At 45.9% G+C, this 69,913-nt stretch overlaps 2 protein-coding genes across 2 annotated transcripts; both read right to left on the bottom strand.

Annotated features, from left to right (window-relative positions):
* Positions 1 to 1,639: 1,639 nt before the first annotated feature.
* AKT2 (AKT serine/threonine kinase 2) lies at positions 1,640 to 36,956 on the bottom strand. Its single transcript, XM_066581190.1, has 14 exons — positions 36,813 to 36,956; positions 19,740 to 19,860; positions 10,981 to 11,115; positions 10,788 to 10,899; positions 10,507 to 10,666; positions 9,936 to 10,067; positions 8,634 to 8,699; positions 8,477 to 8,545; positions 8,138 to 8,260; positions 7,688 to 7,816; positions 6,827 to 7,041; positions 6,078 to 6,165; positions 4,992 to 5,094; positions 1,640 to 3,252 (listed from the first exon to the last, which is right to left on the bottom strand). The coding sequence occupies exons 2-14, from the start codon at positions 19,783 to 19,785 to the stop codon at positions 3,173 to 3,175; spliced, it is 1,458 nt and encodes a 485-aa protein (XP_066437287.1). The 5' UTR covers positions 19,786 to 19,860; positions 36,813 to 36,956; the 3' UTR covers positions 1,640 to 3,172.
* Positions 36,957 to 60,066: 23,110 nt separating this feature from the next.
* On the bottom strand, positions 60,067 to 68,953 carry LOC136580552 (latent-transforming growth factor beta-binding protein 4-like). Its single transcript, XM_066581191.1, has 6 exons — positions 68,803 to 68,953; positions 66,168 to 66,311; positions 65,941 to 66,093; positions 64,004 to 64,519; positions 63,776 to 63,925; positions 60,067 to 61,947 (listed from the first exon to the last, which is right to left on the bottom strand). Exons 3-6 carry the CDS (start codon positions 66,029 to 66,031, stop codon positions 61,799 to 61,801), a joined length of 906 nt encoding a protein of 301 aa, XP_066437288.1. The 5' UTR covers positions 66,032 to 66,093; positions 66,168 to 66,311; positions 68,803 to 68,953; the 3' UTR covers positions 60,067 to 61,798.
* Positions 68,954 to 69,913: the final 960 nt, after the last annotated feature.

Consider the following 69,913-nt stretch of genomic DNA (forward strand, 5'->3'; position numbering starts at 1 on the left):
CAACAGCATCCATTCATCTTACACACAGCTTTTGAAGGAACTCAGCAGGAAGGTTGCTCCAAACATCTTGAAGAACTTAGCACAAATCTTCTATTCATGTAGGTGCTCTCTTCATGTAATCCCAGATAGGCTGGGTGATGTTGAGATCAGGACTCTGTGGGGCCGCATCATCACTTACAGGACTCCCTGTTCTTCATACTGAAGCTAGTAGATAGGTCAGGTGAGGGCCATGTGTATAACACGATCATGCACAGTCCAGAATCGCTGCATGTTATGCACAGTTATTAATAGGTTTTTTTTTTTGTTTTTTTTTTTAACGCTTCCAGCTGTCGCTTAGCAACACTGCACACACACAGTATAATTGTGTATGTATAGTGTTTGTTACATGATCAGAGAGAATAGGGCTCGATGGCACAGAATACTTGGTAAAATAGAACATGCTCCCCCCCCACATATATTATATGTAGTGTCTATACACAAGTGTGAATGGTTCAATGAAAATCAGTGTAACTTAATTGACTTCCTTCACTGCATATTATGCAATTAAATTATCCTCATGCGAGCCTGTCCTTAGTGGCATTGGCTGCATGTTTGGGGCACCCATTTCTGAAAATATTACTTTAAAAACGTTCACTCCAACCCTGCATAAAGTTAAGGCCTATTTAGACACAATTATTGCTCAAAATTTGCTTAAAAGCCATTTTTTGAGCGATGATAGTGTCTAAATGTATGGCCATCATGCAAGCTAAAAATCAGCGATGCCTCATCAGCACCATGTGCAGAGTTCACAGTGGGATACCGCTGATACTATTCTTTCAGCTGATATCCCACTCTGATCTCTCAGCCATAGCTCCGAGAACAAAGCAGCTGTACGCAGATGACAGCACTCCTGCATACAGTGGCCGTCTTCATTTACATGCTTATAAACTCTTAAGTAGCTAATTAGCTACTTAAGAGTTTATGCAAAGTGATCACTCAAAACTGTCACTCAAACTGCCATTTGAGAGCTCATTGGGCCGTGTAAATGGGTCCTTATGCAGTTCTGTATATCAATAAGCTAGAAGTTATACAAAGTCTCTTCCCACTACTGTGCAATTTTGATCAGTAAAAAAATGCACCATTTCACTGCATGTGTATTCTTAGGGCAATGTTGCACCCACATTCACAAGCCAGAAAAAAAAATTGATGTCACTTTTCTCCCCACTGGCTCCTGTAACAAAAAGAAACTTGGGGCGCAACACAGGCAGCAGACAGTCCTGTGTGCATGAGTCCTGTGTGCATGAGACCTTAAGAACACTGAGCAGAGAGGATACTGTGATCTACTTAGTGTAGGGTCTGAGTCATACTCCGACTCTTCAGGCCCCACAAGAGACAGAACAGCATCAGTTTGCTTGGAATGATCCTTTAACCCAATGTTTCCCCCAACTCTGGCCCTCAAGGCTTCCCCAACAGGTCATGGTTTGAGGATATCCTGTGGCAATGTAATTATGTCAGCGCATCAGACGTCACCTAGGCAATACTATGGAAATCCTGAAGACATGATCTGGTGGTGTCATGAGGACTGCAGTTAGGAAACCCTGCTTTAACCAATAGAATTACCCTAATACAATATAGTTTATCCAGAAAAAAAAAAAAAATAGACAGTAACAAGTATTTATTATTTCATTTCAAATATCTAAAAAAAAAAAAATCCATAAGAGACATTCACCAAATACAGCATGGCGTTTAAAGGGCCAGTCCCAGGTGCCATCAACATCTTTCAACCATGCTCCATATTCTTAATTTTCTTGAAATTCTACCTACAAGAGAAACTTAGAAAGATATGACCCTCCCCCATTCCGCCCCCTCCCCCCCCCTCCAAAAAAGTACATTCACAAGCTAAATTAAATAAGTATTAGCAAAACATTTTGAACTGAACTGGCGCATGGGACTGCCCCTTTAAATGAAGCCTTCCTAAGAGCAAACTCAGCTTTCGCTAAATTGAGTCATTATTGCTCCTGAAACGGCTGCTTTTAGTTATTATTCGTTTGGTACGGTTCAAAAAATAAAGGAAAATGCTGGTTATAGTAAACAAATCCCCCCCAGGTTCCCCCAAGTTTTTGAAGGTTTCCTGATGTAGAGTACATTCCTTAAGGTTGCTAGAGGCGGGACAAGTCTGATGAAGCTCTTCACCAATCGGCTTGCTTGATTCTTGCCACCCGGTGAAGGATAAATTGTCAGACTGCTTCTCTATGGCCATGCCACCATAGGAGGGGGGGGAGCCTAAAAGTGTCCTTAGGGGTTACAAACATTACACAAAATAAAAAACAAAAAATTATTGCTGTTGACCCGAAATTCCATTTTTTTTTTGCTTTTTTTTGGTAGGGGGAGGGGGGTTTGGATTGGTGGGAAGTTTACTGAATACATTCAACTATTGAAACTAAGCCACTTACATGCTTGTGAAAAGCAGGAAGGCATACACACCATATTTAAAGGTGTACACACCCAAATTACAGCATATCAGGCCAATAACCTACATGATGACAGTGCACTACAGTCCCTGCCATATGGCCGTGAAATTCTCTGCAGACAAACAGGATGTGGTGAGAAAGATTACGAACACGCAAAGGGAAATGCTTGAATACATTAATATGTTTGCTCCATGTACCGACCAAGTGGAAAGAGCACCATCAGAGCCACTTAACCGTCGGGACATTCTACAGCCTATGTTCCCTACCACGACATGCACAAATGGGAGACCCGTGGAGCACATCTACAAAAATCATGGTACCGTTAAGAGAGCAGGACGATGCTCGTGCTTGAGCGCGTCCACTGTAGGAGGCAGTAGCTGCTTAGGACTTTGGGATGGCTTTCCTGTGTCTTGTCGACACTATGGCTTAGAATCCTGTTACGCCCCAGCAGTAAAAGGCAATTAGAAAAAAAAATATGATATGATGAAATTATCAGTCCACAATGAGTATCTGTATTGTGTAGCAAATAGTTTTTTTTATGTTTTTGTATATTTTGAGTAATTTCTGAAGAAAAAAAATGAAAATGTAGTCTTATTCAGGATTTGGGGACGGTAAGTGAATACACAGTTACTGCCCCAGTTCAGAAAGGGACAGTATGATCTCCAACTTCTTTCAGTAGAAAGTCTTTACAATTCGCTCCCTGCGTGATGTCTTGTGGAAGGCTACTCCCGAATGCTGGCAGAGTACGAGAACTGAGGAAAGTGAGCACGCTGGTCAGATTCTAAGGCATCCAGGTTATCATCTGTAATGGATAAAACCACAAGGGTCACTTCATACAGCATTGATTTAACCACCTAAGGCCTTATTCATATGCTTGAAATCTGCATTGTAAAAGCCCCACGCGGTTTCATTTGACAATGAAAGGAATTTGCACATGGATTTGACTCACTCCATGGTGAAAACCTGCATGCAGATTCCTTCTCAAGTAGCAGTGTGGCTCATTTCCACATGCAGATTGAGTCCGCAAGCAGAAAACAAGCCATATACACTATGGTGACTTTTGGATGTGGATCGTGTATAAGAATCTGCTATATGAACAAGGCCTAACAGTCTCAAAGTTAGAGAAAAAAAAAAAAAAGCTCCACAATGTCACTTTTTAACCCCTTCATGCCACAGGATGTTACATTCTGGCAGAAGGGGTTCTTGACATAAGGTTACATCATGTTATGTTATGTGGATGGTGCTGGATCGGAAGTGAGCCCGCGCCATCTGGCAGCTGGAGCCAGCTGTTACCAATAAGTGTTGCAGCAGCAGGCTGGCTATAAAGATCACAGCATGTAAAGGGTTCATAGAGGGAGAGTGTTGCCTCTGTCACTGGACCCCCGCGATGTAATCGGCGGGCCGATGGGTTGTCGTGGTAACAGGACACCAGCTACAGGCATCCTGCTTTGCCATTGCCCATGATTACTATTACAAGCGATAAGGCACTGCAGTAGAGAAGTCTTGCAATGCACTACCATAGTGCTCATAGCTGCAATGGATCAGGTCCCCATCAGGGACAAACAGTGTTTATAAAAAAAAACAAAAACTAAGAAAACCCACATGTGGCACCTTAGTGTCCGTAACGACCTGTACTTTAATTTAAGCACACTAATTATCCTGCGCAGCAAAAAGCGCAGAATGAGGCAAAATGCTTATTTTATTCATTTTACTTCAAAAAGCCATATGTACCCCAAAAAGGGTGCAAATAAAAAGTACAGCTTGTGACAAAACAAAAAAAACCCTCAGAGCACCATCCATAGAAAAAAAAAAAAAAAAAAAAAAAAAATGAATAAAAAAGGCTTATTTAGACGACCGTATACCGGCTCTGTTTTTACGCTGAGCCGATATACGGTGTCCTTGTCTGCAGGGGTGGGGGGGATGGAAGAGCCAGGAGCAGGAACTGAGCTCCCGCCCCTTGCCACTATTTGCAACGGGAGGGGCAGGGGCGGAGCTAAGCACCAGGACTTAGCTCCACCCCGTCTCACCCCCTTCTATTGCAAATAGTAGCAAGGGGCGGAGAGGGGACAGGAGCTCAGTTCCTGCTCCTGACTCTTCCATCCTCGTCCCCTGCAGACAAGGACACCGTATATCGGCTCGGCGTGAAAACCGAGCCGATATACGATCGTCTAAATAAGCCCTTATGCTGTATGATTGGCGCTGTAAAAAAAAAAAAAAAATTCTAAAACAATAGTAGAACTGATGTGTTCTCTCCCTATTAAGAAAAAAAATAAAAAAAGGTATGGTTCTTGAAATGAAAATCCCCCCCAAATTATTGCATCCTTATGTCATTAGGGGGGTTAATTTAGGTCTCAAGTAAATCTAGCTGGTGCATAAATCTAGTAACTTCAAGGCTATGGAAAACCTTTGTATAAGAGAAAAAAAAAAAACCTACAGCAATAAATTTATTGCTTCTCATACTTTTAGGAAGCCTACTTTGCATGCAGTATCTACTACATTAACCTTTTGGACTTTTTTTTCCAATAGATTGAGTCTACTTACATCTATCTGGAGGTGTTACTGTTATGGACTGAGCTGTAAATTCATCGTCAAAATATCTGGTGTCGATTTCAGAGGTGACTTGCGGCTTAAAGGGTGGGGTGAGCTAAATACAAGACAAACAATAAAAAAGGAGTTTAATGCTAATCACCAAGTCCCATAAGCACAAACTTCAGGTAGACAAACAATTGCTGTTCATTTTAGTAGCATGATCACACTGCTGAAGATAGTCTGTGTAGCTTAAAAGGGTTTTCCCGAGTTTCAACTATCGATGACCTATGAGGATATATCAGTAGCAGATTGGAAGGATCTGACACCAGGCACATCCTGATCAGCTGCGCAACAGAAACACATGGCTCTGTACATTGTGCAGTGGCCCAGAGTGGCACTGCAGACTTAAGTTCTAATCTGCATGCTGTAGGAGGCTGTGTGTTTCTGGCATGCAGTGGTTTTGGGCACTTGTACGGTGGCTGATCAGTGGGGTGCTGGCTCTCTAAACCCCACCAATCTGCTATGGATGATATATCCCGAGGAGAATTGAATCCTGGAAAATTTTAATGTGCCCCTATACACACAGATTGAAAGTCAGTGGAACCACCTATCATCTAATATAAACCAATGCCACCTGACATTCCACGTACAGCAGATGTCGGAAGAAAGATCCGATATGCTGAATTTCACCATGCCCAATCCTTTGTTCCTGCAGGGGACAGGCTGATGTCTGAAGAACTTGCCCCTTGAAAACATTGTACACTTGGCTGAGCCCAGCATGCATGTATATGGTCAGAGGACTTCAGGAGCAGAAGCTGTCAGGAGAACAAGCAGCTGATAAGCTAAGGGTTATGGGCATTCCCAAGCCTTAAAGTTGTGCGTTTTGCTGCATTCCACAGAAACTCTTGTCCACAGAATGCATTTAGTACTGCAGCAGCTAAGCCTCAATAAAGTGAATGAAGATGAACTGTATTACAAGACAGACCACGGACACGAGCGGCAGGTTTTTAATCAAAAAGACCCCATTTGATTAATCATGGAAGCCCACTCAACCAATTTCAGCTGAGAAGAGGGCCAAGTAGTTTGCAGTTCACTTACCTTCCTCTGATTCACATCTTGCCAGTTGATAGAGGCAAAGAAGCGGTGATCCTTAACTTCTTGGGCATCAGTGGGGCCACCTCCAAGTCTAAAGGTAGAAGGGCAACAAGTTATTTCGTACTATTTAGAAATTAAAGACAAGTCGATTGAATGCCAGACTAAGAATTTCACAACTATTAGGGTTTTGGAAACAAGAAATCGATTACAAGACAGACTTGCAGTTGCACTATGCAAACATTCAATTAGATCTGTTTAGTTCAGCAATCACTTAGCTGTAAGTATATCTCATTGAGCTCATATTTATGAATCACAGACTGTTCAAAAACCAATGTAGTGATAGCTGTATGCCATCTGATGTCTTCATAGCTGCACTATATGGACAAAAGTATTTGGACACGGCATCTTTTTCAGAAAAAGTGCTTTATTATTTAGTAACGTTGTCGGCCCTCCTTTTGCTTATATTGTAGCGGCAACACATTGGGGCATACTTTCCACAAGTTTGGGCAGGAATAGCCACCAATCGTCGTGCCAGGCTGTGGGAAAAGATTGTTGTGAGGATGGGTGTGGGTGGCGAGGTCATACCCATCGCTCCAGTTCGTCCCACAAGGGCTCGATCGGATGAATGGTTAATACAAAATGAGCAGCTTTTCATTTTACCCGTGCCCTTAGAAAATTCAGTTTTTGCACATTTGCTGATTTTCTGCAGTGTCCAAATACTTTTGTCCATCTAGTGTATGTGCACAGCTTACCTCTGCTTTGGATCCTTTTTCAGAAGGCCGCTTAGAAGAGACTTGGCTTCAGGACTTAGGGTGCGAGGGAAGCGGATTTCCTCCATAAGGATAAGCTCAAACAGTCTTTCATGGTCCTGATTGTAAAAGGGTAATCTACCGCACATCATTTCATACATCACCACTCCCAGTCCCCACCAATCCACGGCCCGGCCGTAATCATTGTCTTCCAGCACCTAGATGTAGGACACATTTTATCAGCATCATAGTACAGCATTCAGTGCTGTGGGTGGGAACGGTTTAAATTGGTTCATGTGGCATTAGATGGCAGACCCTAGAAACTCATAATTACCTCTAGAATGGCTTAGAGTGAAATTTATCACAGGTTATAAAGTGCATCAATACATTTAAAGAGGTCGCCCCACTCCTAGCTGTTTTGCTGCAGAAAGCAGACAACCTGGGCCACTGCACAGTGTAAGCAGCTAATACTGTAGGCCGAGTCCAAATCACTTCAGTACGACTCAGCCTGCAGTACCAACCCAGGCATCAGTTGTACGGAGCAGCCCGCTTCCTGGAACAAAACAGCTAGAAGCAGGACTATAAGGGCCTTTTACACAGCCCAAATAATGAAGAACATTTGGCTGTGTAAACAGGGCAGTGATCAGCAGATGCATGAACAAATGCTCGCTTGTTGGCAGAGCTTAAAAATGCTCACCGTCAGCTGTGTAAAAGGGAAGATGTGCAACCAACCAATGATAACTGTATGGGGACAAATTACGCCCCCATACTGCAGATCACTTGCTCATCTATTAATGAGCATTGACAGACAAGCTCATTGCTACCAAACTAAAGTGCTAAATATACAGCACACATCACACTTACCTCAGGAGCCAAGTACTCTGGGGTACCACAAAATGTCCTCATAGTGGCTCCATCTGTGATCCCCTCTTTGCAGAGTCCAAAATCTGTGATCTTGACATGGCCGTCTTTGTCCAGCATGAGATTCTCCAACTGTAGAATAGGTGAGAAAAATAAATAAAATAAAAAATTAGATAGGCACTGGAAACACACAAGTCTTAAACATGCTTCATATAGGAAGTCGTGCATTAACAAGATTATTAATCTGCTTGGCCATTACAAAACATGCTGTCTCAAAGGGGTTTTGAAGCAAAGGCTATGGCCCTCTTTTGCAAATTTTTGGTGGTCCAGGGATTGAAACCCTGCTGTAAGAATATGCTACAAAATCCCAGAAGACCCCTTAAACTGGAAAAACAAACAAACAAAAAAAAACGTTGATCCGCACAGCAGAGGTCTTTATCTAGACTGCATTACCTTTATATCCCTGTACACCACGTTCCTGGAGTGGAGATATTCCAGGGCTGACACAATCTCTGCACCATAAAACCGTGCTCTGTCTTCCGTAAAGACTCGTTCCCGAGACAGGTGAAAGAAAAGCTGTTGAGATACACAAGTACCTTACTCAGCAACGCTACACATCATGGAGGACATTTATTCTGAGCCATCTTACCGATCAATCCAGACAACTGATCTAAAATCTCCATATATTCTCATCACACAACGCATCACCTCCCATATACTGCAGGAACTGCATAACATTGCTCAGCATTTCAGACCATCTTTAAGATACAAGATACTGTCCACATCTCTTACCTCTCCCCCGTTAGCATACTCCATAACGAAGCAGAGCCTGTCACTTGTCTGGAACGCATATTTTAAAGCCTAGAGAAACAAACAGAAGTAGATTTGCAAATTAGAACTTCAGTTACACCCAGGTATACACAAATTAATGTGTCTGTAAGCTACGTACCGTTAAGAAGGGATGCCTTGTGTTCTGCAAGACTCTGCTCTCCGTAACGGTGTGAGCCACTTCATCCTAAAAATCAAACACAAAACACTTGAGCTGAACGGTGTTACAATCAGCATAAACTATTGCTGATTGCAAGCACATCCACATGCACCAATGATCGGTCAGTAGAAAAAGAGCCTTAGGGCTCTTTCACACGGCCATAGGCGTTTTTATGTGCACCCGCCAGCGCTTTAATAACGCGCAAACAGGCGCACAAGTCTAACATTTGTGCGCCTGTTCACATAGCATCGCTCGGGGGCGCATATATGCCGAGGCCCCAATGCCATTGGGAGACAGCTTGGCTGTCTCTCCCTTCCCTCCCCCTTGCTGTCTCACCTACTCTTTCCTACCCTTTGACTGCTTGCAATGGGAGAGGGCGGAGCTATGCTCCCACCCCCCATTTCCACAGCCAGCAATGGGGAGAAGAAAAGGGGAAAGGAGTTTAGCAGTCACGCTGCTAAACTCCCTCCCACCTCCCTTCTCTGGCCGCTGGCATTGGCTCCCAAAGGAGCCCATGCAGCGGCCAAAGTATTCCGACCAGAAAGATAGTTCCAGGACTATCTTTACAGCCCAGTGTAAGAGCGCCCGGCACAATGTTGGCCTGGCTGGGCGCTTTTACATCATGGGAATACAGCCATGTGATCTGATACATTGGATTCCAATGTATCAGATTGTAGCGCATATCGGCCGGCCGTAAAAACGGATTATATACGCTCATGTGAAAGAGTCCTTAAAGTGTAGCACTCAGTGCCAAGCAGCAGTTATAAAAGCAATTAAAGATATACAAGTGCTTTGACAGGAGCTTAAAAAAAAAAGTTCATGATATGAGAGGTGAAGGCCTAAAGGCATAGGACTAGCTTAATAAAAGGGAAGTGATCTTAGTAAGATCTAGATAGACCTAGGGTTTATATAAAGACTTGGCATGAGATCTTATCACTGCAGGAGCAGCAACATAAAAACAGGAGAATTTGTTACATGTGGAATAAATGCATTTTATCATCAGTGGGAATAGGAAATGGGTCTTCATAGTATACTTAAACTCTGCAAAGCCCTACTGCATAGATGTTCAGTATATGCAGCGTTTACATCACACAGGAAACAAGAGGGTTAAAAGCATCATTGGTAGTTAGGGCAAAACCAATAAGAATTAAAGTTATTAGCCTGTAACAAGTCAAACAAGTGTACAGTTGTCTACATCGGTCAGATATTGGAGATAATACAATGTGCATTTGCAGACCAGGAAATTGCACCTTCCACACTAACCTTAGCAATTATGACATCTTTTCGTAAAATCTTCATGGCGTAGTAACGGCCTGTTGCCTTTTCTCGAACCAGGATCACTTTTCCAAATGTTCCTTTTCCTAGCAGCTTCAGATAGTCAAAGTCGTTCATTGTCTGGAGACAGATCATAAAATAGTAAAAATATAGCATTGGTAAAATATTAAAGCTCATCTGTTCACCTCAAGTGACGCCAACACGTTGCCGCTAAACTAAACCTATTTTATTACAGGGAAGGCATAAAATAACCCCCATATATTTGACATCACTGTACAAAACAACCAACACTAGATATATACTCATTTTACAGTCAGCAATAAGTCTAGCTCTTATGGAGTCGTTACAAGGGGGCTGAGGACATCTTGTCAAATCCTGCAGTGGATTGCAGTGCTGTTTGGCTTTTTTTTTTCCTTCAAATGTTAAAAAGGAAAAAAAAAAAACTAATACAATAATTCCAAATTCGTAAGACTTTAAAAAGTCAGGTTCACCTATGCTGAATATTTACAACCACGTTCTAACCATTTGATTGAAGTTTTCACTGGCCGATACTACTTACTACTTTGGGTCGTCCCTTGGATATGGCTATGTCCATCTCTTCCGTACTTGGGGTGTCACTAGGAGAACCACACTTAATGTCCATGGCCTCCTCTTCTTCCTCAGTCTCCTGGTTCTTCAAACTATTGGCTACAGTTTGGATCGCCCTCATCCATTCCTCCCTACATAGTAACAGATAGAAACAGGATGTTCTGTAATGTATCTATTCTAAAACCTTTGAGCAAATGTATTTTTCCCCCGCAGCCTACTGTTGTACATTGCGAGCACTTTTTGGCCTTATACCTTTCTTCAGGGGTGTCCACGTGAAAAGTGCGCTCGATAACTGTAGTCCACTGCAAACAACGGATCACAAACGTGTTGGGCCGAGGCCGCTCTGTCTTCATAAGCTGACATTCTGTGAAGAGATTGGCATTACCTCCATGTATCTAGCAGCCTGCCATGTGTAACATAATGGTGGATGGATACCTGGACTTACCTCCTACAGTGAAGTTGTTGAGTGGGGGGAGAGCCAAGCTGTGTTCTGAGGAGTCTGGCTTCTCCTTATAACCGATAAACGAGCCATCACTTTTCAGAAGGAAATACCTGGGTCTCCAGGTCTTAATATATTCACCTACCGAAAGAATATAAAAAAGGCTATTAGCAATTGTAAATAAATGAAGAGCAAAATGTGCTGATAAGTTATTTAATTTTATTCCCTCCATTCAAAAGACTTCAACTTATTTTTTCTCACAATTCTACAAAGGTTTGTTTTTTGTGGGACAAGCGGTATTCTTTAATAGTACCGTTTAATATACCATATAATTGATTTTTTCTTCACGCCACTTCACTAGCTTTTCAATACAACACTTTTTAGGGGTTTGCACAGCAAAAACTGTCGAATTGATTGTCCAGTTACCGGATAACATCCCTTCAATAAAGCCGGATGTAGTAAACAAAATGGGCAGTACTTACCTCCCTGACAGGATTCAGCGCTGCAGTCCCGCTGTTGAGACGGCTGATGTCACTGGAAGTCATATGATCGCTGCAGCATCAATGCTCATTCTCCTGGCATTGGTGCTCACATCTAGGCTCTGGACCATTACATGAATCTACTGGCTCTGACTAGTTGTGGCATATGGGTACAATAAGATGACGGATGGTCCCCCCAGGTCATTAATGGTTGGTCAGAGTCTGAGCGGCAGACTCCAGCCAATCAGGTGCCTGCTGTCAGTGCCATTACACAGGGGTGTAGTGGAAGCTGCTGCTCCGACCTGTGTTCAGTGTCCAGCGATTGTAATTGTAGGTTCAGTCCTCCTAGATTTTAATCGCAGCGGCACCTACAATTACAGGTGTCAGCCACTACACAGGGGTCGGAGCAGCATCTGCCACTCCGGATCCCTGTGTGTAGTGGCAGTGGGTACCTGATCAGCTGATTGGCTAGTGTTACAGTGAAAGCAACTACGATCTGTTCTCAGGGTAATCTAAACAAGTCGCTGCAGAACGCTACACTATACCACGCAGATAGCACTAGATATAGTCAAATATGGGGGAGCAACAACTACACGGCGCTCATTAACTGCCAGCGCCAAAACACGGCAGCAATACACCAGGCAGGGGGCAAACCGGACAGAAGTTAAAACCTCATCCACTATATTTTGCTGCAAAGGTAAGCCTGCAGCATCCCTTCCGGGGGTGACCCATCACCGTTACATCACAGCCGCTGCATCATTGGTATAAGGCACAAAAGGGAACCTGTATACTATATCCTACACACCATCAGCAATACGACGCAGGGACATGATTAGAATTACACTGGAACAGCATTATAGCATTGCAACTGCATGAGTTGTACTGCTCTCTGTTGTCAGCCACCTAAGACTGAATACGGGGTGGGGAAAGACTAGGATCATTGCTTTATCACACATCTCCAGTTCGGAGAACCTGCAGAGATAATTACACCCACATTTGCATGGAAGCAGTTTTTCATCTCCCTCTATAGACTATCGGGGTATCAGGTGGAACATGAGCCTGGGGTAGGGAAGGGGTTAATGTTACTAGGTAATCCAACACAAGTCTCCAGAAATAGCCTCTAATCACAGAGCTAATTTTACCCACTGCATGTCAGGCAGGGACTTGGCACACAGCCTCCCTCATGCTACGCACCCGCACGGTGGGCCCGCTCACAATATTGCGCTTCAGCAGCAGCGTTCCCTTGTGGGCGCTTCCTGCCGGTTATCATCCGAAGGGTGCAAACTGCTCGCACCTCACTGAGCCTAGTCGCTGGTCTACCATCACGTCCAACAGGATGGAGCCCAGGGGGGCACAGCGCCGGTCCTTAAGGACTTCAACAGGTCAGGTTTTCAGGATATCCTACAGTAAGAGCCCCTGAGGCACCGAGTCACATCACCGATGCTATACTGAGGAAATCCAGGAGACAACCTGCTGGGGTCCCTTGAGGCCTGGAGCTGCGCACTGCTGCCCTACAGTGACGTACGGCAAGCACCGGCCATAGCACTACAGCAATGTCCCGTTAGTATCTGCTACAGCAGTACACGCTCGTGACGTGCGCACATTTCATCCCGCCGCCCAGAGCTGCTGTATTCTGACGTGAGCATGTCGCTGACTGTCTTCTCCTGGCAGTAAACAATAGTAAACAGAGGAAGTGACAGCGGCTGCCCGCTTGTACAAGCCATGGCTGGCAGCTGATCATATCACCAGGTCTGTTGCAATTAGTTAAGCATACAGCTCCGGAGAACAGCCAAGTGCAAGACTGCAGCCCTCTGCGTGCAGGGAAGCCTCCCAGCATCAAGGATGGCCATAGTCCGTGCTGGTCGTAGGTTAGTTGGCAGCCTGCATGGAACTTTTTGCGCCCCCCCCCCCCCCCCTCCCCAAATTAAAGTAAAGAAAGAAAAAAAAAAATATATATATATATATATATATATATATATATATATATATATATCAATCAGTGTTTTACTGGTGTAGGGACCTAGGTGCGTATGGTCACGTTTCTGCCCGTTCATGAAGAGTGTATTTTATGCACAGTCCTGGATTGCCTTTTATTTAAACAGTTTTCATAGCGGGATGCATACAACCCACTGTACATATGTGATGTAATTGCTATGGATGCAGTACATAGGCAAACAATAGGGCTGTATGCATGTAATACACCGTAGAATAGAACATGCATTCATGTGCATAATACATGCAATAAATATACCCAAGTGTGAATAGAATGAAAATATCAATGTGCTTTCATCACCGCCATTCACTACATGTGAGCATGCACTGCACGCGCAATACACATACGTTTGCGAGCGCGGCCTGTAAGGAAGCCTGCATGTATTCTGCTTGCGTAAAAAGCAGCAAAATAGCAGCATTCACACACGAACGGCTCTGAAATATATATTACACACACACACACACACAGTACCAGAACCAAGTTCATACTAGAAATACATGTGGTCATCTGGCCAGGACGGGGGATGTCTTTTATCCTGGTGCCGCCGCCGCCCCCCCCCCCCCCCCCCCCCCCCCCCCACACACACACAAGTGTTGCCAAGGCCAGCAATATAGGAGTTGCCCATTCTTGCCCATAGACTGGTGTGGTGCAGTTTGTAGGAGGGAGGATAAGCAGCAGATAGTGTAATGTGCGGTTGTGATATCTCACTGCATATGCTGCATGTTGGGGGGCAGAAGAAACAGGGATGCATGTATGTTGCTGCCAACTTCTCGTCTCTCAATATCGAAGAGCCATCATGATTTGCCCTTATGCCCATGGGGGCGCTAGTACAGATACTGGAGCTGCGTCTTATGACGGTGTGTCCTTGAGGAGCTACATCATGCGACTACAGCCAACGGGAAGCAGTTTCTGTATCCGCAGCATTAGTAGGATGCCTTTTCCCTGCGAGGTGATAAAACTCCGGCCATGCTGACGTTACAGATTGGATTCTGTGCAGCTATTTGGGAGGCTGGCCCCAATGGCCAGCAGACACGGATATCACAGATTACACCATGTAATACCGCTGCAGCACTTGTGCCCGTCTATATACCAGCGCCGCAGGAAGACCTGGGGCCTCCGCCGTCCCCCTCGCTGTGCAGAGGTGTGTTTTTTATTAGGATTCTGCCTCTGGTATTTTAGGAATGCAGAAAGGTCAGGCGGGGTTATAGGAAATCACAGGAAGCCCTGGGGCACGGGCTATAGAGAGCGGGTGCCCATTCAGGCACTCACGAAGAGACAAAGACCACCTCTCCATTCTGGGGGTCCGGGGTTTAAAGATACTTTAATTTCGCCTGTTGATTGGTGCATTTAGAGGCATGCTTCCTTTGTGCTGCATCAAAGTGTAATGCTAACTGTGTGTGAAATGAAGCGTGTGCAGCGTAGATGTGCGCAGATTAATGAGGAGACGGGAGGAAGAGGAGAATTACTGCACAAAACATACACCATGCTCTGTCACACCAACTGAAGGGTCCACACAGGCCTGCGGGCATTATAACAGTGTGCAATGACTGGTGCGGGCTGGACGTGCCGTAATGCAAATCACCATAGCAAGCTCCATGCTAGTTAGGATGCCTTTACATGGCTTCACCCAAGAGCTTATTCCCACAGTTGTATGCATAAACCGCCGTGTGGATTGCGCAGTGTTTTACTGCTCTGGGAGCCGGCCATCAACATGTATGGCAGCAATTGGGTACTGTGCACGCCATCATGCAGTGTGCCTCTTTAAATTCCCCCCTCTGTCGCATATGCAACATCGCCCATATGCAGTGTATTGTATTGCCATCCTTAAATAAGCAGCCCATACAGAATAGGCCTGTATGCATGTAATACGCAGTAAAAGAACACTGTCTAATGCATGCATGAAAACAATGTATATAGTCTAATGTGAATGGATGAAAATCAAGGTACGTTCATTGACTCCATTCACTGCGTGTTAAGTGCACATACATAACACATGTAATGTGGTGAAATCCCACTCGTGGGAATGAGCCCTAAGACATGTAACACATCAACCATTGGTTTACCTGACCTTCCCACAGCTACAGGCTAGGCTAGGCTCTCTTATGCAGTCCCAATGACAGGAACGGAGCAGGAGCATGCAAGCGAGACAGTCGATCTGTTCGTTCCTGGATACACTGGAACTGGGGTACCAGAAGTGGGTGGTTAGGGAATAACTTAGGTAAAAGGTAAAGTCCCCTGGTGCAAGCACAGAGTTGTGACCGGCTCCTAGGGTGACATCACATTGTGACTTTCCTTGGCAGACTGTTTTTGCTATTGCCTTTTACCCCCAGCAAGCTGGGTACTCATTTTATCAACCTTGAAAGGATGGAAGGCCGAGTCAACCTTGAGCCAGCTACCTGAACCAAGTGGGGATTGAACCCGCAACCTTCAGGTCGTGAGAAAGCGCTTAGGACTGCGTACTGCTGCCCTAACAGTCTGTGCCACGAGGCCCTTCTTACCTTCACGCAATAACCCCTCTAAGAAAAGCTGGCAGAAAAGCAACGTAATTACAAAGTTTGACATCTAGCGATTATACACGTAAACCATAAGACAGCGTTCAGAGTTGGATATTGGTTTTCAAGGGGATATTTTGACCACTTCTGCTAATATAACCAAAAATCAGACTACTTAGGTTTATATTTATCCCACAGCATTGGTAACTGCATGCTAAAGTTTGTCATACTACGGTACGACACCCCTCTTGCCAAGTTTGGTGCCATTTGTGCCAGTTTCACCGTCACTTAAAATGATGACTTATGTCACTCGTGAGAAGTTTCCTCCACTGTCTTCCGCAGCCGGCGGTCAGAATATGGTCACTCACCTGCGGACGCTGTGACATTTAATACTATGCTGTTGCAGCGATGCTTCTGGCATAGCTACCAGTTACAGATATCTCCATGCTAATCCTCCTCGTCCCATTTCCCCCCTGCCGAGTAGCACTTTAGGAGTTGTAAAGCCTCTGACAACACTATACAATTACATACAGTAAGACCATTACACAACATCACAAGGCGGTCTAGAGTTACACCAAGTAAACAGACTGCAGTGTAACAGCTACGTAACACTACTGAGCAGTAATATAGTATCCGGTGCTACATAAACCTGTATGTGGCAGAACGAGAGGCTGAAAATACAGAACAGAGATCACAGGTCAAGCAATTACTGTCTGCAGCTTTACAAACTAGAAGTCTGAGCCGAAATCCAGGAGAGGCGACATCGAAATGTCTTTAGTATAGTTACAGGACTGCCTGTTCTGCTATCAGGTCCATCTGGTGACTAGTGTTACCTGCACAGTCTCAGCCTTCAATAATGGATGTGGCCTTGAAAGCTTTGGACAGTGGTGGGCCGAGTCAAGGTGGTCATTGTGGGTAGAGCTGTTTGCCCTATACTTATGGGCCTTTTTAAAAAAAAAAAAAAAAAAAAGCCCAATTATTCAGCTCAAGAAAAAAAACAAAACAAAAAAAACAAAAAAGTGAGATTGAATTGATATATTTCAACTGGTGCTTATTTCATCAGGCCAAGGCTTTGGGCTGTGTAACAGACAAGAATACGTTCCACAGCGGCAGAGCTTGCTGATGCTATGGGGCTATTGCAGAGAGAAGGCCCAGCCCAGGTTTGGGCCATCTACATTGCTTTAAGGGTAGCAGGAGGCTCCTCTAGAGGAACTGCATTGTTAACAAACAAGAGGGTGGGAATTTGGCCCAAGGTGAGGCAAGTATCAGTTATTTTATAGCATGCCCAGCCAATAAATAAGAAAAAAAAATGTATTTCTGACAACTGCCTTTAAAAGAAAACCTACCACCAGGTTTTACACCTTTGAACCATTTGCCACAGGATACCAATCAACACTTACATTTTTTTTCCCTTAACCAACCATATTCCTAGAGTTACAGCAAAAAGGTGCTTTTTCAAACTCCCATGCAATATGGTAATGAAGTTTTATGGACCGGTGGACATACAAGAACATTTTAGCTTCCCAGGGTCTTCTCTAAATTCACTCCTCTGCTTCATTTGGGTGGATGACGTCCCACTGCAATCCACATCAGTTAAGCTGTGAGGTGTGCATTTACAGATCAGACCCCTCATGTGTCAAACTGTTTGGGTATGCCCATTGAACAAGTCAGACCTGCTTACCATATGGCACCAGGTTAAAAAAATAAATAAAAAAAAAATTATATTATATATAATTATAGCAGCATGCTCTATTTCAGATTGTTTTCTGCACGGACGGCATCCACTGAAGTCAATGGAAGCCATCCGATCCAAGGCCCTTGCACAATCATTGAGGAAAGGCGGTGGGACTCGCGTCATCGTCTAACGATGACATGGTAGAATCTGTACAGCGCTGGCGGCCCATCAGCAGTACAGAAGAAAAGACAGGTATGCAGTGTCACTGGCAGGGGCACAGGTGGATTCCATGTGGCATTTCCCATGCAGACTCCGTGCCTGCCTGTGTACAGGCAGCCTTAAACATAGCTACTTGGCCCCTCTCATATACTATGTGTATCACCTTCGAATCGCTCATCATCTATATATATAAAATTGAATGTATGTCTGCGTGTCTGTCTGTCTGTTTGTCCTTTATGCGCTACTACACCATTCATCCGATCGCCATGAAACTTTGGGAAGTTGTTAAGTACACTCCTGGGAAGAGTATAGGCATAGTACAACTATCCTACGATAAATGGCGCGCGCGTCGTCGAAAGTTACGCCCCCCCCACGTAGATCGTTTGATTTCCATCACTGGATGTCTGACAGTTAAAGCTGCATTGTGATGTCATTAAGGCTCTATTATGACACGTACAGAGCCACGTAGATCGTTCGATTTCCATCATTGCCACTAATTCTCTCACTTCCCGATGTCGTAGAAACATGAAATTTGGCACGAGCATTCACTGTCATAAATAGGAAAAGTTAATGGGTCCCAACTCGATTATTCAATTCCATGCGCAAAAGAATTAGCGTCCAAATTTTACGTACGGAATGTAATTTTCTCACTTTCCGGTGTCATAGAAACGTGAAGTTTGGCACGAGCATTGATTATGTCATAAATAGGAAAAGTTAATGGGTCCCAACTCCATTATTCAATTCTATGCACAAAATAATTAGCGTCCAAATTTTACGTACGGAATCTAATTTTCTCACATAGAAACTTGAAATTTGGCACAGGCATTGAATATGTCACAAATAGGAAACGCTAATGGGTCCCAACTCGATTATTCAATTCTATGCGCCAAAGAATTAGCGTCCAAATTTTACGTACGGAATCTAATTCTCTCGCTTCCCAATGTAATAGAAACTCGAACTTTGGCACGCGCATTGATTATGTCATAAATAGGAAAGGTTAATGGGTCCCAACTCGATTATTCAATTCTAGGCGCAAAAGAATTGGCGTCCAAATTTTACATACGGAATCTAATTTTCTCGCTTCCCAATGTCATAGAAACTTGAAATTTGGCACGAGCATTGATTATGTCATAAATAGGAAACGCTAATGGGTCCCAACTCGATTATTCAATTTTAAGCGCAAAACAATTGGCGTCCAAATTTTACGTACGGATTCGAATTTTCTCGCTTCCCGATGTAATAGAAACTTGAAATTTGGCACGAGCATTGATTATGTCATAAATAGGAAAAGTTAATGGGAAGTTGTTGAGTACACTCCTGGGAAGATTACTGGCATAGTACATCTATCCTACGATAGGTGGCGCGCGTGCGAGCGTCGTCGACAGTTATGCCCCCCCAGACAAAGATCGTTTGATTTCCATCTCAAGCACAAAAGCAAAAGGCATTACGAGCAACGGGATGCGTGTTCAACTACAAAATGATGCATCCGCCGAACGTATCGCAAGACAATTTCTGGATATTGAGAATGCTGAGGTAAAATAAAAGCTGTGCTGTGATTGGTTGCTATATATTATACCGCTGAGGTAAAATGAATGCTGCGCTGTGATTCGTTGCTATTTTTTTTTTTATTGCTGAGGCAGAATAAAAGTTGGGCTGTGATTGGTTGTTATTTCTCTTACTGCTGACGTAACATGAAAGCTGCACTGTGATTGGTTGTTATATTTTATACTGCTGAGGTAACATATAAGCTGCGCTGTGATTGGTTGTTTATTATACCACTAAGGTAACTTAAAACAGCTGTGCTGTGATTGGTTGTTATCTAGATATATAAAAACGAATGTATGTATGTCTGTCTTCGCAGCAACACGCGACGGGTAAGCTAGTATGAAATAAAGTTCTAATCTTACCTCTTTTTTGTAGCCAGCCTTCCTTAACCACCATTACTTCATTCATGGTGATAGAAAGACTGAGGCAGGAGCGTGATCAATCAGCTCACAGAGAAGGCACACGGTAGAGAAGGTGCTGGTCCTGAGGAGGAGAGAGAACAGTAATTAGTGATTATGACGGTTGCAGTGTATATACCATGCTAGGTGGGGAATACCACCACCACATGTTATGGCAATGTACATTCTAGATCGCAAACTGGTGAACTCATACACTGACTGAGAATAATGGCACCGCAAAGTCAAAGTGGATGGTGCCAACCAACGGCATCCACCAGCGACTTCCAAATCCCCCACATCAGTACTGAAAGCAGCGACGCAACGAAGGATCTCAAGGAGCAGCCCAGATTGCTGCTTTGCATTTCCCTAACAAGTGGCAGGCGGCACAGGAAGTCTCCTTTAGGTTATGTTCACACGTAGCAAAATTGGTGCAGATTTTGATGCAAGTCTGCAGCAGACATCATAACCCTTCAACTGAAATCAGTTGCAGATCAACATCACACTGCACCAAATGAGGATGTTGATGCAGATCCGTACCAAGAACTTGAGCACACAATATGCTGCGGATTGCACCAACATCCACTGTGTGGATGTACAATTAAAAGATACATTCCCAATTACTAGGACTGGTGAGGGGGTCCAACCCCTGGGTGCCCTGACGATCCCGAGAATGGAGCGAGTAGCGCTGCTGGTTATATTGCTACATAGTCCGACTGAGGACAGAGTGCCGCCGTGAAGGGACATAGGTGCCAACTAGTTGATCGACTCTAAGTCCCATAGATTATGAGAGGAGGGAGCAGTTTGTCTGCCGCACCATTGAAACCTTCCCCCACCACTATTGTGAAGCTTGTGTCCTACCAGACCCTCACGGATGCAACATCTGCCAGGCTTTTGGAATCCCCCTGTGAGATCGGACGCTGTATGACAGTTTCAGCAGGGAATCCTACAGTCCTCTCATCCTGCACCTCGAGGAGGAAAAGCATTTTATGTGGATTGGTTTTCTCAGGTGTGCATTTATTCAGGATGTATATATCGCTCCTTGTTTGCTTCCCATCAGCAGGAATACATACAAGTACAAGTTAATCCTTACGTTACAAAAAAGTTAACCATCCGTAATAAAGAACCTTTTTAGTTAAAGGGGTTGTCCCGCGAAAGCAAGTGGGGTTATACACTTCTGTATGGCCATATTAATGCACTTTGTAATATACCTCGTGCATTACTTATGAGCCATACAGAAGTTATTCACTTACCTGTTCCGTTGCTGGCGTCCTCGTCTCCATGGTGCCGTCTAATTTCAGCATCTAATCGTCCGATTAGACGCGCTTGCACAGTCCGGTCTTCTCCCTGGTGAATGGGGCCGCTCGTGCCGGAGAGCTGGTCCTCGTAGCTCCGCCCTGTCACGTGTGCCGATTCCAGCCAATCAGGAGGCTGGAATCAGCAATGGACCACAGAGCCCACAGTGCACCATGGGAGAAGACCCGCGGTGCATCGTGGGTGAAGATCCCGGCGACCAAAGTTATGTGTAAATACTTTTTGGGGAAATCCCGCGATTTTATTAGAGTTCTGGGCAGCACCTCAAGAGTTCTGAAGAAAACTCTTAATGCTCGAAGCTCTAGAACCAATATTTACAAAGTTCTCGCTGATTTAGTAATATTTTTGGAAGTTAGCACCGCAGAAATACATTTGTTGATTTTTTTGCTTAATTCGCTAGAACTATTTTTAAAATTACTTGGGAACTCTAGAACTCTTTGGGGTGCATCCAGAACTTATGAAAAAATTAACTTTTTTGAAAGATGGGGTGCTGACTTCACAGAGGTGACAACAATCGTCTTGTCACAAGGACCCCCCCCCCCCCCCCCATGTCTGGTTTAGCAGAGAAAACAGGACCAAAAGGCTACAAATTATTATTAGACCGACTATGAATTACTTTTACTATCATGTCTTGCTTCCCCTCTTCAAGGCTTCTTATCTCGAGCAGAGCTGTTTATTTTTATTTCCATGGGATAGGACATGCGGCTCTGCTGTCTGAAAACAGTCGTATCCATAGCAGATCTGTGTTATAAACAAGGGCTCCGAGGAAAAATAAGTCAGCAAAGGATATAAACACCGGGCTCGAAAGTCCAGATAACAATCCAATAAATAGTAGGAGGGAACGCACTGTCCATCAATCAAGTCCCACGAAGAAGGAAAACTAGCAGATACCTGAGACAACGGTGCGCTCTGCATCCCTAAATTGTATCCCAGGCACAGCGCCGTGCATGTAGTTGTGGCTGCGAGTGATAGTGAATGAGACCGAGCTGTACCAGGCAAGGTCACTACCAACTGTACCTGGTCAGCAAGGAGGTGACGCTGCAGGTGATCAGTGGAGGTGCTTGGAGTGGACCCCTATGGATAGGCAATCAGCATGCCATCTATAAGGTCAGGCCACTAAACAGTCTTGAAAAACTACTTTATGGTGTGTTCACAAGTAGCAGATCCTCCCCAAAATCTGCAGCATATTTTGCACCGCGTTTTTCGACACAGACCTATAGCCGATGTCACACCATTAATTGAATGTATGAGGCATGCTACAGATACGTGTCAAAATCCGCACCAACTTTACTACGTATGAACGCACCCACCTTAAAGGGGTTTTCTGAAATTTTTTTTAAAAAGAGGGAACAAATAAAAGGGGGGGGGGGGGAAAGGTACACTCTCCTATTCCATGGCCTTCACTATTATGAACAGACCCGACACCAGAAGTGACCACAGCAGTCACATGCCATTCATTATTGCTCACTGGTCCATGCCTACTGGGGCAGTGATTGGTGAGCGGTCATAGGAGTGATGAACAGCACTTCCCGGATCAGGGAGGGTACGGCTCGGCGCCCACTAGCTGTATTGATGCTTGTGCCTGACAAGCGTTGGACAGGACTCAGACCCCGATCTATGCGCGGTCCCAAAACATTGACATGTCCCATTTCTCGTATGTGGAAAGGAACAAAAAGACGACATGCCATGAGTTTTCACATCTGCGTGTATAGCCTCATAGGCCCTGTGCTGTCCGAGGACCAACATTGCGACATACGCCAATATCCAGAGGCCTATGGCTGATTAAAAAAAAAAATAAAAAAAATTCTGTAAAGTAGAAAATAAAGTCTTAGAAAACCTCTGAGGATACGCCCACACCCTGTGCGGATACTAATGAGGGATTTCACCGCCGCATTTGAAAAGATGAAATCCACTGGAGATCCGCAGCATAACGGACACCCGCGGCATCACGGGCACGCTTCTAAAGCGGAATCTTTACCGCCGTTCCATTTTCCCTGTGGATTGGTCATCCACATTTGGGAACAATGCTGCAGATTTTCCACAGCATTTCTGCTGTCAATATACAGGCTTTTAGGAAAAACTCATTGGGGTAACAGTAAGTGATGTTGTACTCGCTAGTACCCCAGTAGCCCACGAGACACATTGACTCACGCTCATCAATAATTGCCAAGCAGCAATGATGGCCTAAATGCAGAAAAGCCACCGTGGTAACAGGTGCACAATAAAGCAGGTAGAGGTTGGGGTCCACAGCTCCGGACGCTCCATCAATAGAGCGGTTCCCGTTCCTCTGCAGAGACCCCAACAGGCACCCAGACCAAACTGACCAATATGTTCACCAACGCACCCCAACTCCCTTAGTGGAGGCTTCTACATCCGTTTATCACCCTCTCCCCAAACCTACGGGTGCAGCTGGGTCACACATGTACATTATTCCCCATGATGGACAGAGGGAAGAGCGGCAGATTCTTTTGTCAGTTTTTCACAGGAAAGAAAAAACTGGGAAAACAAACATAGTAAATCTAAGAAGTACACAGAGTGGAATCGAAGGCAAATTTTTCGGCACAGATTCCTTCTCAAAAACTGTGGCAGAAATCAACAGCTAAGCTGCAAATCTTGCCGTGAATCTGAATGCGACGATACCCTTTAAGACGGCCAAAGTCTGTGTGCAGAATTTACAATGCAAATCCATGTTAATTTACATGTAGCTTACATTCTGCAACCTGGATTCCCATTTAAATGAGTAGGATGTGAAACTAAAAATAATGATTGAAAACTGATCAAATTTGCCGACGACAAAGCTAGGAGGGATAGCTAATAGAGATGAGCGAGCATACTCACTAAGGCTAACTACTCGAGTGAGTAGTGGCTTATGAGTGAACCTGCCGGCTGGTCTCTAAAGATTTGGGTTCCGGGGAGGGGGCGGGGGAGATCTCTCCCTCACTCTCTCCCACTCCTCCCTGCTCACTCCCGCAACTCACCGCTCTCCCCCGCCGGCACTCGAATCTTTAGAGACGAGCGGGCAGGTCCTCGCATAAGGCACTACTCGCTCAAGTAGTTTGCTTTAGCGAGTACGCTCGCTCATCTCTAATAGCTAACACTAGGGAAGAGAGTATTCAAAAAGATCTAGAGAAGCTTGCACAGTGGGCAGCGACTAACAGAATGGTATTTAACAAGGAGAAATACAAAGTCCTACATCTGGGCAAGAAAAACGAAGGAACACACAAAATGTGAGGAATTGGGCTAAGGCACAGCACATGTGAAAGAGACTTGGGTATACTAATAGATCATAGACTGAAAATGAGTCAACAATGTGATGCAGCAGTCAAAAAGGCAAATAATTCTGGAGTGTAGATCATGTGAGGTAATTATCCCCCTCTACTCTTCCTTATTTAGACCTCATTGGGAATAGCATTTCCAGTTCTGGGCACCCCAATTTAAAGGAGATGTCCCGCGCCGAAACGGGTTTTTTTTTTTTTAAACCCCCCCCCCGTTCGGCGCGAGACAACCCCGATGCAGGGGTTAAAAAAACCACCCGCACAGTGCTTACCTGAATCCCGGCGGTCCGGTGACTTCAATACTTACCGCTGAAGATGGCCGCCGGGATCCTCTATCTTCGTGGACCGCAGCTCTTCTGTGCGGTCCACTGCCGATTCCAGCCTCCTGATTGGCTGGAATCGGCACGTGACGGGGCGGAGCTACACGGAGCCGGCATCCTGCACGAAAGGCTCCATAGAAGAAAGCAGAAGACCCGGACTGCGCAAGCGCGGCTAATTTGGCCATCGGAGGCCAAAAATTAGTCGGCACCATGGAGACGAGGACGCCAGCAACGGAGCAGGTAAGTAAAAAACTTTTTATAACTTCTGTATGGCTCATAATTAATGCACAATGTATATTACAAAGTGCATTATTATGGCCATACAGAAGTGTATAGACCCACTTGCTGCCTCGGGACATCTCCTTTAAGGAAGACCTCGACAAACTGGAGCAAATTCAGAGAACAGTTACCAGGATGATGAGCGGTCTGCAAATCATGTCCTATGAGGAACGGTTAAAGGAGATGTCCCGCGCCGAAACGGGTTTTTTTTTTTTTTAAACCCCCCCCCCGTTCGGCGCGAGACAACCCCGATGCAGGGGTTAAAAAAACCACCCGCACAGCGCTTACCTGAATCCCGGCGGTCCGGCGTCTTCATACTCACCTGCTGAAGATGGCCGCCGGGATCCTCTATCTTCATGGACCGCAGGGCTTCTGTGCGGTCCATTGCCGATTCCAGCCTCCTGATTGGCTGGAATCGGCACGTGACGGGGCGGAGCTACACGGAGCTACACGGAGCCCCATAGAGAAGAGGAGAAGACCCGGACTGCGCAAGCGCGGCTAATTTGGCCATCGGAGGGCGAAAATTAGTCGGCACCATGGAGACGGGGACGCCAGCAACGGAGCAGGTAAGTATAAAACTTTTTATAACTTCTGTATGGCTCATAATTAATGCACAATGTACATTACAAAGTGCATTATTATGGCCATACAGAAGTGTATAGACCCACTTGCTGCCTCGGGACATCTCCTTTAAAGGATCTGCGAATGTTTAGCTCGCAAAAAAAGAAGGCTGAGAGGAGACTTAATAGCGGTCTACAAATATCTGAAGGGCTGTCACAGTGCAGAGGGATCAGCCCTATTCTCATTTGTACAAGGAAAGACTAGAAGCAATGGGATGAAACTGAAAGGGAGGGGACACAGATTAGATATTAGACAGTGAGGGTGATCAATGAGTGGAACAGGTTACCACAGGAGGTCTCGAGTTCTTCAATGGAAGTCTTCAAACAAAAGGCTGGAAAAATATCTTTCTGGGATGATATAGTGATCCACCATTGAGATGGGGGAGGGGGCTGGACCCGATGACCCTGGAGGTCCCTCCCAACTCTATAATGTGGATTTGGCATGAAATCTGTACCATAAACCGCCATCTGAACATACCCCAATGATCATTTTGCACAACTCCACCTGAGACATGTCACAACCGCCAGTCACCGAGATTGGGTCTCATTTAAACTGCCTCTACACAGGCCGATGCAATCTGCACTGGAGATGAAGGATGGCTCATTTGATGATTATACTTGGCGGCAGACCCAGCCCATTTACATGGGGAGATGCGCTGCCGAGAGACGGATTGCCTTTAGCTACGTAAAGGATTTGATCAGCTGATGAGCCAGCTCATTCATCTGGTGTAGCTTCACAGCAAGACTGAGCAAGCCAACATTCGTATGAAGGTTTGTGCCCGATCGTTGGGCTGTGTAAAAGGGGCATTAACAAAACTCTAGTTTCATCACAAACGTCTGTCCTGGGAGCAGAGGGCGGCCGTTACTTGAAGGCCTTCGCCATCTGCTGACTTCCGTGTGTTGCTTTTGCCCATCCAATATGGCCAACTCAATTGTCAGACTACCTAACCTACACACTATATAGTTAGAGTTAGGCTACTGGGGAATTATACCAGCTCTGATTGGCTGTAGCTGCTCATGTGGTCAACTCTAGCCAAATCCAACTGCCCATTAGGTGGTTAGTAAATTGCTGCAGTCATCTTGGAGGGACAAGACCAGGGCCCGAAACTAATGGATCAGCCAAACAGCTGCGGGTAATATATACCCATTATGGGTCACTTTAATTCCCCCTTCAAGACTCAATGCTGTGTGCAGGGCATCCATACCACGTCTCTATGGTCCCGTACCACAGAATGGTAGCACTTCATGTACCGTCACATGGTGCTTTCTATGCAGCCTCTGACGACAATGTAATATGACATGTGCCACATTTTTAACCCTTTCCAATCCAATTTGTATCCTGGTTTTCCTAGGGGGCTTACTCTTTCTGCTGTTATATAACAGCGCTATCTGCTGGCTAAAGGCAGTACTGCATGAGGTGACACATTGGATAGGCTCCGACAGCAGTGAGGCTGGCAATATACAGTATTAGAACCCCGATGGATGTCTTCCAACATCGGAGCTGTACAGCCTTGAATCATGTCTTCAGGCATCAGACAGTGGATTGGAAAGGGTTAAGCATGGGTGCTGAACTACATATCCATACTACTCCATAATACATGTCATTTTTGTCAAATCAAGATGCAAACTAACGATCTGCTGAAAATAAAGTTTTAACAGAAAATTGGGCAGCTTTGTACCCGTGTGCTGGCATCAGGTGGCATGAGAGGGCAGACTGGTAATACACTGAACGTGCCCAAAGATGAAGCCCTCCGCGACAGTCACAACCTACACTGACGACTTAGTTGGCACGGGCCGGCCCATTGTTAGCGAGCGCTGCAGATACATGCATGTAGTTATACAATGCAGCCGGGCTTTTCTACCATTCCAAGCTAAATATTTCCATCCAGATTAATTATTTGTTGGAAATCCCCCGTCGAATTGTGTGACTCAGCTGTGTACAAAAAACAGGAGAAAGGAGGAAAAACTACTACTGCAAAAGGAGAAAGTCACCATCATCCATAGTGCAACGCCATGCTATATGCCAGCTAACCCAGCACTGCTACTGCCCTGGCACACGTTCATTTCCCATGTGCCAGCTCTGTGAATGGAGCAAAGATCACACGCTGCATGCAAAACCAGAGCATGGCAAAAGGGGGAAGCAGAAGAGAGACTACATGATGGCAGATTTCACCATGCCACTACCTCCCTCCTGTACCTGGTGGCACTGCCACGATGCCAACCTGTTTTGATCGCCATCAGAGTGGAAACACAGCAGATTGCAGAATGTTTGTTTTGTGCGCTGCATAAATACTACGCAAATTCTTATCTCTCTGGAAACTTCTTTCAGCACACAGACCAGAAAACAACGCGCCGGGTCAAGCAGCGAGCAAACGGGCGGCGTGGAGAGTAAACACCTCCGTCGGGGCTTACCTGATGCCAAAGAGGCATCCAAATGGAGAGGGGGAGACAGATGGGCCACCGGGGATTGTTGTAAGCAGGCCGTTAGGACAGATGAAAGTGCAGAGTACCCAACACCAGAGACGCCATACTGATGGCTGAGCCAGGACTTCCACGGGTATTCCCATGTGAGACCAATGGGGCATATCTGTATATAAAAACCTGCTCTACATGGACCCCACCTGTGGGACCGGCACCTGCCTTAAGTACCAAGTCAGTCTACCCCTGAATCACCGGTATGTGGTACCCAATGGTGGTCAGGAATTATGGAAACCATGCACAAGCTGTGCCATTCAGTCCCCATAACTCTGGTGCTGCGGGTAAAGCTATACTGTACCACGCCGTTTCCGTACCCATTCACTTCTATAGGAATTAAAGAAAAGCGTAGCAGAGCCCATTTATTGTCTGGTAACACAACCGCTGGGCACAGTAGAGTATGCCATCGTAACTACAACTGGCCAAAATGGGAATGCTCTTAACCCTTTCTTGACTGCATGATGTAAATATACTGCAGTGCACCAGTCAGCACAGCTACTGTATATTTATAGCCCCCCTTCGGTAGGTTCCCAGATACAGCTGTAATTAATAGCCCTGGTCCGGGTGCTTCAATAATCTGCATCAGAAGCTGCTGGTTTCTGCCGGATGACAGACTCCTATGCTGCAGGAATGCCACGAGCGGAGAATCCCTGCGGCACAGGAGTGATCAAAGTAACATCCGTACCTGAAACATGCAGCCCTGGATGGCAACATTGTAGCAGAGGATTTTAATGCCCCCCTCCCAAAGCATCAATGTTGCTATATGTGGGTCCATGAGGAACAGCAGCAATAAGCTGCTTCCTCAGAGAATAGGCTCCCCCACCCAAAGTGGGAATGCAGCAATCAGACCCCCATTCCCAGGAGGAAGGCCGTAATCTAGGGGGGAGAAGTGCCGGACCACCGAAGACGTAAATATGGGTCCCATCAATGATTTCATGTGATCATCTTCACCAGTTCCTTCCTGAACCAATCAAGTGCTAGTGATCAGCAGGAAGGAACCAATCACAGGAAGCATAAACCACCCCGAGCAGCAATAACGCTGCCGCCATAAGGACAAATAGTTTAGTTGTTTTCAAGTCATTACGTATAAAAAGCGATCATGTAGTCGTTCCCATTCAGATTCCGATGAACGGCCAACGATCCAGCGAACGAGGGAAAAAGGTAATTATCTGCACGTTAGGTGTCGGCATTTTAAAGCATTACTCTGCCATCATTGACTCGTTCTACAGATTTCTCGCTCCTTGTAAGAGGATCCTAAGATAATGTACCCTGCAAGTATTGGGTTTCCAATGACCAAGTAGGTGATAAGTGTTCAATCACAAGAATGAGGGAAAACCCCAAGTATCCCAGGTGATTGCAGCAGGGGACGACCACCCTTCAGTCTTATGGGAGTCAGGTAGCTGGGTGCAGCCATCTCCATACACAATCACTGTAGAAGGGTAACACCAACTGCTCCATTTATCCGGGGGGCTCCATGGAGGCTCCAGTAGTCAGACCTTCACAGAGGTGCCATGCAGCTGTGGAATGTATGCCAACAGATTTATGCTGAAGCCCATGGAGGACATTTATCATTGGCTCATTCACATGAATGTACGCTTTCAATCTGAATATGCAGCATAATCACAGACAAAAAAATAAATGATAAAAAATAAATAAATTCACCCATTCCCCACAAATTTTGGCAAGCATAAGTCCACCGCTTATTTAGATGCTTAAAACAAGAATTGCAGAACGGGCCATTGTTTCAGATGCACAAATTTACTTTGACAGCCTTTCTTGGTGCTTCGTAGACAGAAATAAAAGCCCATTTACACAACGATTATCGCTCAATTAGAAAAAAATTATTAAATAAACCCCTGCTGGCTTCTCATCCTGTGTAAAAGCTCCCCTCTCAGCGCTTCCCACAGGAGGTGAAGCGCTGAGCGAGAGGCCTGCGGGCCGGTGGCAGGACTTAGTGTAAACACTCTGCACGAGGGCCGACGACCTTAGCGGGGACATTAGCACTCTTAGGCCTCATGTCCACGGGGAAAATCAGATCCGCTGCAGATTCTACATGTAGAATCTGCAGCGGGTCCCTCCTGCCCCGCGGACATGAGCGCCTAAAATAAGAATTTAAAAGTATTTACCATCCGGCGCGGGCGGAGAAGATCAGCTGTTCCTCACGGCCGGATCTTCATTTTCGGCCGGCGGATGAATTTCTGACGCCGGCGGCACGTCGCCGGCTCGTCGCCGACGTGCCGCGCGCATGCGCCGGGCACATCCGCCGAGCCGAAGCAAGGAAGATGCGGCCGTGAGGAACAGCTGACCTTCCCCGCCCGCGCCGGATGGTAAATACTTTAAATTCCTATTTTAGGTCTCCCGCGGATCCGGACGGCTTCCATAGGCTTCAATAGAAGCCCGCGGGAGCCGTCCCCGCGGGAGACCCGCACGAAAATGGAGCATGGTCCGGATTTTTCCATGCTCCATTTTTTTTTAAATCCCTTTTATTGACGATCCGCGGGTATTTATCTACCCGCGGGTGGTCAATGCATCCCTATGGGATGCGGATCCGCATGCGGGAGATCCGCTGCGGATCTTAAATCATATTTTGCCCGTGGACATGAGCCCTTACAGTTGTCCCAATTACTGTCGGCCCATGTTGAAAGCCTTTAGACATGCAGGTTTTTTTTCCCTAAAACACATAAAAATTGCTTGAAAAATATGCAGATGTGAAATAACCCATTAAAATCAATGGCTTCTATTTACTGAACAGTTAGATAAGTGTCCCCAAAGATGCGCCAAAGGTAATAAGCAGCACAAGCCTCTTAATCTTGGTGCATCCTGAGCGAGTTGTGCACCACTTTCAGAAATCTACGGCAGATCAAGCCTGTTGTAAATCTGCATTAGTTTCAGGTGTAAGCCATGATGAATTTAGTATATACTATGACTGGCCACGGCCCCATTTACAAAAATGGCAAAGGCAGTGTAAAAAGCTGAAGTCACAACGTTTTGCATAATTTGGACTTGTGCCTAGATTTGAGACTCTAATTCTGGCGTAAATGTTATTATGCATCCCCCTCCTCCCCCCATAGTCTTTTGGCACGTTGATCAGCTTTGAGAACCATGGTGGTTTGTTATGCTGCACGGTTATTGGCCAGGTGTAATATGACTGCTGCAGGTAGGGGCACCCCAACATGGCACACTACATGGATTTTATATGGCACGCGTTAGGTTTCCTCGGCCCTGGCGGCTAGTATAAACTAGCTGACCCCCGAGTGCTGCAGGCACCTCCATAACTAGGAAGGCATCATCAATGTGGAAGTGTGGCTATGAGAGCTGCGGACAAAGTGGAGCAGGTTGTTTACTGCAGACAAGAGGAAGTAGATGAGAGCAGACGTCCCGGAGAACTAATACTATATATTCTGTGCGGGACATATACTACAAGACACTGAGCCAATACCCCGCGCTGCAAGGACCGCCGCTGATACCAGACAACTTACTGCGCAACTAGAGGCCATAGGGCAACAACCCTGCAGAAACCAGAATTACAGAAAACAAAACAAAAACACAACTAATATATAAAAGGTGGATGTTCTAACGCCACGACCAGATGGGTAAGACGCTTCTCCAAGCCCTCAGATAGCTGCCATGTATCAGCACACATACTGACATGGTGCCGCAGGATGGCCATAAACTACAAGGAGGGAAGAGGAAACGTAAGGAGCGCCAGTGCTTATTTATCTCTGGACGACCACCTCCGTTCATTCAGGGACCCTTACTTTCAGCATCAGTTGGGGTCCCCGGGGTCAAACCTTCCTCCACTGATCAGATAGTTACCAGAATCACCATTAGGTTACCGGTTACACCAACTGCACGAACGCGGTTTTGGGTAACAAGCGCTCAACGACTTGTTCACATAAGCGGCTTTTCCATTTTGCTGTTCTGTCAAAGAAGCCGCTAAATGCAAAATCGGCTCCGTTTACTGAAGCTCAGAAGTTTCCATTGAGAACTGGAAAAAAAAAAAACAACAGAAACCAGAAAGGCCCCTTTATTTTTCTATTGGGTTACGCTTACAAGTTCCCGATTTGCTGCCAATTTGTACCGAACTCCACAAAAGACTCTGCGGTAAATCAGCAATTTGTGAGCCCACCTCTAGGGCTGGTTCACACAGCCATATGCAGAAAAAAAAGCCACCATTTTCACTGCACGCACACGTGTGTATTTAGGGAGTGCGCATTTTTTGTGCGTGCGAGCATTCAGTTTTTCACGTGCAAAAAAACCCCACAAGGACCAGCAAGTCAACCCCCCCCCCCCCATGCAGCCTCGCCCCTCTCTATGGGAGAACCGGCTGCAATGGAAAAGCATGCGGCGAAGATGCTCTAAAACCCATGGCTAAGTGCTGCGGGTTTTGGAGCTGCATTTTTGCTGCGTTTTTTCGCTGCAGCAAAACCGCAAGATTTCCACAGCAAATCCGCCCTGTGTGACCCCGGCCTTAGAGCGTCTCCTGCCTTCATGCATAAAACTAAGCGGAGACCTAACATGTATAGTCCCTGCTCTTTAATGATTCCATAGACTTGGAAGGTGCGATTGTGATCTGTATTATAACATATGGGCATAATAAGGGCATCTGAACGAGCCCTCATAGCCACTGGGTGACGGAGCTGAACAGATAGGCGTCTGTCTGCTCCTGATTGAGATTTTTTTATAGAGCATCTGCAAAAAGGAACAGACAAACGTGACTAACGGACAAACCATAAAATAGAAGCAAACAGAAGAGGCCATTCCTGTGACAGATCTAACGCACTGGTTAAATAAATAAGTGTCCGCAGCGCGTCCATTCATGTTGCGGATTTTCACCCCTTTCCATGTGGGGAGTAAAATGCAAAGTGAATCTGTTGCAAAATCCACGGTAAATCCCGCTGCGATCCACGGATTTTACTGCAGGGATTTATGAGCCGTTCTAGGACAAGCCGTAAAACACTGCAATGCCCTCCGCTCCCAGGACTCTAGCAGCGATAGAGCCGGCCATTAGCTGGCGGTAGACGTGATGGAGCCACCAGTATCTACCACGGTCATGGGGAAAACCCACTGAAATGGCGCAAGAATTGTTTGGGCTGCTTGTTGCACACATGGGCTTTTTTTCCTATAGAGAAGTATATAGAATAAACAATCCACCATACCAGGAGGGCCGCATTTGCAGAAAGCGCCAAAACGCCAAAATGCTTTGTAATTTTTTTTCGTCACTCACTATATAGATAATGGCTGAAAACCAGCCAAACCCGGAGCTCGCTGCACAACGTTATTGGGCCCAAAGAGGCAAAACCAGTGAGGAAAACAAAATCCCATTGTGTGCTTCGTATTTCCTGCTGACCTATAGCCCGCGTCTGGCTGCAGACGGTTTTTTTGCTGCTAGAACGTGAAATCACAATTAAGGAGCAAAAACAACTTCCATAGAGGATAGCAGCAAACAACCCCAAGAGTCACCAGATAACTGGGCCACCAATCACCAGATGTCCGTCTGTCTGATGGTTGCATCTATTACGTGGTACAAATAATAAGTTTATGGCAGCACGTCTCACTATGTGAGCAGGGAAGGAGACGATCTGTGTGACGGCCCGGCAGGCCAGCACCGATCTGGTTAATAGGCACTGGCGCTTAATCTTTCAAAATAAAAATTTAAAAAAGTTAAATTTGCCGTAGGTAGATCTGACATGAATCTATCAGTGCATCCGCGGCAGAATACAAAGCCCAGAACTTTTATGGATTTTAATGGCCAGTTTTGCTCCACAACGACAGACCACAATAGGGCACATGTATTTTTTTCCTATCCTTTCTACACGCACCTCAGTTGGTGTGAAACGCATCTGAATACACCAATGTCATTAAATAGGTGCAGTAAAACAGACGCAAAATACATCCGTGTAGATGGGCCCCGCGGGTTTTACATGGGGATTTTCTTGCAGGCTGGCCGTGGATTCATGATGGATTTCAGCGCAAAAGATGAGAACACAGCGCTTTCTGGCCATGCAGCAGATCCAGAAATCAGCAGGACGCTCCAATTTTTGTGCATCTTTTCATCCATACAAATCTATGGACAGAAAACACAGATCTGCGTTCCTCCTTCAGAGGGGGGTACCACAGGATCGCAGGAGTGGGCGGGTGTAAACGCATCACCCGCCCCCCTCTTATGTCCCCTACCAGCACTATATCCCACCGCCTCCTAACAAGTCGTGCCCCCTTTTCAGGATAATGATGGTGGTAAAATACAAGAAGTCGCAGCGTTTTCGCACAGGTGAGCCTCCCACTAAACGGTGACTTTATGCCAGAAACTGGCGTGAAGCGTTTTATAGCGGTCCCTGCCTAGTCACACATGGAGGGTTTGTGGCAGATCGCCGCTGCGGAGTCCATGCTAAGAAACTAGCAAAAATATCTGTGGGCTGAATAAGTGGAAAAGAATAAAAACAGAATTTCATCTACACATGGGCCAGCACGCTGCAGACTTCTGCCTGCTGTACTGTGGATATTACTAGATGACACTTCCTGGCAGTCACATGCGATGTCTATAACTACCACTATAGAAACAGTCGCATGCATCCTTGCAGCTTACTGCATGTCACCCACAGGAAGGAATAGGACTGGCCTTGCATGTGTCAGCCAGATCCTATAGCCCATACATGCAGCCGACCAGCCCTCCACTATATACATATATGCACACCCCTGTAACGGAGCAGGTACCCCTAGAAGCAGGGCCATGGTTACCTGAACGGGGGTGAGATCACAGCATTACCCCCCCATGTAGTATCCTGGGGTAACCCACCTGCAGGGAGGTGCAGCCTGGCAATTAGTAATATTACCCGAGTGTAATAGCGCCCCCAACAGGACGGGGTCGGCCAAAGTGTTTATATATTTTTTAACTGCAGAGAAGTGTTGAAGAATCCAATAATTAGTGATCTTCACCAGCGTTCCTCCAATCCTCCCGCCGGGCTGTTTACACGCCTGCAGCAGCGATGTGTCCGCACATCTGAGCCCGCTGACCAGCTGCGTGGAATCAGTTTCTCACATGCGTCAAAATACAGAACAGCGTACAAGTGACGTAATTTAAGGGCGTTTATACGGAACGATTATAGTTTAGATTTTCGCGATCCACTTGTCGCTCAGTGCAGATGCTGCACCGACTGGAGAAGCCGTGGCTCCTAGTTCAGCGGCCAGTCGGTGCAGGCAGACAACTGGACGCATCGCACTGTGTAAACAGACCGCCCCTATGAAGGACTGCCCGCTTACTGCGAGTGGGAACGACCTCCGCTAATCGCACGTCCAATCACTCGTTTCTGTGTAGAAGCACCGCAACGATCCGTCAGGCATAATTTTACCAACAAGTCATCCCTGTAAGGTCGGATGCACACGCCCGGGTCGGATCCCGCAGCGGGGTGCGACCCTGTGCCCGGCCGGTGACCCCTGCGTACTCGTCCGCAGTCTTATCTGCAATGACGTAGAACCCGCACTGGAATAGAACATGCTGCAGTTTCCCTCCACGAGTGAAAGAAAATAATCGCAGCGTAGGTTACCACGGCGCCCCCCAAAGCCCCCATACTCACCACTCTGCATCCACTGTACGCGTCCCGGCACACACATGAAGTACAGCGTCTTCACTTGATACCTCCGCCGGCTTCCACTGACTACAATGGAAGCCGACTACGCACATTCCCGTGGCAAATTGGGCATGCCGCTTTTTTTTCACGCTGCGGAATTTCTGTGGTGGAAAACGAGACAGAAATCTGACCGTGGTCATTAGCCCTTAGTCAATGGGTGCGCAAAAAGGAGACCGGAGCGCATACGTATGCCGCATGTGCATTCTTTTTTGCACGCACCCAGTGACTTTAATGGGCGGTTTTGGTGCGTAATTTTTCGTTTACACACACAGACCATTAGTTTATGGGGAAAAATAAATGTACGCGTGAATAACCGGCCCTTACCGGTCAGTTATAGACAAGACTGGACTGTTAGCCCCGCCCCATGTATAAACCTTTACACTAGCGCTACACGGCCACGCGAGGACATATGGCCGTATAGCGCTGGCACGGTCACTGAACCCAACCTGCATTGGTGTCAGCGCAATGTTGCGGAGCTACATAGCGCTCTGCGGTCGTGCGGGTAGAGCCTCCTACGGTGACATCTTTGTTAGCGAGCTGGTGCGCACCGATGACTGTCACAGGGGTCATGCAGCGACCTCTGACCTTACATTACCACAAGCGCTGCAGAAGCTACAAAACCGGATTTCTGGCGGATGGTCACAGGACCACGAGTGCCATTTTTGCCAAGAAGGCATGCAAGTGTTTTTGGTCGCAGGTCTTGTCTGACACACGCGGTGTAGCGCTAGACTTTACACGTCGCCGCGGCGCAGTTATATCGCGAAGCATTCAATAAACACAAAGTCTACAAAAAAAAAAGAGAAAGACAAAAAAAACCTAAAACATTATATTGGACACTGCTGCCCCCATTGTCCCGTGCCCCCGTCCAGGTATATCCTCGGCCCTGGTTATGGGGGATATCAGTAGACACTGCTGTGGTAACCGCAGGGTGGATCCAGCTGAGGGCCACCGCCGCAGGGGCCACCAGTACCGCCTTGTTTACCAGCAGTCACTACTAGGCCGGCGTGTGACAACTGGCCTCCCAGCAGCAGTGGATGCCACTAGGCCTCCGTGTGCGGCTCCCCCCCCGGCCGCCGCTTCCCTCACGGTGTGCTACTAGGCCGCCACCCCGGCCTCTCCCGTCGCTTACCTCCCAGAGTCAGGCCCCGCAGCTTCCCGTTCTCATGTCTCCCTCCTCACGAAAGTTGCGGTGCTTTAGAGAATGGAGGCCAAGAACATCCGCCTACATCCGCTCGATAAAAAAGAAAAAAAAAACACCTTAAAAAAACCCTCAGGAAAGACGCGGTCCGCCATCTTTGTTGAGGGCAGTGCCCGGCGCTGACATTGTCTGCAGGAATGTGAGGTGAAGCAGTGGCGGGGCTCGGTGTGATGTGACCGGGGCTGCGGTCACTGACAAACACCAAGATATCTGCTTGTAGGAGAGTGTAATTATGCAGATAATGGAGGCCATGTCACAGTGAAAGCGGCCGCGCGGTGTTTACTGTACCTGTAAGGCCGCTTTCAGACCAGCGTATTTTAACGCCACATTTGGTCTGTGTTTTGCGCACCCTAATACAAATCTGATGTAAATATACATATTTTTTCACAGCTGTTACTTTTTAAAAAGGCGTCATGGCCTAATGTCCGTTTTTTTCATCCGTCTTGGTATTGTTTATATTAGGCAATTGCGGATCGGTATTTGTCCCGCAGAACATAAAACCAGCGACAGTAAATATGGAGGCAAACACTGATGAAAAGCCAATGCCATCCCATGTTATGTCCGTGTTACAGGCGTGTCACAATACGCTCATCTAAAACCGGCCTAAGCAATCAGCGGAGGGCTCAGCAGCGCCCCCCACTGATCAATACTTAGACATGTCTCTATGAGGGCTTATTCACACGGGTGAGAATCTTACACGAGATGCACAAAACACACAAATATTAAGGCCTCACATCCACGGGCAGATCTGATTCTGCATGCCCGCGGACAAGGACACTGAGTACCCGCCCAGATCTTCTGGGTACCTGTCTGGGTCTTCTATTGTCTTCATTGCGGATGTGTGCAGAAGCAGCGGTTGACGCACCACTGCACATGCGCAGTGAGTTGTTTTTTTACGCCTGCCCACGAAATCCATGACTTCAATGGAAGCCGTCCGTGTGCGGTCCGCAGTGAAATGTATCCCTATGGGCGGCTTGATTTGCAGATCTTCCACAAATGAGATCTGCCCGTGGACATTGGACCTAAGGGCTAATGCCCACGGGTGGATTTCTGCCGCGTTTCACATGGTGGAAATCCGCTGCGTTGTTCCGCAGCTATTAGGTCCTATTGAACCTAATAGCGTTCTGCCTTCCAGTGTTCACACTGCAGGATTCTACCACAGATTTCCGCAGCGTGAAAGAAATCGCAATTCTTTTGCTCGCATCAAAAATGTCTGACATTGGTGTGGTAATCTCTCAGCCCCGTGTTGCGCTTTCTTCTGTGAATGTAGCCGGGCGTGAAAAGTTTTCTGAAAGTGCAGGTAAGGGCCTTTATACACGGGCCAGCTTGTCGGGCACCGATACCCGACAGGTCGTCCCAGCAATATAATCGCTCTTGTGCTTTTACACAGGAACGAGCATCATTCTGGCCCGGCCGCCTCCATGCGCAGTAAGCTGGCCATCATTCACAAGTGAGCAGAAACTGAGCGACGAACAAGAAGCAAACAAATTCTCGTTCGTTGGGCATGCGTGTAAAAGGGCCCTTTCACCCTCGGAGCGGGCACTCTGAAGCACACTGAAGCCTCTTCTGTACATATTACTGATGAATTTAGCCGTCTTTACTGCATAACACCTACCTGCCTGTGCCCGCACCGTGCCATCACATACCGTCAGTTCTATTTCATGGGGGACCTCTAGGGGCCCTTGCCCGCAGCGCCTGGCATGTCCTTACATTGTAATGCTAGACTCTCCCTCTGGAGGGTAACTGAACCCTGGCTGCCAGACTCCCTCAGATTACAGCTGATCACTCAGGTTCCAGAAGCAGACAGCGCCTCCCAGCTATACGTACAGACACAGGAAATCCCGTGTATGCTATATTCACACGGGGCAGAATGTGCCAGGTGGTATCCACAGGGCAAAATCCGCCTTAAAAAAACAAGGTTTCCCATTGAGCCACGCCAAGAGATCGCAACTGTACTGAAGTGATGGGAGGCTATATCGAACCGAATTTCATGGCCTGATATCACGCTCGGTCATGTGAAACTAGCCTGAGGCCTTATTCACACGAGTGTATTTACGTGGCTAATTTAGGGTGAATGCACGCGGGTGGGTTTGAATTGCGGAATCCAAAGCAGGCGACCGGCTCCGTATTCCGCAGCAAATACCGTCATAGCATGCTACGCAAAAGTGATTCTTCATGCACATGAGCGGGAACCAACTGTAATGAAAAATCGCAGTATGCTCTATTTTCCTACAGTGTCCGCATGGATGGCTTCCATTGAAGTCAATGGAAGCCGTCTGTGTGGACAAACCGCCCTTGCCAATGTGTGGCGGGTTCTGCGGCAAAAAAAAGCAGGAGTTTAAGAAAAAAATTTGTAGTGTGCATGTGCGACGGTGAGACGTGCGGACCATCCGCAGTACAGATGAAGATCAAGAAAGCAGGTACGCGCAGACGCCTCCGCTGCTAGGGCAGGATTCCACATGCGTAATCCGGCTTTGCCGTGTGCATGCGGCCTTAGCCACGATAAAAAACCGCAACCATCTGAATGTATTCATTCACAGGAGCGAATTTTAGCCGCATAAAAACATTGCGCTGGGAAAAATAGGAAATCGGCAACTAAAAACCACGACCGATTTTATGTGGTGCGTGAAAAGATAGGTCCTGCCATACCTTTTGCTGAGATAATCTGGAGGCTTCCATAGACTTCAATGGAAACTGAAAAGAAATGGAATGGAATTTTCCGGCATCCAACGCTGGGAAAAGATCCCAGCCGGCTCTAGTTAAGCATTGGAATTCATCCTGAGGATTTCCGTCAGCTGAGGGATTTCCGCGCCGCAGCGTATATTTTTGCTAATTCGATGCCTGTGTGAATACACGAGAAAACGCTTATTTAGATCGGGACTTAATTGCGGCTTTTTTCTTTTCATGCAATGCAAAAAAAGCATCGTTCATTCTGCAGAGTCGGCTTATTGCGAGGGTTGTGTGACGGTTCCTGCAGTCTCCATGATTGTTGTCAGCGCCGCTCCTGTTTACACCATAATCTCCCTGTCCTCGCAGGAGCGCTGATCAACAACAAACAGACGCTTTGTAGTTAGACTGCTGGACATGTTCACACAGGGCAGTGATCGCAGATAAGTGTTCATACCTGTCCCACCGTGCTGGCACACATTGGCAGTGCCAGCCTTCTTACCAGAGACTCTCTGCCTTGATCAAATAAGAATACACGACTAACAAACGTTGTATAGGTGAGTGCTTCACCCTGGACGTCATCTCCAGTAATCCTACATTACTCATCTAATGTTATTAATAAGTGGTGTTAATTACCAGGCTGTTTATAGTAGACGTTTCCATGCCACGCTGTAAGCGGAGGGCTGGCACTGCCCGAGGGCTGGGCACAGCTGTGTTTGTGTCTTGGCGCTGCCCACATGATGTTTACAAGCCGCACACCTGCCTGTGTGTACCACATACGTTATCAGCGCCGCTGCGACTACTTCCTGCACACCAGTGTTGTCACTCTCCAGGCCAGGGACTGTTTACTCTGTAGTGTTTTTCGGAGCGTGTGTAAAAGACATTTATAGCTGTTTATCACTGGAGATAAGAGGACCATGTAGTGTAGTATAATCATACACACAGGAACTACTAGTGCGGCTGCCAGCCAGTCCCGTGTCAGCAGATAAGAAGCCTGCGGCCGCAGTCATATATAGGCTGCAATTTCTTTGGCGCAAGAAAAAAGCTGGTGTAAGGCCGAATGCACACGACCAATACAGATTTTTTTCATGCGGATTTACGCCGCGGAAGAACGGCAATTGCGAATAAAAAATGGTTGCAATTGATCGCAGATTTTCACACGCAGAAAAAAAAGGCACACACCTACTTCCTGGCTCTCTATAGGAACCTGAATATATCCACCTACAACATTGCAGTACATCCGCAGTGACATCACGAATGTACTGTGAGAAAAATCGGATCTATATGTAGAGATCTATTGAGCCCTCTCACGCGTGATCCGCGCTAAAATAGGACATGTCATGATTTTTTTCACGCACGTTAATTTCTGAAATAAAATTCCACTTGTCTGTATTAACCTGCGGAAACTAGTTGACTTCTATGGCTGCGTGCAACAGCGGAAATTCAGTGCGGAATCGCGCTGTGGAAAATCCGCCCGTGTGCATTAGCCTTAATAGGACCAATACAAACTAATGGGCTATTGGTATCGCGTGTCGCCCAAGTGAGAGCAGCCTAAACTAGTAAAGGCAGTGTAGCTTGTTGGTTCTCCCCCTATGCCTGTGGTGTACAGTTGTTGGGAAACTATATGTACCAGCATTAGCATATTTAACCCTTTGCAATTCAATTTTGGATTCAGGGTTTTCCTAGGGGGCTTTCTCTTTCAGCCATTATACAATGGCGCCATCTGCTGGCTAGAGCCAGTACTGCGGTATGTGACATGCTGGAGAGGCTTCCGACAACAGAGCTGCCAATAATCTATAGTAAGAATACTCTGCTGGACGTCTTCCGACATTGGAGCTGTACAGCCTTCAATCGGAATGTCTTTAGACGTCAGACAGTGGATTGGAAAGGGTTTTAAAGGGTAACTAAACTTTTTTAAAACTTTTGACATGTCACAGAAACTTGTCAGAAGTTTTGATCGGTGGGAGTCCGGCTACAGAGACTAAAAGGAAGGGGCAGGGGCACTCATCTGAGCGCTGTGCCTTTTCAGCTGTTCCTGTCACTGCTTGGAACGGTGTATGGGTTCCATATGAAGTCTATGGAGTCGGACACGGCTCACAACGACAGCCGAACATTCACAGCACTCAGATGAGCGCTTCTGCTGGTTTGTTTTAGTAATTCGTGGGGTTCTTGGCACCCGGACCCACACTCATCCAAATTTCTGACATGCCAAAAGTTTTGTAAAAGTCTAGTTATAGAAAGTGCAGGGGCGTAACTATAGGGGATGCAGGGGATGCGCTTGCACCCGGGCCCAGGAACCTTAGGGGGCCCATAAGGCCTCTCCTCTCCATATAGGGAGCCCAGCCATATGAATAAATCATTATAGTTGGGGGCCCTGTTACAGGTTTTGCATTGGGGCCCGGGAGCTTCAAGTTACGCCTCTGAGAAAGTGCATTTATACAGGAAGTAAATCAGGGTCCCTTTTCATATAGAGCATTAGGTGTGATGCCCCTAAGGCCAATTTAACATGGGCGAATGCGATATCGGGTCGTGAAACTCAAACCGATTTTGCGCTCACCAATCTGCGATGTCTCTGCAGATGCAAGGTGATTGTGTATTGAAACGCACAAACCTCGCGCGATTTTCTCGGCCACGTGAAACCCAACCCTAAGATGTTTTTTTACAGCCAAAATCATAAGTGGATTCAAAAAGAATGTGAAATACAAAGAAGGACTTGGACTCTTTAGCACCAGATCCCTTTCTGGCTTTCACCTTTCATCTGGCCTTACAGCACCATAACTTAGGCCATTTTCACACGGCCGAGAAAATCACACAAGATTTGCGGCACATCCTATCTTTGGGCGTGACCTCGCATCTCCTATTGTTATCAATGGGGCCAGCAGCAGCATCGAACAACGTGTTAGGTGCATGCAAGTGCGATTCGAGGTTTCCCATCAAACAACAATGGGAGAAACTCTCCAAAGTGATGAAAAACGTTTTTGATAGAAAAGTGCCTCGCATTCACGCTGAAATCACATGCTGGCAAACGCGATATCGAGCCGTGATTTATGTCCCAATATCGTGCCGCTTATGTGAGGTTAGCCTTAGTCTATGGTGTTTTAAGCAGGTGACATGTTCCCTTAAATCACAGCTGGGTATAGAAGCAGAATGGCAGAGCATTGACTGAACGTAGCGTGCGCTTCACGTATACAGGGGGATTCCTAAAGGATGACGCAAAAGTAAAGTGGATTTCTTCATACGCAATTTGACATACAGCAGCCAGAAGGACATGAAGATAGAGGAACTCTTCATACGCCTTAGAGATGTTCCAGGCTATACCGGATGCGTGTGGGCAGAACTGGACTACTGACCACCTCTGCTGTGTCCCCACCGGCGCCAATATAGAACATCTGTAAGAACAAGATGCATTCTTTCATCCTCCATGTCTTTTTGGCTGCTGTATGTCAGTTCATTATGAAGATTTACTTTTGCGCCATTCTGTGAATCGCTCTGTATAAAGGTTACCAATTGCACTGACTGACAAAACATGCCAGAAGTGAAGTTGAAATATTTGTGCTACCTCTTGCATAAGGCACATAGACGGAGCCATATGGATACTAATATTTGGGCTGGGAGTTTATTTTTATCACTAATTTCCCATTAGTTATGACTGCTGTGCGTTCCTTCTGGGGGCGGACATAACAGACAGCGTAAACTGGGAAGTATTTTGGACTACTTTTCATCAGTTTGGACGGTTCTTTTTTATATTACAAATGGTCATAGTTGCAAGGAACTGACAGACAGTATTCGGTTACCAGGTTCCGTTATAGCATGGCAGGGAGTACGAGGAATATGGTGGATGTCCATGGCCGCCATTGTTGTTAGTGAGTTCCTTTTGGTTCTCTATTGGCAGTGATGGTACATAAAATTTAGATCGGCCAAACCCACCAATATCTATGGGACCGGCCCATCACCTTATGTTATGGGGGCCTCCCAGCTCTCCCATGACTGCAGGTGATGATGAAGATAAGGATCAGGCAGTTCCTTTTGTTCTTGGGAGATAAGCCAGATATTTCTGACAGTGACTTTCTTCTCTCCTACATGCAGTACACTTGCACACTTGGCCCAGCAAATGAGTATGGGTGTGCCAGTAGAGATAGTGTTGCCAACAAGTGTTTGGTTGACAGTTATCATAAGGGCATTCTGACATCACGGACATGCCGACCTCTCCCGCTCGCCGCATGAAGACTGACAGCTCTCTCTCATTTTCTGCATAGGGTCAGAGCTGTCGGTTTCCATGCAGTGGGCGGGAGAGGCTGGCGCGGCCCACCTCTGTGACTCAGAGCTCAGCTCCCATCAAACTTCAAAGTGCATTTATGTGAACCCCCTTTCATTTCACTCCATGTATTGAGCGATGATCGTTCCTGTATTAAAGGGACCTTAGTTCAATCTGTTGTCATTCTGCTTGTTGGTTACTTCCCCAATTCTAAAGCACTGCTGCATACACTGAATGGTCACTTCATTAGACACACCTACCCTTTCATGATTGGCACTTTTAAAATTGGAAACACAACCCCGAATTGCAGCGTAAAATCAAGTGATTAGTTTTCTGTGGATCAGTTTCAGTGTGAATCCGCATTATATGAGAAAATCCAGCAATCTGAGGTACTTCCAACGAGGCCTGGACATCGGAGGTAGACTAGCCAGGGCCTAACTGCCAACCTGTCATGAGTCTAGTGCAGGACTGGAATCCCGTGTTGTAGCCACTTACGGGAGGGTAGCATGGTCCAAGAGTAGCCGCGGTAATAATAATAATCTGTAATAGTAATCTTTATTTGTATAGCGCTAACGTATTCTGCAGCGCTTTCAAGGCACATGGGGAATACAAATAATATGAAAATTAGAGAAATTACAAAATTTACATGTGGTATTCAATTATTTGGAAACAAAGGGGGGTAGGAGCGATATAGAAGGCACAGGGACTGAAGGTGGTGGAGCAAGGGGGAATACAGATAACATGTGATATGCAGTTTTTAGGACACAAACAGGGTGGGGGTTGTACAGGAGGTGTGGGACAGAAAGGGTACATGGTAGGCAAAAGTGGAAAGCCATAGGGAAAGTCAGGGGGTATATTGTGGGAATGGAGTACAAGATCAGGAGGTTTGGTATGTCTCTTTGAAGAGGTGCGTCTGAAGTTCCTATGCTTCGGGGATTTCCAGATGTTCTGGGGTAGAGCATTTCAGAGGATTGGTGCTGCTCTAGAGAAGTCCTGAAGGCGGGCATGTGAGGATCTTATTAGAGGGGTGTTTAGTCTTAGTGTGTAAACAGAGCGGAGCGCGTGTGCTGGGTGATGTCCTGTCAGAAGGGAAGCGATGTACGGTGGCGCAGCGCCATGGAGAGCTTTGTGGGTGAGAGTGAGGAGTTTGAATTGAGTTCCGTAGTGGATGGGCGGCCAATGCACCGACTGGTATAGTGAGGAGGTGTCTGAGTAACGGCTGGATAGAAAAATTAGCCTAGCTTCTGCATTTAGTATGGATTGGAGTGGGGAGAGTCTGGTGCGTGGAAGGCCGATGAGCAGCGAGTTGCAGTAGTCAAGTTGGGAGTGGATGAGGATGACAACGAGTATCTTTAGCGTGTCCATGGTGAGGAATGGCTGGATTTTAGCAATATTCCTGAAGTGCAGGTGGCATGTTCGGGCAAGAGATTGGATGTGGGGGGTAAAGGAGAGGTCAGAGTCCAGTGTGACCCCAAGGCAGCGGGAATGCTGTCTGGGGGCTATGGTGGCGCCAGATACTGAGATGGACATGTTAAGGAGAGGTTGGTTGAGGGCAGAAAGGCAAGGAGGTCAGTTTTTGAGAGGTTAAGGGCGCCCACCCACTGGCGTTTGCGTTTTCCGCGGGAAAAAAACGCAGCGTTTTCGCCGCGTTTACCGCGATTTTTCCGCGCGTTTTTCGCGGCGTTTTCGCGGCTTTTCCATTAATTTCCATTGACTTTCATGGGTGCATTAGGAGAAAAATAAGGACACATATGCAACTGACAGTTCCTATGTTAAAAACGCAAACGCAACGCAAAAAAAACGCCAGTGGACAGGAACACATGTTATCTCTATGCCTGTGCAGGAAAAACGCAAAACGCAGGTAAAAAAACGCCAGTGGGTGGGCGCCCTAAGTTTGAGAAAAAGGGAGGACATAGTGTTAGAGACAGCGGACAGACAGAGATGTTTTGGAGGTAAGGTTTAGAGATGTCACAGGAAGAGGTGTATAATTGAGTGTCGTCAGCGTAGAGCTGGTATTGGAGGCCAAATCTGTGGATGATTTGCCCGATTGGGGCACTGTAGATAGAGAAGAGCAGGGGGCCGAGGACCGAGCCCTGGAGGACACCGTCAGTGAGTGGGAGCAGAGATAGAGCCTACAAAGGAGACGTTGAAAGAACTGTCAGATAGGTAGGAGGAGAACCAGGAGAGAGCAGTTTCCTTTAGTCTGATGGAGTGAAACATAGCAAGGAGCAGGTTATGGTCAACAGTGACAAATGCAGCGGAGAGATCGAGGAGGATCAGTAGGGAGTAGTCGCTCCTTGATTTGCCTGTCAGGACATTGTTTGATATTTTTGTGAGGGCGGTTTCATTCAAATGTAGGGGTCAGAAGCCGGACTGGAGGAGAGAGTTATCAGAGAGAAAGCGTGTGAGGCGGTAGCAGATCAGGCGTTCTAGTAGTTCGGAGAATTTGGTGCATGAATCAATGAACCCATTCTATCAGGTGTCAACACTTAAGGGCTCATTCCCACATAATACGCGGTGAACGGAGTCAATGAAAGTGCTAATGGATCAATAAAGCACTGTACATGTGTAATATGTGGTACAATAGAACATGCTGCAAAAAGAAACACAGCATGTTCTATTTTACCTCGTATTACACATTTACAGCCTGATTGTTCTCTATGGGTTCGTATTAAAAACCGTACATACGCAACACAAAAAAAAAAAAAGAAACTAGTCACACTGCACATGATAGCGTGCGTGAGATACTCTAGCATGCACAATGCACAGTGATCGCCGATGCACCGCCAGTCCACACGGCTGTAAATGTTTTACGCATCCGGCCGTGGGAATGAGCCTTAAGGCTGGTGGAGTAATGGTGTGGGGAATGTTTTCTGGACACCTCCTGGCTCCTCTGATACCAGTGGATGGGCACCATCATGAATTGCTGCCGTTCTGAAGGCCCAAGGAGGTCAAACATACTACTTGGGTGTCTTAAGTTAAAGTGCCCATTCGGTGTATGTGCGAGCTGTAGGCGGAAGGATTATAGTTATAGGATGACTTTGCTCCAGTTTTCAATGGAATCATATATGCAAAATAATCCTAACTTGACATTTGCATAATTATATGTTAAAATATTGAAAGCAGAAACTGTTAGATCGCCTTTACTACATGTGACATATCCTATGACCTGGCAGCAGTAGATTGGGCCTGATGCAGAATTAGCAGTTCTGTGGAAAATTCTGCACCAAAATCTACAGGCTAACTTGCAGATTTTGATGCAGAATTGAAAATGACTTAAATCTGCCTGCAAATCGGCATTTAGCCATTGGGCCACTGCAGCTTGTAGCCGCAATAGCCGAACCATCTATTTTCCTAAATAGCGTCAATGCACCACGGAAAGTAGATGAGTTTCTAAGACGACCGCCTTATGTCTTATCATATGACGTCAGAAGTGTTGGTCGTATGGCAGTAGAGTTTGAACCTCATCGCCAATACCTGGTAAATCTTGTTGCTGTGTGACGGATGGCAGCAGGGGGCAGTCTGACAGAATGGCGCTGCGGAATAAGTTGGCGCTATACAAATAAAGATTATTATTATTATAATGGCGTCTGACATGAAAGTGCGTATAAAGCAAAGGTGTTAAACTGAATTCCTCCATGCATAAAAAATGGCCCCCACTGACATCCATCACCGCTTGCTGCCCCCGAACAGTGGATGTTCGCACAGCGAGGCGGTGGGAGGCAACATTGACATGAAAGGTAGGCCACGTTACAGGCGGCCAAGCACAGCTGTCACACTGCGAAATGAAGAGCGCCTCCAGTAGCTCAACCCTGTGAATCCGTGGATCACTGCTTCCAATGCATCGAAGCCAATATTACTTGGTTCACTTGTCATAATCTGCCAATTCACGTGGTTGAGCCGGTTGAGGTGCTCTTCATTTTGTGGTGTGACAGCTGTACATGGCTGCCTGCAACGTGGCTTGTCTTTCATGTCGCTGTTGAAACGTGTCGCCCACCGCCTCGCTGTGCTAACATCCGCTGTTAGGTCTCCGTAAATATTCAGCAAGCGACGATGAATATCATTGGATGCAAGTTTTCATGCGTGAAGCAATTCAATGACACGTGTTTGCTTTATATGCACTTTTATGTCAGACGCCATATTATCTGACTGCCCCCCCGCTGCCGTCGGCTGCACGGCAACAAAATTTAGCGTATATCGGCGGGAAGGTTCAAACTCTCTTTCAATAACGCCAACATCTGCTTCTAATGTTGTATGCCAAAAGGAAAGGAGTCACTAGTTTAGGAGCGACCAGCGGATGGATGATATAAGATAGATATTCTCTCTTGCTTCCAGCCACCTAAACTCAGACATTACAGTCAAAGCTGGACAAAGACCGCTGGACACTGGACAAAGACCGCTCTCACCGTCCAAACGTTACATGCCTTTCTAATGGACTAAAATAAAGTCTACAATTTTTAAACTCCTTCTCCTGGATTGGGCTCCTGAGTCCTGCCCGCCATATAGCAGATGTAACATTGCTGAATCCTGGCTAGTGGTAGATGAGAGTTACCTACTTGCCCTCATGCCCGGCGCCTGCTGCTCTCCTGAGGGTTACCTGAGTGGTGTTGCTATGGGGTTACCCGCTTGCCCCCGTGCCCGCTGCTCTCCCAAGGGTCACCTGAGTGGCGTTGCTGTGGAGTTACCTGCTTGCCCCCGTGCCCGCTGCTCTCCCGAGGGTCACCTGAGTGGCGTTGCTGCGGACTTACCTACTTTCCCCCATGCTCGTTGCTCTCCTGAGGGTCACCTGAGTGTCATTGCTGTGGAATTACCTGCCTGCCCCCGTGCCCGCTTCTCTCCTGAGGGTCACCTGAGTGTCATTGCTGTGGAGTTACCTGCCTGCCTCAGTGCCCGCTGCTCTTCCGAGGGTCACCTAAGTGGTGTTGCTGTGGAGTTACCTGCTTGCCCCCGTGCCCGCTGCTCTCCTGAGGGTCACCTGAGTGGTTTTGCTGTGGAGTTACCTGCTTTCCCCATGCCAATCGCTCTCCCGAGGGTCACCTGAGTGTCATTGCTGTGGAGTTACCTGCCTGCCCCAGTGCCCGCTGCTCTTCCGAGGGTCACCTGAGTGGTGTTGCTGTGGAGTTACCTGCTTGCCCCCGTGCCCGCTGCTCTCCTGAGGGTCACCTGAGTGGTTTTGCTGTGGAGTTACCTGCTTTCCCCATGCCAATCGCTCTCCCGAGGGTCACCTGAGTGTCATTGCTGTGGAGTTACTTGCCTGCCCCCGTGCCCGCTGCTCTCCTGAGGGTCACCTGAGTGGTGTTGCTGTGGAGTTACCTGCTTGCCCCAGTGCCCGCTGATCTTCTGAGGGTCACCTGAGTGGTGTTGCTGTGGAGTGAGCGCAGTGCCAGTTGGCAGGTGTAGGAAGTGATGCTGTAATAAACACCTGTTCTGTGTAGAGAGGAGGAGAGGGGGTGTGAATACTGCTGTTTACCCATATGGATGAGGTGGACACTTCAGCACGGGCCGTTCAATAAACATGTTTTCATTCAGCACCTAATGTTGCATTTTTCCTTCTCCGGAGGTAACCTGAGTGTCAGGCGGGTATTCTAGACGTGAGATTCATGGGTAAAAGCTACAAGGTCAGCCAGCTGAAGCAGATCGAGGGTCTGATGACAGATACAGGTAACACATCTATCTGATACGCCGAAGGGTATTATCAATGCCAAATGCACCCCCAGGAGACGGGCCCCTGACCCTCATGCCGCACTCCAGGGGGACGTCTTCAGGACCTTTAAGCTCCTGGAGGTCAGAGTCACCTCTTATTTTACATCACATGCGATGAATTCATTCTGCAAAGTATCTCTATACACTGAATGGCCACTTTATTAGGGATAACGGGCCTTTCACGATTGGAGCTTCCCTGTTAGACCTGCGATCCCGGATTGCAGCATAAAATCACATGACAAGTTTTTTGGGGAAAGAAATTCAGTGTGAATCCAAATTTGGTGGGAAAATCCAGCAATCTGAGCGACTTCCAACAAGGCCTGGTCATCGGTGCTGGACTTGCCGGGGCCGGGATTATACTACCAACCTTGTGGGTTTGATCCTGCAGCAGTGGGAAGAGCTATGGTTAATTAGAGCAAGAGCGGCCCTCGCCCAAATTACCCCTATTCATAATCCACTGGTGGAGGGGAGGACATTTTTGAAAAAATATCAAAATAAAAATATAATAAAGTTTTACTCACCTGCGCCGCTCCACCCACTCCTGGCCTCTGTGGTCCATTCTGCCCACCGGCTGAGTTCCTGATACAGTGATCATGTGACACGCACACTTGATTGCTGTAGCTAGGAACTAACCTCTTTGATCGCATGATCGCTCTACACAAAGTGATGCGCAGCAGATTTCAAACTTTGAATTGAATTGATCTGCATCAAAATCAGCAAGAAATCTGCTGCATATGAACGGAGCCCTAGGGACAATCATATTGGGAATATTACGGTATTTTCACATGCCTCATCCAGTCAGATGAATCCAGATTCCTGTTGCCCCGTGTTGATGGGAGGTCAGAATTTGGCACAAGCAGCATGAATTGATGACCCCTTCCTGCCAGCTGATCAGAACATGTCAGCACCTGCATTGTGGCAGCTACGAGATGCTTCCTGTCCACGTGGGCCGATATTCATGCAGAATGATTTCATCACCAGTGGAATCTACACTACCACAAACTGCTCCTAAAGAGGTCTAAGGTGCTACTAGATGGAGGTCTGTATAAAAGTATCCATTCAGTGTATAATGTCTAAATTAGGTCTTTATTAGCAGGACAAGAAATCTCTGTATAGGGTTTATTATCATTATGGTGGAGCTATAGGCTCATACAGCTCAGCATTATCCATTAATCTTACACTTTCTGAGACTTTTGGACCCCCCACCATCCACTACACCTCTGTGATAGCCTTTGATCTCTGCCGCAGATCTTCTACTAAATAAACACCAATGTGTAACCTAATCTGTACAGAGCACTATACTGCGGTATACGGCACTGCATACAGCCATTCACTGAATGCTTGGTGGCCTTTATGTCATACAGTTGTGTTTGTCGACCTTGTGATGTATTAGGGTGCATGCACATGAGACGGAATATTCCGTAGGACACTGGAATATTCTGCTGTCAAAATACACCCCAAAGTCTGCAGGTCTTAACCCTTTGCAATCCAATTTTGGATTCAGAGTTTCCTAAGGGGTTTTCTCTTTTTGCCATTATACAATAGCTTCGTCTGCTGGCTAGAGCTAGTAGTGCGATATGTGACATGTTGGAGAGGCCCCCGACCACAGAGCGGCCAGTAATATACAGTAAGAATACCCTGCCGGACATCTTCCGACATCGGAGCTGTACAGCCTTTAAACAGAATGTCTTTAGACGTCAGACAGTGGATTGGAAAGGGTTAATGCAGATTTTGATGTAGGATTCTGCCATTTTGAGTTCCGCATCAAAATCTACAGGTTAGAATACCTATACACGGGTAAGCGCAATATCGTGAAACTTGACCCGATTTAGCGTTCGTCAAGCTGCGATTTACCCACGAATGCGAGGCATTTTTCAGGCAAAAACGCCTCTCATCTGTGAAAGTTACGATCCTCTTGCGCACGTTTTACACGTGATAGAGAAATGGAAGTGTTTCCCATTGATTTAAATGGGAAACTTCACATTGCTCTCGCATGCACATAGCACGGCATGCGAGGCATTAAAGGTCCTATTGAAATCAATGGGCGATGCGTTCCGAGGAACACAAAAAGTTAGAGCATGCCACGATTTTATATAAATCCATTCAAAAGAATCGCACAACACACAACTCTTACACAATTTTCTCAGGCATGTGAAAGCGGCAGACATGTGGACCGTGATGCAGATTTTTCCACATGGCAGAATATTCCATAGCTTCCTACGAAATATTCCGTCCCGCGTGAAAGCGCCCTTCAGGGCTGGAAAATAAGCCGCTTGAATAATAATGATAATGAAATTTGCTTTCTGATTGCAGTTTTCCTTTGTAGTTTTCTTACAATCTCCGGTACATGTGTGTGTTGGAAATGGATTAATCACTGGCATGACCTTGGTGTATGCAGGTAACTTTCATTTACTTTGATATAAGCGGTAATATCAGCAGTATCACATCACCTTTTATAGTATGTGTGCTTTAATCCAGCATCTGGGAATTGATAGGTCCTGGATTATCCGGTATTAAGGATTTCTGGAAAGTCATATAAAAGTTTATAAACTCACTTGTATAGGAAGAAAACTTTAAGGCTGGGTTCATGCAGGGCGGATTTGCCACGAAATTTCGCTGTGGCAAATCCGCCTGCGGACGCTAATCCCAGGATTAGCCAGCCATGTGGATGAGATTTGTCAAAAATCCCGTCCACATGGGGCAGACAATCCGTCGCGGCAAAGCCGGCTTTAGCCAGTGCTGCGGCGCGGATTTCTGGGACGCAGCATGTCAATTCTTTTTTTTTTCATTGCGGCCTCGCTCCTCTCTATGGGCGAGCTGGCCGCAACGGAAGAGCATGCAGCGAAGCTGCTCCAAAAAACGCAGCTAAGTGCCGAGGGTTTTGAAGCTGCGCTTATCACACAGAAATCTCACGTTTTTTCACTGCGGCAAAACGTGAGATTTCCGTGATGAAACCGTCCTATAGGGACCCAGCATTAAGGTTTTATCCTACCAAAAGATGTTGTCCTGTATCCTTAATCGGTTTGTGGCTGACAGCAGGAACCCCCACTGAGGGCCCTGACAGCCCCTGAATTAATGGAGTGGTGGTCGAGCGTGTGTGCTGCTGCTCCTTTAGCTCCAATGGGACTGCTTAAACTTGGCTATTTCTAGTAGTAACATTGAGATGAATGGAGGAGTGGTTACTTGTACTTACACTTCATTGAGGGACCTTCAGGACCCCTGTTCTCATGATCGGTAGTCCCAGCACCCATCAGATAATTGTCCCCTATCTTGTGCATACAAGATAATGTCTTTGGTGGGACAACCCCTTATAATAAAATTCTCACAGAATATTTCTACTATATCTTTTATTTTCTTTTAATCAGAAAATGTACTAATCTGTGATTTTCAAAGGCACAAAGGTGATCACAAACCTTATATAGCTGTCAGCGAAATGAGTATTATCCCTGACTAGTGATTAGTGGAATAATCGGTTTGTGTCAGTATTGGCCCAATTCACGAAAATCATCGTGAATTGGGACAGTTGATTCCGACAGCCATTAAAGTCAATGGCAGTGAAGATTGGGTTCAGTAATTTACCCTCCAAAAGGTCCCCAGTGCAGCCAAAGCCCCCTAAATTACACGGGGATACAGCTGCATATCTGGGGAACACTATGCTCCTCCTTAAAGGGGTTTTCCAGAGAAATACTGTTGATGACCTATCATCAAAATAGGTCATCAATAGTGTATTTCATTGATTTCAATGGAAGCCGTGCCTGCAGTTACAAGCACCAGCCACTTCACAGAGATCTGCGTGGAGGCTTACCATATGCACAGTTGTATGGAGGTCAGGTTTTGCCACATACAGATATCTGTGCCGATGTAGAGGGTGTTGAAAGGTGGTATGACTGCCACCTTGACTTTCTTGGCAGTTGCTTTGTAGGACAGACCTATAATTCTAAGGGTTATAATTGTCTGTCTTCTTCAGTTAATTGCCTTTTTCTTTCCATTATGTTAGCAATGTGCTCCATCTTGAAGAGCAAAACTATCCAAATCCTGTTATAATGTAGTTTGTTCCAACACTGGTTATATAGAATCAGAGGGTTTGAAAGTAATCTACAAACGTTGAGACACCTGTAGGAAATATTTGCATCCAATTTCAAACCATTATTTAATTTCTGTGCTAAAATTTCCTAATATTTTTATGTTTTGAACTTACCTTTGAACCATTTCTTGTTATTTGCTGGATTTGAACTGTGTTAATATCAAAAATAACTGGAAAAATTGGTGTTCTAAAACTTTTGACTGGTAGTGTATCTTATTCAGTGGGAACCAGGAGCCCCTCATAGAGCTCTCCTTAACCTGACTGCCACCGTCCACATTACAGTCATCGGCAGGGGACATGGTTATTCTGGGTGGCTAGCCTGGCTGCCTCGCTTAGCAAACCATGCCACCCCAACAGCCACATTTTGCTTCAGTCATGTAGCCGACAGGAGCCTTAGCTGCCCATGTCTCACTATACATACAAGTGTGTGTTCATTGCACGCACCTATTGCAGAGAAGCATCCATTTAGTCCCCTTTGTGAAGAAACTTAAAGTCAGGAGGCCACCAGCAAAGTTGTATATTGAAAAATTGTTATGGAAACTGGAAATGACAGGGACGTTGTTGGACTTGCATGTAGAGACCGGCCAAAAAAGACTCAAGAAATGCTGCAGAAGGCTAAAGACAGATCGTTGGTTTCTTCAAGAAAGTCTTGACACACATTGGCGCAGTAGATAGCGACATCTAAGGGCACGTGCCAAAGAGCTGCCAAGAGAGCTCATCTTCATGTTTACCAGATGACTGTGGTGCATGAATAGAAAAGTCCCGTCAACAGCAAACACCTTGTGTACTGCCGCTGGTTAGAAGCATTTGTTGCCGACACTCCGAATATTCTTGATGTCTTGTTGTCTACAGATAAGGCATGGTTTCACTTCTCTGGCTACACAAACTCTCAAAATACTTGGATGTGGGCAGCTGAAAATCCTCACATAATCCACGAGATGTCTGCCACAAACTGCAGAAACTGACATCTGGTGCGCAATAGAACGGAGTTGCATAATTGGGCCCATCTTTCTGCCAGTACTGTGACCAAAGTGTATGGGGAGATATATTCATGTGTTCATAAATCATTTGGACGAGGAGGAAATTATCGCCAAAATGGGACAACCTGCTACACCCCCAAGGTGACCATGTCTGAGGACCAGGCATTTCTTGGGGACAGAATCCATCTTTTGATTGTTCAAGTGAGAATAGGACTGTCACAGTGCAGAGGGATCAGCCCTATTCTCATTTGTACAAGAAAACACTAGAAGCAATGGGATGAAACTGAAAGGGAGAAGATACCGATTAGATATTAGACAGTGAGGGGGATCAATGAGTGGAACAGGTTACCACAGAAGGTGGTAAGTTCTCCTTCAATAGAAGTGATCAAACAAAGGCTGGACAGATATCTGTCTGGGATGATTTAGTGATCCTGCACTGAGCAGAGGGTTGGACCCGATGACCCTGCAGGTCCCTTTCAACTCTACCAATCTACGATTCTATGACTCCACCATACTTTTTTTCTTGGGGCCTCTTGAAGGGGAAGTTTACTGGAATAAGCCTCAAACTCTCAAGGAGTTGAAAGAAACATTGCGCAAGAAATTGCTACAGCGATGCCAAACACGTTCACCAGGCTTTTCAGCAATATGGAGCATCGGGTTCAGGCGTGCCTGACCACATGCAGAGGTAATGTCCAGCACATGTTCGGAGGTGTTCCTGATTCTCATCGAACAAGACATGTTTTGATTAATTTTCAATAAAATGTGTTCATTTTTCTGTGCCTCCAGTGAGTGGGATGCCCAGTATGTGCCATAAAGGTTTCTGGTTGGGAAAGCGCTTGTAAAACAGCTGTGTGGTAATTAATTTTGAATGCAGGTACAAAAAGGGCCACTAGGTGGCGCACATCTACTGTTTTCGGGCTGTAGTCCTACTTTTGTAACCACAGGAAACCTTAGTAAAACCTGTCAGATATAAACGGGATTTACAGGTGATGATTTTGTAAAGGACCAATTTATAATCTGTCAATTGTTATGATGGTGACCAGTCCCACAAGGGTTTACATGCAGCAGTTCCTCAATCATACGTGAATGATTCTGGTTGACAAAATTGATGTCAATCTAGGGAAGCTAGTCACTATAAGGGTCTGGGCATGTGTATCTCTATGGTTCATTATTATTATTATTTTTTTTCATTATCGACCCGTATGCACTTACTGTGCTGCTGTATGATACCTCTGTGATGTGTTGTGTTCATAGCAGAGCTTGCAAGGGAGGATGCCTGCGTCATAAGTCATGCACTGACACCAAACAGACTGAAGTCCAGTATGATGCTATGGATCCATACATCAGATGTGTGCGTGGGCCCATATGCTGTTAGAGGTATGAATTACAGTACAGTTTGTCTAAAGACAGAAAGGAGGAAATGCAATCATTTCAATATGAAACCCCCTGGATCAAGATGCACCAACTATATTAGAAGACAGCAAGAAAAGCATCCAGCATCCATAAAATCATGGCTTTATTGAGACGTATTAAAATCCCAACAGGAAGGACATGCAGTGGTGTCACAATGCCTTTCAAGCAGTGATAGCACAGAGGGGACATTATTACTTTGTAGGGCCACAGAGGGGGCACTAGTACTATAGGGGGTACTGAGAAGTTCGTTGAGGGTAGCAGCACAATGGGGAAAGTGTGCAGAGATGAGTAGTAGATGGTAAAAGTCTTCATGGCGACCTGGGCCTGGATAGAGAAGAAAAATGCATGATGCCAATCAGAGGAGATGCAGGCTGTGATCACTGGTAGTAACTGCACTGTAATCAGTATCACTGTGTAAAGCTTATGCCTGACTAGTGTTAAGAGGTATATTATGACTGTGAGGGGGTCACTAATGGGAACTATTACTGTGATGGGTCATAAAGGGCATGATTTAGCGTAAAAGGGGTGTGATTTATAAAAAAATTGGCGCTACGTGCACTGCTAAAGTTGTCACTTCTTTTGATGTTTAAACGTTTGGGAGGTGTGCAAAAATGTACAACTTTTTTACGCCACAATAGTGGTGTAAAAAATTGAAGGGCTGCAATCTGCTGGAGATTTGCACCAAAACACATGACAAATTCCACAGAAAATAGTGCTGATTTTGGTGCGGCTTTGCTGTGGATTTTTGCAGCAAATCTGGCACGTGTGAACATATACTACGGGTGGGATGTTATTCATGGTCCGCTGTTTTGTGCTTGCCTGCCCAGCTAGAATTTGCCAGCCAGCCTCTGCCTGCAGCCCTTTATAAGTTCCCCTTATACTATGTCAGAATAGCATTTCAAATTTGGGTCACTGCGACACTCCAAAACATACCGTATCATCAGTGGGGCTCTGCTGAGCCTGCACCAGTTGCCAGAAAAAAGGGACTATTCTATGCCTCTGTGACCTGTTCACTGCAATGATACCACAGGGTAATGGCGTCTCTGATGTATGTCAGTGATGCTTTAAAAAGGGATCCTCTAGTTTCGGGACAAAATCTTGTCCTTGGACCAGAGGAGGCATTTATACTATCTGCTGTTTGTTGTTCTGTGCCATTGGCTTTCCGATCTGCTGGTTTCTAAACCTATGCAATCTTCAGACTACCTAATCCCCACAGTGCATTGGTACCAATGCTCTCTACCTTTCTCTGATTTGCCAGCACCGCTCACGTGATCGGTAGTGGCCAATCAAAGAGCAGTGCAGATTGTGCACTACTGTAGGTAGCTAAAAACCTGCAGTTGCCATCTAGGATGGCTGAAAACTGGATCCAAACCACATTGGCCGAGAAGAACATTAGCAGGTTTCTGTCCCGGGACCGAAAATTTCCTGTAACCAGAGGCTTGCTTTAAGCCAACATTAGCACCTTTGTTGTAACATTGCTCAAGGAACTATCCCTATTTTGCATAATTTTGCATTAATTTTCCTGCTTTCTGAAGTTCTAGACTTGTAAAGTCTCCAAGCTGACCTCACCATTTTCCTCTGAAGAGGAGCATTTCTGAGGTCTCCTCCATAATATCCAGGAATTAACAGATTAGCTACTTTTGGGCGCGACTCCCAAAGGAGACTGACCAATACTGTAAATGGTCAAACTTGCTCGGTCAGAAGAACATTTATTAAAACACTTAAAAACAAAGAAAGAAAATTACGCAGGAGGGAGTCTTCCTCCAGCTCCTCCACAATATGAATAAGCGTAGTGCAGCAGCTCCTGTCTGGTCATATCTAACAAGGAAGGGAGAAGTAAGTCTCAAGGAGCTAGAACATACGTCCCACACATCAAGTCGGATGATCTGGGGAAAGTGGAATTTTATTGTCAGTGAATGCTATGTTCTAACAAAGGAGCAGATGTAGAAGGAGGAGTTACACGTCTTGAGAACTCCAGAAGATGCTTGAACTTGGACTCTTCTTTTCCCTGATGTTTTGTCCAACACCATCAAAGAAGATGTTTTTGGCTTCTGCTTTGTTATAGATTTTGGCACTGCCTCTTGTTCAAGAGCAAAGGAAAATCTACAGTGTTCTATTATCAGAACAACCCGATACGTGTCATACTGCCTAACCCCAAACTTCAGATACAACTGCACTAGTAATTCAAGCCCTCAGATGGTGCTAATTGGGGTGTGCTATTGCTATAGTTATGGCAGCAATATATACGTGGAGTGTACTGCATGGTGACATTCATTATGTGTACAGTATGGCAGCATAATGTATGAATACTGTATGCTGATCTTATTTTCTTAAGGACACCATGTCAAGTGAATGTGCATGACATATATACACTGAATGGACACTTTATTAGCGACCCCAGCCTTTTTACAATTGGAGCTTCCTTGTATGGAAATTGGACCCATGACCCGGAGTGCAGCATAAAAATAAGTGAAAGGTTTTCCATGGATCAGTTTCAGTGTGAATCCACATAGGAGATCTGAGCGACTTTCAACGAGGCCTGGTCATTGGTGCTAGACTAGCCAGGGCCGGCTTTCACTGACAACCTTGTGGGGTTTTCTAGTGTAGTTGTGCGGAGAGTATACAGAGAATGTCTTGATTGAGGAAAAACACCCAGCAGAAGGGGATCCTGTAGACAGAAATAACTCGTCAATGAAAGGGGTCAAAGGAGGATGTCAAGAACTGTTCCGATAAACATGTGGTGCATAGTTAAGCAAACTTCAGCCGAATACAATGCTGCTGCTCCAGGTGACGTGTCCGAAAACACAACCCGTCTTTCCTTAGCACGGATGAGCTATAACAGTAGATGACCAGTTCCAGCGACATACATCTAGGAGAAACAGAAAGGCTAGACTCCTGTGGGCAAAAGAAGAATGGATCACTAGGCAGTGGGAAAACATCGCCTGGTCAAATGAATCCAGATTTCTGTTGTCCCGTGCTGATGGGAGGTCAGAATTTGTACAAGCAGCATGAATTGATGAACCCTTCTTGTTAGGGGGCAACAGTTCAGGCTGGTGGAGGTGGAATAATGGCGTGGGAAATGTTGTCTTGGTGGACCCTGGGTCCTCTGCTACCTTTTTAATGGACACTATGATGATTTGTTGTGGTTCTGAAGGCCAAAAGAGGGTCCAAGACTCCACTAAAAGGGATTCTTTAAAAAAAAAAGGGCAATTCAGTGCAAGTAACAATACCCATGAAATGTTCCTGACCAGTACAGCTTCTTAGCAGAGAGATCAATAGCTTGACTGCCCTCTATACTGTCCTGGTGGAGACATCCTATGATTTCATACCTCTCCTTTCCCAATCCACTCACATTCTTCCCCAATTATCTCCACCATTTTGGAGCTAGAACCAGTGGATTGGAGGGCCGATGGAGAAGAACAACTGCAGGTCATATAGCCCCCTCTGGTCTTGGGACAGAATTTTGTCCTAAAACTGGAGGGTCGTTTTAATTCTCGTCATAGTTTATGGAAGATTCGTTAGGTCTGGCCTCCTGATTGTGTTGAGCCATTCTTTTTTTATTCTTCCTGGAAATGTATGAATAAATTGACAACAACTGGGCATTACCATTCCTCTTGTCAATGGGGTGTGTCCTTACTCTGACCAGTCAGCATTGATTGGACAATGTCAGACGGTACAGAGCCACACAGGGAGAATGGTAACTACCAGTTTTCAACTATTTCCAAGAAGAATAACAGAGGAGCAGCACAACGCTGAGTTTTCAGTAAAGATGTTTCAGTATTGTTCTTTCAGGGAGAATATAAGTATATACTAGAACAGACCTGTCAGGAGCGCTGATAGGGCCTCTCTAACAATAGCTTCTAGTACACAATGCCATTTTCGGCCCGACCATGTGATTATTGCTCCCCAATGAATACTCTTGGCACTCCTTTCTTAGAACTAGTGGGCATCCTCACCGCACGGTATATTTTCGAGTCTGGCCTGACCATAACTTATTTCCATATCTGTGGGAGAGGCCGGGTGGTTCCATCTAGCGTTGTGCCATTCTTAGATGCTCATAATAACTGGGACATGAACAGAAGCTCTTATTATATACATATATAGTTTATTTCATTTGATTTTTTTAAACAATGACTATAAAAGTATATAAAAGTCACAATTCGCATTTGTGTAGAAAATAAAACCTGCGTCAGGTTCATAAGAAAATGTAGATTCTGTAACCTCCGGCGGGAGGAGAAGACCTAGAAATATCTGATGACCCACAATATGAAGTGCCTGGTCACTCAAGTGGACCTCAATGCATGGTTTGTGTTAGCAGCTATTACTGGAGACACATACTGATCCCTAGGACAAAGGACCCCTGAGGCTGCATATTGGATGAGATGATAACAATCACTGCCAGGGAATTAACTCATCAGTTATCTATTTTTTGCATTGAAAAAAAACCCCAATAACATTGGTGGGTGTAATCGGGGTTGGCCTGTTCATGTGGATGCCTTTGCAATGGCAAAACCATTTATGTGAAAGCCATAGCTGACATTGAACATTTAAAACTGTGCAAAGACAGAGAAATGTTCTTCCCACTCATCTCAGATCTTGTCCTTCAAGACCTACAGTACAATATTTGGAAGATGTCTAAACTGAATGGCCACTTTATCAGAGATCGCAGCTCGTTCTCGATTGGAGCTTCTTTGTATGAAAATTAGACCCGTGAACCCGAAGTGCAGGATAAAAAAAAATCACATGACATGTTTTCCATGGATCAATTTCAGTGTGAATCCACATTAGATGGGCAAATCCAGCGATCTGAGTGACTTCCAACGAGGCCGGGTCATCGGTGATAAACTAGCAGGGCCGGGACTTCACTGCCAACCTTATGGGGTTTTCTCATGCAGCGGTGTGAAGAGTATATAGTAAATGGTGAAATAGACAAAAAATATCTAGCAAAAGTGGCTCCTGTGGACGTAAAGAACTCATTGACCAAAGGAGTCAGAGGAGGATGTCAGGAATCCTTCTGGTTGCTTCAACTAACATGTCGGAAAGCAAAACTTGTTCCTTAGCAAAGATGGACTATAACAAAACTTCCAGCACCATTGATATCTAAGAGAAACAGAAAAGCAAGACTCCAGCGGGCAAAAGAGCACAAATTGGAGCACCGAGCAGTGGAAAAACATCACTTGCTGAGATGAATCTAGATTTCTGTTGCATCGCACTGGTCAGAATTTGGTGCAAGCAGCATGAAATGATGAACCCTTTTTGTCAAATTGGTGGAGGTGGAGTAATGGTGTGGAGAATGACTTCTTGGCACACACTGGGTCATCTGATACCTGTGGATGACACCACAACAAACTGCTGTGGTTCTGAAGACCAAAGGAGGTCCAACGTGCTGCTACATGGGGTTCTCTAATAAAGTGGCCATTCAGTGTACTTCATGGATTGTGGCATTTCTAAGCCCTGCTTCTATCCATGTACTACTATATAGAGACTTTCTAACTACTTGAAGACATAAAACAGTGGTTGCTTCTGTTCCCAATGTCCTTTAAGAAATAAGCTAATGCCACATGTGCCTCATATGCCCAAAATAAAATACTACACACGTGGTTCTTAACATATAAAACTCTCAGGGGTTGCCCACAACCGACTGCACCAAAGAGACCATTAAACATTTGGCAATATATACAGAAAAATAAATATCTCCCTCCTGTCTTTCACACAAGCCCCCACCCCCCTACCCCGTTCCACACGCAATGACGTGGACATAGACTAAGCCACTGCAGGAAGTCTTTGGTTCTCCAAGGAATGGACTGTGGGAAACTTATTCCTGGGAGGGGACACAGTAGTTGTGTTGTCGAGACAGGACGAATCCACGGGGGCAGATGCACTCATAGGACCCCTCGGTGTTACGGCACTGCCCATTCAGACACAGCAGAGAGAGATCCTCAGCTTCATCGCATTCATTTATATCTAGAGGAAAATGTAAAAAAAACCATTGGGATATAGAAGCATTGGGTTTACAGTGCAGACTCAAGCATCAGGCTTACTCATGTTATAAATCAATATACACCGATCAGCCATAACGTTAATATCACCTGCCAATATAATCTATCATCAGGATAGGACATCAATAGTAGATCGGCAGGGGTCTGTTTCCCAGGACCCACGCCGACCAGTGCACTCATGCTCTAAGCTGATTTCTGCAGGAAGCAGACAACTCTGTTCTTACTGCAGTGGCTCAGTTTGGTATTACAGGCCAAGATACCATTCATATCAATATATACTTTGTCTGTAATACCAAGCCTGGCCACTGCAGTTAGAATAGAGCTTTCTGCTTCCTGCAGAAATCAGTTCAGTGCAGAAGCACAGCAGCCCAGCGAACAGCTTATCGGCTGGGGTCCCTGTGTGATAGACCCACCTATCTACTATTGATGACTTATCCTGAGGGTAGGGATATTAATTTTAAACTGGACAACCCCTTTAATATTGTGCCGCATTTACCACTTTGTGCATAGGACTTATCACAGCATGACCAGAGACAGTGAATATGAAGGCAGAGAAATCATTATAGGGGTTATCCAGGACTTAAATATCTTGATGACCTATTAATCAGCTGTTTAAACGGGCTGTGATGTTCTGGTGAGTGCTAAAACCTTTTCATTGTATTCCAGGCACAGCGCTGTACATTGTGTACTGGCAGTGAATGGCATTGCAGCTCTGTCCCTTTCACTTGTGACTGAGATGCAGAAAAGCAATGTGACCGATGTCACTGGACAAGGAAGAGACCGCAGCACTCGGCTGAGTACCACGACCCCTTTTACTATTGATGACCTTTCCTCAGGATAGGTTATCAATATTTGATCAGTGGGGATCCCTGACGATCAGCTGATTAATGGGCCCTTTGCAAGTGTGACAGCACAAGAAGCAGATAGCACTGTCAGCATTGCAGCGGCCCAGGTTGGTATTGCATTGAATTCAATGGGAGCTGCGCCTGCAGTACCAAACCAGGCAGCTGCAATATGGACAGTGTTATCTGCTTCCACTGACAGCAGATCCAGGAATCAGTTGATCAGCAAGGATCCTGAGTGGCAGACCCCCACGGATTATTTATTGATGACCTACCCTGAGAATAGGTCATCAGTAGTAAAAGTCCCATAGAACCTCTTTCAAACAGCTGATTAAAGTGAGGGCCAAGAGTTGGACCTTCACAATCTGATATTGATAAATTAAAGGGGTTTTCTGACTCTTCTACTAATGATGACCCATTCTCAGGATAGGTCATTAATAGCAGATCAGTGAAGATCCACCACTTGGGATCCCTGCTGATCGGCTGATGCCCCAGCAAGCTGTTAGTGCAGCGATCAGGGCTGGAAGTGTAGTAGATGGCTTCACTTCCATTGAAATCAATTGTAGTGAAGCCACCTATTATACTTTGGCCGATCGCCAATGTCTACGTCCAGCACTGCTGTACTGACAGGCTGAAGAATCAGCTGATTGATGAGGATCCCACGCACCGATACCCACTGATCTGCTATTGATGAACTCTCCTGAGGATAGGTCATCAATATTAAAAAGTAAGAAAACCCCTTTAAGGATAGGCCATCAATATCGCATAATGCCCTTAAATAGCTCAAATGTTTAGGATGTTTCATCCTCCCAGCTGCAAATATCTTTGACTGGGCTGAAGAACGACACACCATTCCCTGTTGAGCTTTCTGCCAGATAACCCCTAACTGGGTCTTAGGGAGCCATTTGGTTCTGCTGAACCCTCATCAGTAAACACCGGTCTCTAACTTACCAATGCATGCCATTCTTGTCATGTCCAACCTGTAGCCATCATAACAGTCACAGGTATAACCCTCTGGGACTCTAATACATCGACCATTTTCACAACCATTGAGGATACCACACTCTTCAGCTTGGAGCCCTTCAAATTGCTCATATCGGTCTACAGGAAACAAAATATGGTCATCCTTAAAGCATATCCAAAAGCATCACATACATAGTGAAATTTGCTGTCCTTTACCATCATACGCTTCCCTCAGTCCTCCTCTCCAACTAGGGATGCCGTCTGCATCAAATCCTCCAGGCCTCCATGATGGTGTCCTACGTCCATCGTCTAATCCAACCCCAGCAGAAGCAGGGCTTCTAGGTCTGGTACGTGGTGGAGGTGGTCGCAATCTGGGATCATAAGCAGTATCTGGTCTTCGGAAGGGTGGTCTTGGGTCCTCTAAACCTGTATCCGGGTATGAAATATCGGACTCAAAGTCTGGGGATTCGTAAGGTGGGTGGCTGTACACGGAGTCTCGTGGACCATAGGGTGGCTGTGAACGGGATCCAAACCCCACTCCAGGAGGGGCAGGGTAGACTTCATATCCAGGTCTGACTATTCCAGGAGCCGGGTTAGCAAAAGAATCAGCTCCATATGGGACTCCATAACCTGGACCATATTCTGGTCCATAGTCATATGGCTCAGGAGCAGGAGGTGCTGGATTTCCATATCCTGGAGATCTCAAACTATTGCAGAGAGCCTCAAAGTCATCTAAAAGGAACAAATAAAAACTATCAAGGCAGGTTCTATTCCACTGTAGTGATCAAGATCTTGTAAGGTGTCTATTTGGTTACATTAATAGATCTAGTACAGATCAACAGAGCACAATACAGTCAAATAATATTATTTATCTATTTAATTTGTGTATTGTGAGAGAACAATGTAAGAGGCCACCAAATTTATTTTCTGCTGGCTCACACATAATCTGGGAGGGGCAGGCCGCTGCCGTTATCCTACAGATGCCAAAAAAGTATCTAAGATTTTACAACAATATTGGCAGCCAAATCTACTTAGATGGAAATGAGGAGTCAGGAATGATGAGTCATATATGACATTAAAGGGGATGTGCCAGGACTAAAAGTTATCCCCTATTCCCCTGCCTGCCACTCCTTACATTGCAATAGGACTGCCAGAGATAGGTAAGCCCTTGAACTTGGCTATCTCTGGCAGTCCCATTGGAATGAATGCACACGTTCAACTGCAGTCCCATTCATGCATAGGTCTTCAGGACCCCTGTTTTCCAGATACGTGCTGCTTCTAGCGATCGGATGCCCACTGATCTCACAGTCATCTTCTATCTTGTGGATAGGGAATAACGTGTAACATCTTAAGAACCAAGCTATTTTTGTTTTATTCCTTTCACAGAAAAATTCTAGTTTTTTATTTTTTTTCCATTGGCATAAAGAGTTCTATTGTTCAGTGGACCATTTAACATGCCATATAATGTACTGAAAAGGGTTAAAACATTTTGAGTGGGGAGAAATGAAAAATAAAGATCACCATTCTGTTATATTTTGGGGTTTCTTGTTTTCGCGGCTTACATGGTGCATGTACGCGGTACAAATGACACGCTCTCTTTATTCTGCGGGTCAGTATAATTGCAGTGATACAAAATGTATGTTGTTTTATTGTACTACTTTTATAAACAAAAACATCTTCAAAAAAATACTTTCCGTCACCATCCTCTGATCGCCATAACTTTTTTAGTTTTCCATTGATGGAGCTGTGTGGAGGTTTATTTTTTTGCAGGATGACTTGTGGTTTCTAATTGTACCATTTTGAGATATATACAAGTTTTTGATCACTTTTTTAAAAAAGTAGTTTTTTTTCTTTAGAAGAGGTGACCAAAAGGGCTAATGGCTTCGTTTTCAGTGAGCTGAAACACAGCAATTAGCGACTACTGAGCGATTTCTCATTCAGTCTCTGTCGGGTCCTGCGTTTACAAGGGACAGCTATCACTTAAAATTGCTCATTTGAGTGATTTTTGGGCCGATAGTTGTCCTGTGTAAAGCCACCTTTGGGGCATTTTTACGCATTTTGCAGCAAAAGTTCCACTGTGGACAGTACATTCTGGGTGGGCATAGCTTAAATGAGCTGTTCATTATTACATTTTCTTGTGTTTGCACACTTACCTGAGTCTCTGGATGGGCAAAGAGCACAATCCATGCCCCAGGCCTCCCCATACAAGCAGCAGCACTCTGTGTATGTCGTCTGTCTCGCCATCAGAAGGTTCTTGCACACCAGATCTGCTCCGACTGTTCGCCAGCACAAGGCTCTACTATTTTCTAAGGGAGAAAACAAATGCAATTATTATCTACCTAATTAATATTACCTATTAAGCAGCAAGCAGTCCACTCACCTATAGACTGGCTTGTGTTGGTGACGCATCTTCTCAGCGATGTATCAAGCACCAGTGGGGGATTACATGTGCAAAAATAGGATCCAACTGTATTTATACAGTTGCCACCCTCACATGCCTCTTCCTCCTGACATTCATCATTATCTGGAAGTGAAAATAAAAAACTTCTCATGGGTAAAAGTTTTTTGTTTTTTTTAGTAACACTTAACTTTCTATACAATGAGCACTTCCAGAGCGTCCCTGGGAGCGGTGAGAATGGTTTGTATTGCTCATGACTCCCAGCTAGTCCTCCTCTGCTTCATGGATTGGCACCGCCCATGTTCAGGACATGCCGCGGCGCCAGCAGCAGAGAAGGACCCAAAGGAGTCAGATCTAGGGGTCTCTTTTAATTATGAGGTCAGATCTGGGAATCTATTTTAATTACGGGGTCAGATCTGGCTGGAGGGCAGTGCAAAATCTGCAACAAGTCCTCCAACTATCATGTGTCATTTATAATACCAGTGTCTTTTGTGAGAAAGCTCCAGGGCATACGCGTAACTGTTGCTTCTGCACTCACTATAGCTATGCCCTGAGCCAAAGATGTTTGGTCAGCAAACTCTGCAGTCTTAAAGAGAAATTGCCAGAACGGTCTGGGCCGAATGGAGAAAAAAAAAAAGTAAAGTGAGTCACCATATTAAATATTTACTCTGCCTGTATCTGTTACTTTTAAAATGGGCCGAATCGCCTTGTCCTGCTCTATTTCTATATTAGCTGCAATTCCAGTCTATCCAACAGAGCTCACATACAAGAGTGGTACTGTTTCTCCCTAAGATGCAATAACAGACACAGCCCAGGGTGGAGCTGTTTTTGAAAAAATTTGCAAACCTTTCTCTAATCCTCAACAATTCTTTAACACCGAAAAAAATTATAAAAACGTAATCATAGACACTGGATGGCATGTAAGGTAGGTTGCCTAGTAGACATTATTTTAAATGGTTTTCCAGGACTGAATTATTGATGGCTTACCATATCCTCAGGCTAGATCGTCAATAGTTTATTGGTGGAGGATTACTGTCAGGCAGCCCTGCCGATCAACTGATTGGCAGGCCATGGTGCTAGTGGACAGAGCCTATGTGTTGCTGGAAGCACACAACTCCATACATACTGCAGTAACCTGAGGTGGTATTGCAGGCATGGTACCCATGCACGTAAAGGGTTATGCTAGTAAGGGGCTTTTTTTCACCCACTTGATGGGTGAAAGCTAATAGTTTGGTGGGGGTTTGACTGCTGGGACCGCCACCGAACTTGAGAAAAGGGGCTCCAATTTTCTGCACTAATGGTTAGAGTAGTGTCTTTCCTTTAAACAAAGTGAATGGAGGACTGGGTGCGCATTTGTGGTGCCGCTCCATTCATTTCAGTGGGGCACACAGAAATAGCTGAGCCCCATGCTCAGTTTGTTTCGTTATTCCCACTGAAATTATTGCAGTGGCAGTACACATATGTGACCAGTTCTCCATTAACAGTGATGCCACTCCAGTTGGAGCTGCGATGCAGAAGCAACCAGTAGTTAGTCAAAGGGGACCCCCTCTATCCTCGATATTAGTGAGGATCCCAGCAGTCGGACCCCCGCTGATCAGCTAGTTATCCCCTATCCCTTGTTACCGGAATACCCCTTTAAATGGAAACTGTGTCTGCAGTACTGTTCCCGGCCACTGCAGTGTGTACAGAGCTGTGTGTACATTGGCTCTGTATGGCCTGGCGATCAGCTGATCAGTGGTGGTCTGCCTTACACCACCTATCCTGTGGATCAGTTATGAATAGTTCAGTGCTGAAAAACCCCTTTAAGGGCACAATTATTCCTTTAGAAAAGTACTTCATGCTATTTACAGTTTGTAGGTATGCAAGGTCATAATTACAGCTTTCATGGGACTTTAGGAATACCGAAACCTACAAGTAATCTAGTTATTAGCAGTCAAAATGGAATAGCGCCCCCCTTTCTGCTTGTTTTGACAAGGTGACTATAAAAGTTTTAGTTTTTTTAATTATGCCCACTATAGCACAAGGTTATATATCTTTTAATATACAAGTTCTGTCTTCATCATTGAGATCACAGGAAAAATAGATCAGGACAGCAACGGGAAAATTAAATTCCCTGCAGCTTCCACAGCCAATATCCTGCTGATGGGGAAGCTGGGATTTCAGTCACATGGCAGTAAAGTGAATGCATACATATTGGATCTCCCCTCTTGTTTAGGCTGCATTCAGACGAACGTATATCGGCTCGGTTTTCACGCCGAGCCGATATACATTGTCCTCGTGTGCAGGGGGGGGAGGATGGAAGAGCCAGGAGCAGGAACTGAGCTCCCGCCCCCTCTCTGCCTCCTCTCCGCCCCTCTGCACTATTTGCAATGGGGAGGGGCGGGACGGGGCTAAGTTCCGTGAATTAGCCCCACCCCCTCCCCGTCTCTCCCCATTGCAAATAGTGCAGAGGGGCGGAGAGGAGGCAGAGAGGGAGTGGGATCTCAGTTCCTGCTCCTGGCTCTTCCATCCTCCCCCCCCCTGCACATGAGGAGGACATATATCGGCTCGGCGTGAAAACCGAGCCGATATACGTTCGTGGGAATGCAGCCTAAGTATTATACATGAGGAGTCTTACCTACACACTCCAGTTGATGGACATCATAGTAATAGCCATTAGCACAGTAGCAGGCAAACAGCGGATCCTTGTTAAGACAAACACCTCCTTTGCAGAGTTCTGGCCCAAAGAGCTTGCATTCATCAATATCTTAAGTAGAAACACATGGTAAAATATATGCTGAGGAGTCAAAGAAATTGTAATAAATACTAGTGCTATAAGAGTGCCTTCACACTTGCGATCGCGATATCGCTGAGTTTTTTTAACGCAAATGTCAATAGAACTTTCGCATGTTAAAAATCCATCACACAAAAATTGCAAGTTTCTGCTTTTGTGCAATTCGTTTTTAACATTAGAAAGTCCTATTGAAATTTGCGTTAAAAAATTGCAGCGATATCGCGATCGCAAGTGTGAAGGCTCCCTTACAACCTCTTCAATCACCTGGAAAAACTTGTTTAAAGGCGCCTTCAGATGACCGTATATCGGCTGGGTTTTCATGCCCGGACGATATACGGCGTCCCTTTCTACAGGGGGGGGGGGGGGGGGGCGAAGAGCCGGGAGCAGTGCACTGAGCTCCCGCTACCTCTCTGCCCCTCGCCACTATTTGCAATGGGAGGCTGCGGAGCGGAGCTACGTTTCTAAACTTAGCTCCGCCCTCCCATTGCAAATAGTGGCGAGGGGCGGAAAGGGGGTGGGAGCTCAGTGCACTGCTCCCGGCTCTTCCAGCCTCCTCCCCCTGCAGAGAGAGAGACGCCGTATATCAGCCGGGCGTGAAAACCCAGCTGATATACGGTCGTCTGAAGGCGCCCTAAGGATGCGTTCAAATGTTGAGGATATTGGTGCGGACCCACATCAAAATCCTCAGCATATTTTCTACTAGGATTTGCACCCAAATCCACCTTAAAATCTGCACCATTTATTGCTGATCTGTAGCAGATGTCTCCCTTTTAATTGAAGGAGTGACGTCTGCTGTGGATCCACATCAAAATCTGCACCAAATTTGATGTGGAGTTTCCCACTGCAGGAAATCATTACTTGTGAACACAAAAGGCTATTATCAACTCAGACATTGATGGTACAATGTATCCACAAGGTTCCATCTCTCAGATACTCATCAATGTGGAGAATAGCG

This window comes from Eleutherodactylus coqui, chromosome 10 (genome assembly GCF_035609145.1).
Source record: "Eleutherodactylus coqui strain aEleCoq1 chromosome 10, aEleCoq1.hap1, whole genome shotgun sequence".
Taxonomy (NCBI): domain Eukaryota; kingdom Metazoa; phylum Chordata; class Amphibia; order Anura; family Eleutherodactylidae; genus Eleutherodactylus; species Eleutherodactylus coqui.

Coding starts and splice junctions, on each gene's coding strand:
- AKT2 (XM_066581190.1), bottom strand. CDS start 19,785: ATGAATGAAGTAATGGTGGTTAAGGAAGGCTGGCTACAAAAAAGAG. Junction 8,261..8,476: donor AGTATGCTAACGGGGGAGAG/GTAAGAGATGTG, acceptor GTATCTCAACAG/CTTTTCTTTCACCTGTCTCG. Junction 5,095..6,077: donor AAGATGTGAATCAGAGGAAG/GTAAGTGAACTG, acceptor TCTTGTATTTAG/CTCACCCCACCCTTTAAGCC.
- LOC136580552 (XM_066581191.1), bottom strand. CDS start 66,031: ATGGCGAGACAGACGACATACACAGAGTGCTGCTGCTTGTATGGGGAG. Junction 64,520..65,940: donor TTGCCCATCCAGAGACTCAG/GTAAGTGTGCAA, acceptor TGTTCCTTTTAG/ATGACTTTGAGGCTCTCTGC. Junction 63,926..64,003: donor ACTGAGGGAAGCGTATGATG/GTAAAGGACAGC, acceptor TGTTTCCTGTAG/ACCGATATGAGCAATTTGAA.